Raw genomic sequence first — 72089 nt, forward strand, 5'->3', positions numbered from 1 at the left:
GAAATCTAATCATCAATGCATGGGTGAAAGGTTATTGGAAGACATCCCATCTACTTCCAGGTCTCTCTTGCCATCATTTCAAGAAGAAATACTTGAGCTCAATACAAGTTTGCTTCAAAAAGATCGTTTGAATGAGGGAGCTGATTCTAAGCATGAAGTTGACTTTCCATGTGCATCTACGGATGAAGATTTTTTTGAAGATAAGTCCGCCAGAGAAGTTGTATCCAGCAAAGAAGAGGATAGATTCCAACATAATGAATCAGCTATTGCTTCAAGTAATAGTTGCATGAGCCTCTTTGTAGGTAATTTGGAGGTTATGCTTGACAATTCTGGGAAGCAAGAGTGCAAGGAAGACATCACGGAAGAAGACTTTGATGAGAATCAAAATCTTCAAGATCCATTAGCTACCTTATCGTATGAAGAAGTTGTTCATAAGCAAAATCCTAGTGAGCCTGATGACTTGGAGGATGCACATAAGTTTTGGGACATCCATGAAGACACAATGGATGGGTATGGGACTAATTATGAGCTTTACATGCAACATAGCAGCAATTCATCACCTTTGTTTGATCATGACTAGACAAGACATTTCTTGGTATTTGTTAAAAATGAAGTGCATGTTTTATCAAGATTGGATAGCATTCATAAGCAAGTTGAAAATTTGATTCATAGAGCATCAAGAAAACAAAATGAACATAATATCTCCCTTGCTGATTTGCAAACAATGAAGAAAGCTATGGGAGAAATCAAAGCAGCTTACCTACACGACTCATGACATGGTTGTAGCTACTAAGGTTGTAGATGAAGCTCCTAAATTGTATAAGGAGACTAAGGATAAGGAGGATGAGCTTACCTTGGAGCTTAGAACAGCCAGAGTAACTTTGGAGGATGCTCATGCTTCATTACTAGAAGCTGAAAATCAGAATAACATCATCAAACAAAACAGAGAACAAGAGAGCAAGAAAAGGGCTAAGGAGATAAACAGGTAATGGATGAGCTTGACTACATTCAGGAAGAGTATGACCTTGCACATTCTCCCCTAAAATCTGAAATTAGGAGCTTGGATCATCAATTTGATTGGATGCAGCATAGGGATATTGTTGAGCCTCAACTGATTGATAACCCACTCTTTGAGATGGGTGCTGATTAGACATTTGATAATCCACTCTTCGAGTTAGATGATAGAGTTCCTTTTGATACCAGTGATAAGCAACCAACATTTGAAGATGAATTGATTGAACACTATGAAGATTCCATGAGAGGATCTGAAACAAATGCTGATTTGGTGTCAGTGAACATCAGTCCTTATGCTCTTGTTTGTCATAAGAAATCAGGTATGAACTTTCAAGTCAACATAGGTTTGGGAAATCAGCTTGTTAATGATCAAGATGTCAAGTCTAAGCATGAAAATCTCTTCATTGTTTCAACTTCCTCACAAGTTATGAATTTCCCTTGTTATTTGAGGATTAGCATAAAGGAGTATGAGGAGTACAAAGTTGCTGTCTGTATGGATATACCTAGAAGTTTAAATTAACATAGGAGTTATGGTGTTAAGGAGTTGATTGTGAAATCTAAGAAGAAGATAATGCAATTTGAAATTGCATGGGTTGCTAAAGGTAACACTTCTAGTTGGTTAGCAAATGAACTCCTTCCCTCACTAACCAATAGAAAAATATTACATGTTCCAAAATTGTTGCATGAGTCACTTTTCAGCAGTAAACAGCTAAGTGGGAATGAGTTTTCAGTCTTGTTTCTTTGGCCTCCATCTTACACCTTAGTGTTTGAAAGTTGTTCTATGATGCAGATCATGAAATTTCTGATTTATGCAATGATGACAGCAGCTGATTGTGTTAAATTGTGTTCACTGAATAGACACTATAGCCATTGGGAATCAGATTTTGATCAGAACTTACCACTTCAAGATAGCAGGGGCATTCTTGAGGTAATTATAAATCAGACTTTCAGACCTTATATAGCTAACATCTTATGTTCCAACAGCCTTGAGGAGTTGCATGATTACATCAGCACTAGAGGCTCCTACATGTTTGAGTTTGGTGGGGCTAGCATTGCTTTGGGAGTTGAGCGAATGCAATCACATGATCAATATAAACAAATGGTGTTGAAATTTTTGGTGGATGATGCATCACAGATGATAGTGGTGAAGGAATTAGAGGTTGTGGTTATGGGTGGACATAACGAGGTTGCATGGGCAGCCCATCTTTATGTGCTTCTTCAATTTCCTTCTTGTTGTGAAGTTTTCACACATCACCCCATTGCAAATGGGGACCACTTTTTCCTGCTTTCTAGGATAGTGGTAGAATATCTTGCTATTAGCCTTTCGTTTGAAGAAGTCCACTTTCTCAGGTAGCTAGATAGTGGTAGTCATTTATCCCTCCTTAGGTTGGAAAGATGTTGAGTCGAGCGTAGAAGGTAAGGAAGGTTAGTTGGACAAAATTTGACTATGGGAAAATTTCCTTTGCTCTTCCATGGAATGGGATGTCAAGTCAAGTGTCGATTTGAGCATGACAAGCAAGGAGATTTGATGGATGCATACCTTGGATCAAGTCTCATCAATTATGCCAAGTTTCCTTCATCATCCAAGTGATATGATCATACTTCATTGAGAGCCGGATTGAAGGGGCGAAATATGGCTAAGTACATGAAAACTTCCTTTGCTCCCCTCTTGGAGCGAAATCTACTTCCTTTGCTCCCCTTTAGGAGTGAAAATTACTTCCTTTGTTCCCCTTTTGGAGCGAAATCTACTTCCATCGCTCCTCATTTGGAGCGAATTTCCCTTCCTTTGCTCTTTCATGAGAGTGAAGTTGCTTCTAATGCCTTCCTTGAAGGAAATTTGACATATCTACACGCATGGATAGCAAAAACCTAAGACATGAGTTGATGAAAACAAGCTAGAAGGGCTAATTTGAGGTCACTTCCATTGCCTAAGACTTGGAGCGAAAAACACTTCCATTGCTCCTCATCTGGAGTGAATTACTCTTCCTTTGCTCTTTCATGAGAGCGAATTTGCTTCTAAGACCTCACATGAAGGTAATTTGACACATATGAGTTGATGAATGGAGAGTAAGTGGATGAAAACTGAGCAAAGTGCCTAAATTGCAATGACTTCCTTTGCTCCCCTCCAGGAGCGAAATTGACTTCCATTGCTCCCCTTTAGGAGCGAAATATGCTTCCATTGCTCCTTTTCAGGAGCAAAATCATCTTCCTTTGCTCTTTCATGATAGCGAAATTCCTTCCTAAGCATTTTTAATGATGATTTGATGAGTTTTGCAAAAGGAGGATAAAAACTTAAGGTATGAATGGGTGATAGGAGATAAGATGATTAGAAAGTGAGCTAAATTTAATATGATTTCCATTGCTCATGATTTGAAGCGATTTTCACTTCCTTTGCCTATGTCTAGGAACGAATTTCCTTTTCTCTTGTTTAAGAGCGAATTTCTCTTCCATTGCTCCCCTATTGGAGCGAAATTCACTTCCTATGCCCAAACCTTGGAGCGAATTTCCTTTTGCCCGTTGAAAATGTAATACAAACACATTTGGCGCCTAAAATTGAGTTCTAAAAGAAAATGTTTTAAGTGACAAGTCGGCCACCTTGAGGAGACAATTTAAATTTTATTTGCTTAAAGACAAGTTGGCCTTCACCCCTAAGAGACAGATCTTTTCCTTAAGCGCCTATATAATGGGATTCAAAATGTTCATTAGATCATCATTTCAAAAAGAATTTCTTCTCTACAAGAGCAGAGCAGCAATTCTAATCAGCATTAGCAGCGAATTTGAACAAAAGGGCAGCGAATTTGATCATTGGTGAAGCAAACTAGAGCAGACATAAGGCGAGTTTAGTCATCCACCTTCTGCACCAGCAAATTCCTAAGCACTATTAGACATATCTTTGGATCAGGTGCATCAAATCAAGGTTAAAATCGTCCAAATCAGACAAAACCAGAACACATAAGGAACAAAAGATGGATAAAATTAGGTATATGTTATGTGTGTTTGATACCTATTTGTTTGTTTTACAAGTGGTAAAGGAGGAAATCAAAGGGACCAGATCGTAGGAAGATCAGAACAGGTATCCCAAGGAGGAAATTTCAACATCAAGTTCAAGATACAAGGAAGATGTCTTCAAGAGCAAAACTTCATCGACAAACAAAAGGGTATCAAGGAAGGTGACTACACAAGAAGGATTCGCTTATGCAAGAACATGATCCACACATCCAAGGATGTGGAAGAAAGAATTGACAGCATGAAGGGGATCATAGAGAAAGAATTCCAAAGGAATGAAGAAGCAATTGTGACATCAAGGGATCATTCCAAGGCAATATCAAGATTCAAGACTAAGAGGAAGTCAACATCTACACCTTGCACCTTCATGGCTTTCAGAATTGAGATATTCAAGAGGATAGTTTCAAAAGAGTTAATCAAAGTTAGAAGATCAACTTGAACAACATGATATAATTTGGAAACATGCCTTCATCATCATCACTGTTGAAGCTAGATAATGTTGAATATCAAGAGATATTATTCAATACTCATTCATCCAATCCACAAGTGCAAGTTGAGGTGGCATCCTATTCACCATTCCATCAATCAGAAGGTCCCACATCAGCATGTCTAGATGCAATGCACCTAACTCATCTTATGGGGACACAAACTCCAATGTACCTACCCCCACTATCTATTGGTCAAATATTCCAAAGAAGACATGTGTTAGGATATTGTAATTATTTCATTGGCTAAGAAGAGTTTGTTACAACAAACCCTAATTAGGGTTTTCATCTTGTAATCTCGGCCATTGATCTCAAATTGATCTGAGCCTTTGAATTGTAATGAGCTCTCTATATAAGGCTCAAACTTCTCATTTGTAAAGGTTAATAGAGGTTAATAGTTAATAGAAAATAGGAGGTTAATAGTAGTTAGAAGTTAGATTAGAATAGGAGAAGGAGAAATTGTTGCTAAGGCTTGTAAATGGATATGCTCTTTTCATTGAAGTCATGGATAGGATGGTTTCTATTTCTCATTTGCTCTCATGTTGATTAGATTGAATAGAGGAATTTGTTGAATGCATTTGTGTGCAATCCATTTAGTCCATACCACTAGCCTCTTGTTGATTGTAAGTGTGCCTTTCGTGGTCAGCTGGAATTATATGAGCTTAACTTCAATTGTTATATGTCCATTGTTTATGCATTAACTTGAATGGTAATCAATGTGTGATGGTAATGATTTGAACATCTTTGAATTATACCTTAGATGATTGCACTGAGCCTGTGTCAGATTGTTCAATTTGATGGTGAGACCTCGCCTAGTAGGATTCCATCGAATCATTCACCCATTTCTTGCATTCTAGGCCTTATAATAGAATTCCTAAAGCCTTTCCCTTTTGTCCTTTTTTTCAAATTCAAGTTAGTTTAGGAAAGAAATCTTCACAAGATCGCAAGTAGATAGAATCTAAGTTCCATCAATTCAAGCATTCAGTTATTCAACGTAAGACCCTTTGAAGAAACAGCAATCACAACGACCAACTATGCTTATCCACAAGTCGTGACCCGACATTAGGAACCTTGGAGTTGTCTCATTTGATTGCAAAGCATAGCATTTGAGAGACTTTGTTCAAGAGAGGATAAGATACTTTTGAGTATTTTATTTTGTGTTCGTGTGTGCCTTAAAAACACATCAACACTTCCTTAGGGGATATGTTAACTCAAGGAGTTGGCGTTGGTAAGTTACCCTCACCAAGTATGTCTTTGGGTAATGAAGTTGCTATTGATGGTTTCATAAGGGCTATCTATGTGACAACTTGGATTTGATGAGATGTTTGGATTGGCAAAGGTGTATGAAGGGACTATTTTATGAGAGCCAATTTTCAAAATGGAAATATGAGTTTCTAGCATTTGCATTGTTAAATACAGCTAAGTGTGCGGTTTAGCGTCAAGAGGAATACACTTTCAATTTTGACCAATGGAGCATTGATGAGACACCAACATTTGGAGTTTGGATGAGAGAAGCTCCTTTCATCTTGCAGGTTTATAACAGCCTTATGGTTTGGAATCCATGGAGAAGTCAGTTGCTTCACAGGATGATGCAGTATACTAGTTATATTAGAGTGGCACAACAAAATGGCAGAGCAATATCCGTCAAATTGGTTCGGGATCCAGGTGCTTAACGAAGTCATGTTTTTGCCAGAGATTGCTTGAGGACAAGCAATATTGGGAAGGGCGGACTGTAATGTCTCCTTTCTAGCACATGTTGTATGATGTTGTCATTAGCCTGTTTCTTCATGGTCTCGTAAGCTAACCAAGACATTTAAGGGATCTTGAGGATATTTGGCCTAGACAGCTTCAATTTCAGGCGATTCCGAGGTGTTCTAGTGTGGTTTTGGGATACTTAGTAACTTACTATTTATAGTGAGTGATGCAGGAGCATCCCCGGTCTATGAGCAATCTTGCATCAACCAAAAATATTTCCTTTCAGTTTAGTTCTTGTTCAGTTCAGTGTGCAGTTTTCTGTGTTCCTGTCGGTAGGTGCCGGTACTTGCTTTCTTTTCATTGCAAATCCTACTTTCAGTTTCCAGGCTACTTAATTCCAGATTTTCAGTCCATTTGGATTCTTTTCCGGCTAGTTATCGCTCCCGATTTGACTGTTTCTAGGTTCCGAGACAATTCTTGTGCTTACCGATTGGTTTTCCTTCATTTCTGGGGCGGTTTCTTGGTGTGTGGATCTATTTGGGGTCTTGTCCGATGTTCTTTGGCGTGTGGTCGATCTTCCTGCTGATCCGCACTTCTTAGTTGTTATTTTCCGGAGGAATTTCTTTCATTCTTAGGGTCGACCTAGTTACACGTTTCATTTTCCTGCATTGGTAAATGTAATCTTTTGTGGCCGACCCGGATATGTTCCGAAGGGTATATATAGGGTATTATGTAATCATTTGTAGGATAGAGGAATTAGAAATCAGAAGAAAGATTTAGATTCATGATTAGTGATCCCGTTTACTCTGAGAGTTCCAGATGGATTGTATCTAGCTTGTAGCCTGCATGTAACCGATTGACTATCGGATGTTCTATGATGATTGTATGATGATAACCGGTTGGTTGTCAAAGGTTCTAAGACAATAATATGATATGTTTCTATAATCTTGCTATGTTTGCTTGTTGCTTTCGTTGTGTTACTCTTGCTACATAAGTCGGTCAGTTCTCTTTTAAGGGTTTACCGGTTATGGCTGCATCAATCGGTATCAGAGCTGGTTATGAACCAGTTGGTGGAAGAGTTGTTAGCGAACCTTGAGGCATTCCTTTGGGTGGACAGATCGCCGATTGGAGGCAGGTTGCACGTGTGTTCAATAGATCGCCGAGTGAGAGGCAATTGAAACTAGTAGTCAGATCGTCGAGTTGAGGCAGTTCACCGGATCGGAAGAGGAGATGCCGCCCAGAAGGACGAACCCCCGGAGGGTAGAGCAGATGATGGAGGATTTCAAGAATGAGGTGAGGAACGAAATCTGGAACGGATTGGCTGGTTTGCAGAGGAACCCGGAGTCTGAGGATGAGTATGAAGAAGTCGGTGAAGAGCTTGAAGCGGAAGAGGCTGAAGGACCGGAAGACAGAAGAGAGGAAAGATTCCTGAGAGCAATGGTGCAAGCGAGTAAAGTTCATAAAGTGGAGGTTTCAAACTTTTTCGGAACGTTGAACCCGGAGGATCTAATTGATTGGATCAGAGAGTTGGAGGATTACTTTGAGTATGAGGATGTCAAGGACTTGCAGAGAGTCCGGTTGGCACAGACTAAGTTGAAAGGGCATGCTGCCTTATGGTGGAAAGAATTGCAGAAAGACAGAGTGGAGATTGGAGAAATGAAGATCACCCGATGGAGACAAATGGTTGCAAGATTGAAGGCCAAGTTCATACTGGGAGACTATGAGTTAGAATTGTTCAAGAAGTTGCAGAACCTGAAACAGAGAAACATGAGTGTGAAAGAGTATACTAAGGAATTCTACAAGGTGAAAATTAGATCTAGACATAGAGAGATGGATAGAGAGAAGGTGGCGAGGTACATAAATGGACTTGCATTTAACATTCAAGATGAGATGAGTATGTTGAGGGTTTCCACAGTTGAAGAAGCTTACCAGTATGCTTTGAAGGCTGAGGAAAAGGTGAGAAGAAGACAGCCGAATAACCCTAGAGGGAAGGAGAGATTCAAGGGGTAGATGATTTCAGAGAAGCAGAATGTGGAAGAAGAATCAAAACCTAAGTGGAGTAAAGAACCGGAACAAAAAACAAAGAGGAAAGGCAGTGGCAGTACCAGCAGAATATTTCCCGGCAAATGTTTCAAGTGTGGAAAAACCGAACATAGATTTTATGAATGTAAGCAGGGAATGGCAAGAAGTTGTGTGGCAAATGAGGAACCGGAAGGTGAAGCTACCGGAACTAAGTATGCACCAGAGCAAGGAGAATCCCTTATGTTCAGAAGAGTCATGATGGAGCAAAGCAGTGAAGATACTGGATCTACTCAGAGAAAGAGTCTTTTCCGGACTGTGTGCAAATCGGGTGGTAAGTGTTGCAAGGTTATTGTGGATAGTGGAAGTACTGATAATTTGGTATCGGAGGAGATGGTAGTGAAGCTTGGATTGAAGAGGCTTGACCATCCTTGTCCTTACAAGGTAAGTTGGTTACAAATTGATCAAAAGTTAGAAGTAAAGGAGTAGTGTTTGGTGAATTTTAATATTGGTCCTTTTAGGGATGAGGTATTGTGTGATGTTGTATATATGAGTGCTTGTCATGTCTTGTTGGGAAGACCTTGGCAGTTTGATAGAAGAGTTATTTATGACTGTAGAAGAAACCTAATCACTATTGAGAAAGATGGGTAGAAGTTCACATTGATTTCTTTGAAGGAGAAAGAGAAGGAGGTGAAGAATCTGAGTCTTGAGAAAAGTTGCAGTACTGAGAAACTAGTTGCAGAGGTTATTGTTAAGGCCCAAAAGTGCACCCGATACTAAGCTATTAAAACCTAGCACTTTGGGTAAACATGGGGACAATCACAAGTCTGTGGGTAAACTACTACTGTGATTGAACCTCCGAATAGGCCGGTTCCTGAAAAAAGATGGATCACTACTCTAACAAGACCTTAAGAAAAACCTTTGAGGAAAAAGGAGAGAGAATAAGAAATAAGGATGAAAGAACTGCTAACAACATAAACAAGGTGATACACCAAATGATCTAAAAGATAACAGAAAAACTCTTCTAAATCCACCGGTTTTACACATATGACATCTCTGAAATCATATCACAAAAGTGTTTCATGCAAAGGATCATTGCTCAAAAAATTGAAAGCAAATGACTTTCACAAACAATTAAATTGATAGACCAGAAAAATTCAAGAAAGGTTATTTCACAAATAACACAAAAATGAAAGTTACTCTCAATCACACAATGAGAAAATAACTCAGAAATGAGAAAAGGCATAAATTGATATCTGTATTGAAATTTTTTGTCAGAACTGCAAAATGGGTTACAAGATACAAAACTCAGCTAGGCTTGAGAAAAAATCCAGAACCCTCTAAAACTGAAAACCTTCCTTCCTTTATGCAAAAAGCCTTCCAAAGGCAAGGAAGAGATGACTAGTGCTCAACTGAAAATCTCCATGAGTGATCTCCAAGTCAAAAATATCTTGAAATCCGAGTAGGGAAAGGACCCCCCACAAAAAGGCTTCAAACTCTGCATAATTGTGTGAAATCAGGTGTAAACACTTGGTCAACTGAAGGTTGACCCATGAAATACTCAAAATCAGGCTCTAACTGCTGGAGAACTACCCCAAAATCATGAATAACTGCATCCCAAGCCCAAATTCGACCCCAAGTTCTTGTGATAACTTCACCTATCTAAGGTTCAATATTTTTCTTCCATGTGCATATTGGGAATGATTTTAAAGACAATTATAATAAATATTAATTGGATTTATAATCCATCCAATTAAATATTCATTTTACATTATCATGTGTATATGGAAGAAAAGTATTGAATCCTTAGTTAAAAGATGCAAAAAATTATAATTTCCTTTAAAGAGTATTGTTAGGAAATTTTTTCATGTGCAAAACAATTAAGTTGAATATTTATTAATTATGTTAATGTTGCTAGGAAATATTATATTTTTTTTTCAACATTAATATAATGAATAAATAGTCAAGTTAATTTACATCTTTTAAATTTCATAAGTCTAAAAAGACTTAAGGGTTTTAAAGCCTCCCCACGGCTAGGCAAAGTTTATAATAAGTGGGAGTTTGTGGAAACCTCGACCACCATGCATATATTACTTTCGCATTTCATAAATGAAATACAATCCCATAAAAATGGGCAAAAGCAAAACAAGAGAGGAATATAGCGATGAAAACCCTAAAATGTTCCTCATTTTGCATTTGTAAACTTGGATGAAGAAGAAACTGCCGAGCTGCTAGGGTTTGACTGAAGATGAAAATCTGGGAACTGTGTATTTCACTCCTCTCTTCGGTAGTTGTCTATGACTCGAACAGGTCTACTGCATGCGTTGAAATTACAGGGTTTTCATAAAGCCACGGCATAACTCCATTATTGTAGAAAATGAGGTATTTTCAAAGCTTCAAACTGCGAAGTTGGCATTCTATTTGGCACGAGCTCTGTTAATGATATTTCATTTGCATTTTCTGGAAAAAGAAATCTCTGCAATTTTTTGTTTCTATTTTGCAAAACGGGATAACTACACCAATGGGGTTTTGTTTTCTTTTCCTTCACTTTTCTTCAAGAAACTCTGTTGATTCTTTATGTAGGCAAACTATGTTATGGTTTTTCCGTTTTCTATGGAATTTTTGCAATTCGAACAGAATTTATAGACTTTGCTTGAATTTTAAAAGAAGAAACTTTTGCATTTTTGCTTTGCTGAAGAAGTAAATAGGAGTAATTCTTGATTTCACTGCATGAAATTCTGCAAATTTCTTCACGAAACCCTCTTTACAATTTTCTTTTTTGAAATCTCTTGTATCTCTGTGACGGGTTTATCATATTATCATGAATATCTCTGTCATAGACTATTTTCTCTATGATTGTTCATGCATTAGTGAATCTCTATCGACTGTCACAAACTTACTTTAGATCTCAACATCTTCAACTATTAAACCCATCACAGTATTTCTCAACTTTGAAAAGTTTCAGACTTAGTCATGAATGTTTGATACCTTGTAATACCCATGCTTTCTCCTTTAAGAGCCCTGTCATGCATGCATAGCAGTGATCAGTAGAGGATGAACTGTTTCTATGAGGTTTTTTACTGTGATTTTGTCATTCTTTGTTGTTTACTTTCTTCTCATAACTATGTTCTATCATCTTAAACTTGCCCTTTTAAAGTTTTTTATAGGTCCATGTATACTGTATACTTGTCAAAGTTCCTCTCCATGCATCTTTGTACTGACCATTCTGCTATTTTGCCTTTGTTATTTTTCATGTTTGACACTTGACACACAACACTTCTCTGTTTGAATTCCTTTTGATTGTTACAAAGGCCTTTGATTTTTGAAGTTTTACTAACATGGAACTTATATTCATAACTCTGCCCTCTTATGCTTGATTCCTGCTATCACATATTATTCCTTAGCACTGTAATGTGTGGAGTATACTTGTCTTTTCATTACTGTCTTCTCTGCCATGTTTGTTTTTGAAAGCACTGTAACTTCCAGAATAACTGTGGTTTTCTATCAATTTACAATATTGATATTTGCATGACATATCCCTTCAGACTCCAAAAACTTGGGCTTTTTTTTTTGTCTTTTTCCACTGCAGCAATCTGCATCTTCATGGCTGCCTTTACACCATCTTATGCTTCCTGTGTATACCTGCAAGTGCCCTCTAAACAATCACATGGTTTTTATGAGCTGGGCTCAACCCTTGTGGGAGCCTCATTTAACCCCACTCATAATAAACCCTCTGAAATTTGCAATTCTTTACCTGTCTCTGCACATTAAACAAACAGTTAGAAAACAATAATTCTCCAAGCAATGAAGATGACCTTTTATTATTTGTCTTCCAAGATGCTTATTTTTTTTGTCAAGGGGAGCTTGATTATATGATGCAAATGTATAGGTAAGATCAGTAAGCATTCAGTCATTGCTTAGATCCTTTGATATAACCCACTTCACCTTTTGATTTTTTACAGAACAAGGAGGAGACTGGAAGAGAATGGATTCCAGAGTTGCATGTTAATGCATTAGTAGCCTCTGCAAAGATAAGATTTTCCTAACCCGTTAATCTCCTCCATTCTGTTAGATTATCTGATTTTTGCTTTCAAAACTGAATATGTTTATTAGACTGTAACTTTGATCTTGATTATGATATTGATATTGGATAATGATGGATTAGATTGACGACCTACTTAACTATGTTAAGCGTCAATCTAAATGCTATCGGGCTAGTAACCCGATAGCATATTAATGTCGATTCATATATGAATCGGTATTAATATAGTATCGGGGTATTAATCTGATAGCATATAATGCTAACAGTTATTGTTATTGTTTACTTTAAACCGATTCATTATCGGTGTGTTTATATTGTTCCATTATCATTTACTTTGACACTGATTCATTATCGGGTGTGTTCATATCGATCCATTACCATTTGCTTTGACACCGATTCATTATCAAGTGTGTTTATGTCGATCTATTAACATGGCACCGATTAGTCATCATAAACACTGAAGCAAATATGTGGACAGTCACAACCAAGTGACATCTTGGTCAGACATGTCTAAAAGACATGCCCGATCAAGGTGCCACTTGATCGTGGCTACCTTGCTACATATACATCATTCAAAATAAAAGGAATGACATTGAAATCGATAAATGCTCATCCTTCAGACCTGCAGAAAAGAAATACAATAATATTATTTCATAGTAATAACACCAAAATTGAAAATACACAATCTAGCATATAACTTGTTCATTGAAGTGGAAATTGCAATAACATTTACATGGTATCAGAGCCAAGTTGATCGAACTTGAGGCTATTCAATTTCATGAACAATTTAAGACACAAGGTTATATACTACATCACATTTCTCCAATGGCCAGTGCTATCAGATTCGAAGACAGACTCGGAGGTGGCGATGATTTTTCAGCCTGGAAGTTCAGAATCCACATGATCTTAAAGGAGAACAAAGTGGATTCATTTGTTCAAACTAAAAATGACCAACCTGAAAATGAACCTGACAAAACGGCATGGATTGAAGGAAATGAAAAAGCCATCAAAATAATAGTTGATGGGGTGAGAAACAACATAATGCCCATCATAAGAAAACATCAAACAACCTATAAAATGTTCAAAGCACTTGAAAGCACATTTGAAATTTCGAATGCAAGTCGAACTCTGGCATTAAAACAAGAAATAAATCATATCACCATGAACAAGGGGGAGACAATCAATGCCTACTTTATGCGGATATCAACTCTAAGAGATGAACTAGCTACTCTGGATTACGAGATCAATAGCAAAGAGTTAACACTCATTGCTCTAGATGGGTTGCCTGATGGATGGAGTACATTCGTCCAAGGCATCAATGCAAGGTCCAGATATCCTAAATTTGAAAGATTAAGGGACGATTGTCTCCAAGAAGAATCAAGATTGAACAAAATAGGAATGAAACATAAGAATATAGATGAAGACCTACAAGTCCTAAACACTAACTCCACCAAGCAAAACAAGAAAAGGCAATTTAGAAAGAGAAAAGGTTGTCAAGGCAAGAATACTTCAAAAAAGGACTCATCTCACATCCAATGTTACAGATGCGATCAGTTCAGACACTATGTTGCAAAGTGCCCAGAAAGAACCAAGAAACATGCTACATTTGCCAAAGCAGGAAAGACTAAAGGGGAAGATGACTCCGGACAATATGTATTCTACTCAGCACTCACAAGCCAAGCTTCTAACAAGATCAACTCATGGGTGATTGACAATGGCTCATCCAGGCACATCACAGAGTTTAGAGAAGTACTTGACTCGATGACAGAGGAGAGTAATGAGGAAGTAACCATCGGAGATGACTCCACACATCCAGTCAAAGGAATGGGAACCTGCACCATCAAATTGAAGACAGGCATATCCTTGCGGCTCGAAGGAGTACTATATGTCCCCGGCATCAAAAGGAATCTAGTCTCTATATCGGCACTGGAAGATAACAAATACAAAGTGACATTCATGGACAACAAAGTATTGGCTTGGCCAAAGAACTCTTCCATCAAGAAGGCAAAGACCATTGGACAGAGACAGGGTTATTTGTATGAGTTGTGCACAGAACCCAACCAAGCTCTATTCCATGAAGCCACTAATGCAAATTAAGTTTGGCATAGAAGATTAGGCCATCTGAATTTTAGGGCTTTATCTTCAATGGGAAACCTTGTCACAGGTCTACCCAAGTTAAAGCAAGATCATTCAGGGGCATGCGAAGGATGTGCCCTAGGTAAAAATACCAAGGGTACATTCCAAAATAGTACTAGGAAAACTAGTAAAATTCTAGAGTTAGTTCATTCTGATGTTTGCGGACCTATATCCATATCCTCTCTAGGGGGATTCTTTTATTATGTAATATTTGTTGATGACTACTCTAGGAAGACTTGGATCTACTTTCTGAAAAGTAAAGAATCAGAAGAGATCCTCTCTAGGTTTAAAGAATTTAAATCACTAACTGAAAACCACTCAGTAAACAAAGTTAAAACCCTAAGAACTGACAATGGGGGAGAATACACATCAGATTCGTTTAAAGAATTTTGTAGAGATAATGGGATTAAGAGGGAGCTTACTATACCTTATAACCCCCAACAAAATGAGGTAGCCGAAAGGAAAAATAGGACTATAGTCGAAGCTGCCAAGGGCATGATTCTAGATCAAAACCTTAACTCAAATCTCTGGGCAGAAGCATCCAACACCGCTGTATATATACAGAACAGATGCCCTCACTCCCATCTTGAAGACAAAACTCCTGAGGAAGTACTCACTAAAATTAAGCCAGATATCAGCCACCTTAGGATATTTGGGTGTCCTCTCTATATCCATGTACCTAAAGAAAAAAGACTAAAACTAGAGCCTTCTAGAAAAAGAGGATTGCCTGTAGGATATAGTGAAACCTCCAAAGCCTACAGAATCTATGTACCTGGTCAAAGAAATATTGAACTAAGTAGGGATGTAATCTTTGAGGAGGACTTAGCCTGCTTCATAGAACCTGAAATCTATGTCCCTACTTCTAACTTAGATGAAGATCCTACTCCTGAGTTTCAGAGGGAGAATCTAGATGAAACTGAAAATGAAAATGAACACTCACCTAGAAATCTCAAGAAAAGACCACTATGGGCCACCAAAACAATAGAAGAAGCTCAGAGGTTTGCTGCTCCTTCAGGAACCTTCAGAGAAAGCAAAAGGCCTAATAAATTCACTAGCTATGTTGCTCTTATGAATGATCTATCTAAAAACGAACCTAACAATGTAACAGATGCCCTTAAACATCAAGTATGGAAGGATGCTATGTCTGAAGAGTATCAATCCATAATGAAAAATGATGTATGGGAGATTGTTCCTAGGCCAACTAAGAAATCTGTTGTTTCTTCTAAATGGCTTTTTAAGATCAAACATGCTGCAGATGGCAGTATTGAAAAACATAAGGCAAGATTTGTAGCCAGAGGGTTCTCTCAAAAGGAACGAATAGACTATGAAGAAACATTTGCTCCAGTAGCCAGATATACCTCAATAAGGATTGTGCTAGCCATTGCAGCAGCAAAGGGATGGAAGGTACATCAAATGGATGTAAAGACAGCATTTCTTAATGGAGAGTGTTGTCCTCATTTTTGTTTTCAAAAATGAAGGACCATTACATGAAATTTTTGTGAAAAAATGAAAAAATTTACTCTGTGGCACGCTTCCCGAGGCAGAATTTCGACTAATCCTTGGACTGGCTTAATCCTCAGTCCATCCTCGAACTACGTTTCGAATTTCGTCAAATTCTGGGTTCGTTTGCTATGTCTTTCCTTCAGTCGGGTTTTAAAACCCCAACTGCAGGTGGAGAATTTTCTTCAAACTGCAAGTTTTAATGATATTCATTGTTTTGGTCTTTGTAGGGGAATTTTTGACCAATTACATGTGCACTTTTATTTCAAATATGTTACTTGTAATTTATTTTAAATTTCCCCTTTGTTGTTTTTATCTTTTTATTGTTTTTTGGTCATTTTTAGTTAAAATAGGGATTTTTTGGCTCAACTGCAAGTAAACTTGCAGTTTGGTCAAAAAACCCCTACTTTAATGGTTTTCACATGTAATAGGGATTTTAAATCCCCATTACATATGTGCAAGTAAACTTGCAGTTTGGTGAAAAAACCCCTACTTTAATGGTTTTTGCATGTAATAGGGATTTTAAATCCCCATTACATATGTGCAAGCAAGTATAACTTGTTGTAGGGATTTTATTTCCCATTTACAAGTATTTAAAACTTGCAGTTTGGTCCAAAAAACCCGATTTTGCCTTGTAAGTGAAAAAGTGACAATTTAAAACTTGCACTTTGGTCCAAAAAACCCGATTTTGCTTATAAAGTGCATTTTTGAAATTTTAAACTTGCTATTTGGCCAAAAAATCCCGATTTTGCCTAACATGTTGAAAAAGTGAAATTTTAAACTTGTCATATCCTCCAAAAAACCCGATTTTCATTGTTTCATACATTTTAAACTTGCTATTTGTTCCAAAAAACCCGAATTGCAAGGAAAAACATGTTTTTTGAAGATTTTTAGCAAATTTTTGTGGAGATTTTTTGGGAGATAGAAGGCGTTTTGGATTCCTTCCTATTTCCATGCATTTTTAGACATCTTTCACGCCACATGGAGGTTAAGTTTGCTGGTTTTTAGGTTTATAATAGCAAACACGTTTTTGCTAAAAAACCACGTTTTTCTTCATTAAAAATGCCACGAATCAGCAATGTTATGAATCGTTTTGGCTTGGTATGCTAAGGTATTGAGGTTAGAAAGAGTCTTGGCCATTTTCCATGCCATTTCTCATGCATTTGCTGCCACGTTTTTCAGTTTTTGCCATTTTTTCAAAAACGTGGCTAGGGTTTTGGAATACGGTTAATTTCTTTTTAAGAGATATTCTTCTTTATTTCAAAGATTGATTATCTTTTGGAGAAGCATTTTCACATTGGAGCAAGTAAGATTTATTTTCTTCTTGTTTCTTTTTTCTTGTTTTCTTGTTTTTTTCTTTCTAGTTGTAAATTTGTAAATGGTTGGTTCTTCCCCAAAAATCAGATTTTGTGAGAGAGATTTTCCCTTTTGTAAAGCAATTTTAGAATTGCATTGTTCTTCCCCATTTTCCCTCTTTACTTGTATTCGGGATTTTAAATTCCGATTACAAGTTGGATGAAAATCATTGTTCTTCCCTTACGGATAAAAGATTTAACCATCTTTTTTTTGAAATCCGGGTTGCAAGTTGAAAGTTCTTCCCATTTTTGCATTGGCAAAGTTCCAAGTGATCTTCTTGAAATTCATTTTTACCTATCCGCTTCCAATTCCCTCATCCGTACATACCAATTCATCCACTCATTTCACACCTTCATTCATTTTCCCCATTTAAAGTCTACTTGCAGTCAGCCATCCAGAACCCGAAATTGGTCCAAAATGCACTCAAAAAACACTTGAAAATGAGTTTTAAAGGACCAATTACAAGTGCAAACTTGTAGTTACCCATTACACATATGAAGTTGCATGTTTGTTCCCACATTTGCAAGTTAATGCTCTTGTTTTTCCCACACATGTAATGCAGCTTCCAAAACCCGAAATTCACTTGTGAGCCCATTTTCGCATCAATTTATCCCTTCCCTTGTCAGTCCGATTTGCACACACGATCTACCAAATCAATGGATTAAGGCATGGGCCTTATTTTGCAAGAAGATTTCAAGAATGAAGGATGATACAAAGAAGAGATACAACAACAATTCATGGTTGAGAGCATAGAATGCTTTCAAGACAAAGATGGTCATGACATGAAAAGAGGAAGGCAGCCCGTTCCCTCTTGAAAAGCTAGTATTACCCCAAGCAAGAAGACAAGGATGCAAGTTCCCGTTCCGGTTCAAGATGTCTTTACCAATCTAGAATACTTCAAGTTCTAGCATCCTGAAGCGACATGAAGATCATCACAGACAAAGGATGATGCAGTTAGAGTCGTGTCTTTAGACACATGGAATAGTTTTAGTTATGCATTTGCAATTTTGTTTTGACAAGTTACATGTAAAAATATTTTTTGTAAAATGCAAGTTACACATTACTTGCACTTTTGTAATTACATGTAAGACAACTACAAGTTGTGTCCGATTAGGACTGTAGTTGGAATAAGTCTTAGTTAGTTGGAGTAACTCTTAGTTAGTTAATGAAGTCTCAGTTAGTTATTGAATGAGTCTTGGTGGTTGAGAGAATCTCTCAAGTTAGTTAGGATCCTCCCACCTTTTTCTCAAGGCTCCTCTTCTATAAATACTGGAGGAGTCTATTGTAATATTTATCTTTTGGAAAGCAAGCAAAAACTCTGCCAAATTTACAGCAAGAAGTCTTTGAGCTTATGTATGTGGATTGAAAGTTTTTGAAGAATAATAAAGAAGGATTACTCAAGTTTTGAGTCTTTGAGCTACATGTTTGGGTTTGAATCTTTTATTTCTTCTATGCAAAGTGTTTCTAAAGGAGCTTAGTCCAATCTGATTTGAAGTCTTTGAGCTGCAAGTAGAGAAGATTAATTAAAATAGGAAAATCTCTAGAAGGAGCAGCAAGTCTTTGAGCTTGCGTCTATTCTTGAGGAAAAGTTACTGTTTGATAAGAAATAGCAGCAAGTCTTTGAGCTTGCATTAGTTCTTGTCTTTGTGTTAAAAGAATAAATTATTCCAGTCTTTGAGCTGTTGTCGTTTATTCATTGTAAAATTTAGTATAGAAAAGGGTAGATAGGACTTCCAATAGTCAAGTCTTTGAGCTTGATATTGCTGTCCCGTCCCGAAGGAAGTGACGGAAGTCTTTGCGCTTTCAGGAAACTTCATTTTCTTTCTCTTATTTCACTTTAAAGTGGTTACTGCTGTTATTCAATCGCTATCCTTTTCTGTGAAGAGAAAAGGATATTGTCTTTCTTGAAAAAAGAAGAAAGATTGCTATCCCATCCCATTTTACTTTCCAAGTTGTAGTTAGATAGGGGGAGCCTTCCCTTAATTAGGAGAGTTTTTACTCATGTGCTGTGGTTGAAACCACAATTTTGTATATTTCCCCAAGTGTACAAAATTTTCAACCAACAGAGAGATATCTGAAGAAGTATACCTAGAGCAACCTGAAGGGTTTGAGATTCATCATGTAGAGTCTCATGTGTGTAGACTCAAGAAAGCTCTATATGGGCTTAAACAGGCCCCCAGGGCCTGGTATGAAAGAATTGACACATATCTATCAGAACTGGGTTTCTCTAAAAATGATGCAGATCCTAATCTCTACTACAAACAGAAGAAAGGTGATATGCTTATATTGATTTTATATGTTGATGACTTATTAATCACAGGAGAAGATCACCTTATAGATCAATGCAAGAAAGAGCTATCCAAAGAATTTGATATGGACTTGGGATTCCTTCATTATTTCCTAGGGTTGGAAGTATGGCAGAATTCTGATAACATTGTTCTAAACCAAGGCAAGTATACCTTGGACATCCTGAAGAGATTTGGAATGCTAAACTACAGACCCATGACCGCTCCCATCGAAACCAATCTTCATAAACTTAAAGAAGCAGCAGCAGAATCACCTTCTACTGACCCCACTCTATACAGGTAGATGATTGGGTCTCTTATGTACCTAGTAAATACAAGGCCAGATATCTGCTATGCAGTAAATGCTTTGAGTCAGTTTATGTGTGAGCCAAAGGAGATACACCTGGTTGCAGTAAAACACATTATGAGATATTTACAAGGCACCTTAAGTCTTGGTCTCAAGTATGAAAAAGTTGATCTTGATCTACACGAATTCACAGATTCAGATTGGGCTAGAAGTGTGACTGACCGGAAAAGTACCTCTGGGTGCTGCTTCAATTTGGGATCAGCCATGATATCCTGGATCAGCAGAAAGCAATCTTCTGTAGCGCAAAGTTCCACCTAGGCCGAATACATTGCAGCCTCCATGGCTGCCCGAGAAGCAGTGTGGCTTAGGAAGTTGCTTGTGGGACTATTTGGTGAACCTATGAAACCCACTATCATCCATTGTGACAACCAGAGCTGCATAAAGCTTTCTATGAATCCAGTATTTCATGACAGATCCAAGCATATTGAGATTCCATACCATTATGTGCGAGACATGGTAGACAAAAATGTGATCAAATTGGAATATGTTAGCACAGGAGATCAGACTGCAAATATTCTGACCAAACCACTTTCCAGAGTGAAGGTTGATCACTTCAGAAAAGGTTTAGGTATGATAGAAAGGTAATCTGCTTTAATAAGATGTTTAATGTGTAAACTTCTTTTGTCATGTTGGGACATTTTGGGTTTGACCCCCTGTGTTTATATCTAAGAGGTGACGATCTCTCAAATTATGAACACTTGTATGCAGACATCATAAGGTGACGATCTTATGATTCTCTAAACCAGTATCATGTTGGATCTCTGGTATGTCATGGATGTACCATGATGGTGTTGTGATAAAATATTTGTATAGAATGTTTGTGCACATATCACAACCTGGATAAGATGGGGATCTAACCATCCTCATATGTTTATCCTTAGTATTGCGTGTTTAGGCAATACTGATATCACGTGTTGAGGTGATATCTTGTCATAATGAAATGATGAATCTTTTATATCACATGGTTAGGTGATATTCTATATCACATGCTTAGAGTGATATATTATCTTTGTATATTATGTCCTGATGATACTTCATATCATATGTATAGATGATATGTATTCTTGGAGACTGACATTATGGAAAAAGAAATGTGATGCAGGTTACTTTATCTATCTTTCAAAGCTAAGAGGGAGTGTTAATGTATTTGTAGCCTCTGCAAAGATAAGATTTTCCTAACTCGTTAATCTCCTCCATTCTGTTAGATTATCTGATTTTTGCTTTCAGAACTGAATATGTTTATCAAACTGTAACTTTGATCTTGATTATGATATTGATATTGGATAATGATGGATTAGATTGACGACCTACTTAACTATGTTAAGCGTCAATCTAAATGCTATCGGGCTAGTAACCCAATAGCATATTAATGCCGATTCATATATGAATTGGCATTAATATACTATCGGGGTATTAATCCGATAGCATATAATGCTAACAGTTATTGTTATTGTTTACTTTAAACCGATTCATTATCGGTGTGTTTATATTGATCCATTATCATTTGCTTTGACACCGATTCATTATCGGGTGTGTTCATATCGATCCATTACCATTTGCTTTGACACCGATTCATTATCGGGTGTGTTTATGTCGATCTGTTAACATGGCACCGATTAGTCATCATAAACACCGAAGCAAATATGTGGACAGTCACGACCAAGTGACATCTTGGTCGGACATGTCTAAAAGACATGCCCGATCAAGGTGCCACTTGATCGTGGCTATCTTGCTACATATACATCATTCAAAAGAAAAGGAATGACATTGAAATCGATAAATGCTCATCCTTCAGACCCGCAGAAAAGAAATACAATAATATTATTGTCATAGTAATAACACCAAAATTGAAAATACACAATCTAGCATATAACTTGTTCATTGAAGTGGAAATTGCAATAACATTTACATTGCAGACTTACGACTTCGAGAGCAAACTTATGCCAGCCATATACCCCCAGGCAATGGCCGGTTCCTTTCTTATCTTATCTATGCATTTGCTTTATTTAATTCAGTTTTTCTCCTTTGCATAGGAAAGTAAGGATTACTCTCACGATCTTGTGTGAGAGAAAATTTATTTGTAGATTACTTCTCGTAATCCTTTCTTTTTCTCTATAGATTACTTCTCGTAATCATTTCAACTGTATAAAATATAATCAATAAAATAACAATTGAAAGATTTCACTTATGTGACAGTAATCTTTGCCTAGGTACTAAAATTTTCCATTGAATTGTAAATATAATGAAAATTTCAGTAACAGTTATATCGGAAGATGGCATGAGTCTACAGAAGGGTCTGATAGATAAGCCTGATGGACAGATAGAACCGGATGACAGAAAGCTTATGGTGACAAACTAGATGAAATCTTGTGGCAGAAACAAATCAGAGTTGCAAAAGAAAGAGAGCAGTAAGCAGAGATAATGTGCAGATTTGAAGCAAAAGAAGAGAAACAAAGAGAGTCAGGGGTTAGAGAATCCGGTTGAGATCCTGGAGGAGCTAAAGAAGAGGTTTGTAGATAAGGAAGATGTTTGGATCAGAAATGAGCATGGAGTCTTTATCCCGAATCCTTTTCGATGTTCATGAGTTGCCTCTCATGGAACATCTCTTTCTACCTAGGGTGTCTGATGCAGGAGCATCCTCGATCTATGAGCAATCTTGCATCAACCAAAAATATTTCCTTTCAGTTTAGTTCTTGTTCAATTCAGTGTGCAGTTTTCTATGTTCCTGTCGGTAGGTGCCAGTAGTTGCTTGCTTTTCATTGTAGATCCTATTTTCAGTTTCCAAGCTGGTTCATGTGCTTAATTCCAAATTTTCAGTCCATTTGGATTCTTTTTCAACTAGTTATCGCTCCCGATTTGACTATTTCTAGGTTCCGGGACAATTCTTGTGCTTACCGGTTGGTTTTCCTTCATTTCCGGGGCAGTTCCTTGGCGTGTGGATCTATTTGGGGTCTTGTTCGATGTTCTTTGGCATGTGGTCGACCTTCCTGCTGATCCGCACTTCTTGGTTGTTATTTTTCGAAAGAATTTCTTTCATTGTTAGGGATGACCTAGTTACACATTTCATTTTCTTGCATTGGTAAATGTAATCTTTTGTGGCTGACTCGAATATGTTCTGGAGGGTATATATAGGGTATTATGTAATCATTTGTAGGACAGAGGAAGTAGAAATCAAAAGAAAGATTTAGATTCATGATTAGTGATCTGATTGACTCTAAGAGTTCCAGATGGATTGTATCTAGCTTGTAGCCTGCATGTAACCGGTTGACTACCGAATGTTCTATGATGATTGTATGATGATAGCCGATTGGTTGTTGGAGGTTCTAGGACAATATTATGATCTGTTTCTGTAATCTTGCTATGTTTTCTTGTTGCTTTCGTTGTGTTACTCTTGCAGTTAAGGTAGGGAGATCCAATGAAGGGCATCCCTGCCTTGCAACTCATAACACAAAACACCATGCAAGATACCGGCATAACAGAAAACACTATGCAAGATATCGGCAACCGGTAACAGATCACAAGATATAACCGGTAGTAGCAACACACAATATAACCGGTAACAAATAAATCCATCATCACAATCATTTAAAGAATTACATAAGCCTTCAACGGCTACACATGATGGACCGCAGCCCAGGATTATAGAACAATCCGTGCAACACAAATCTAAGATCCGTAGATCTTCTTCTCGACAAGTAGGTCGTCGGTAACAGTCTGCACTGTTCTGCACTGATTCGGACTTCAATCCCCCCCCGAGACCAGAATCTCCCCGGAAACTTCATCTTCACTCGGTCTCTACTTTCTTTGACCTCTATGCTACAAAATGAATCTCCAAACTTTCCCTTTATACCATCCGCAAGCAATAACAACTCGATCAAGTCGGCCAAAGACCAACCGGTTCATAATGAAACGTGCAAACGATAACATGTCGGCCCAAATCACCAAGAACATCTTCAAATGCATAAAACTTCACGCGGTCCTCCGAGAACAACGGACAAGGCCCAAAACAACATCGCTCAATGATCCGCAAGTTACGGAAACCACCCACAACCCGATTCCTCTTCGCTCCATACAATGCAAAACCAACCGGTAAGAGCACACCAATACCGAGCCAATATCGGGATCGATGTCTCACCGGGATCAAATCCAAGGTGCCAGTTTGAACTACTCCAGTGCTCCTACATCAGTAGGTCAGTTGGGCCAAGTTAGGATCATCAATTATTCATGGATAATATCTTGTCGATGGTAATTGTTGATATCGACTAGAGATTTTAATAATCGTTTGCGATTATTAATGTATTTATAAATAAATTTATAAAGTTAAAATTAAAATATTTAACTTTATTGAAATGGGGACTTAAGTTAAAGGGAAAGTTATTTAAATATTAAAAGTTCCCCTTCATTAAAGGTACTTGGAGACCTAAATATTAAAAGGGAAGTATTTTTTTTTATCCCACATTGGCTAGAAAAGTGTGTGGGTTCTACTAGGAATGTTATTAAAGACTCTTAGGAGTTCATTTTCAGTATGCTTGGTTGTTGATGAATTGGATATTGTTTATGCTTCTGATTTTGAAGTAGTTGTTGCTTCTTTTTCTTGGTTTGTGAGGACGTTGAAACCCTTGCAAGCAACATTCTTCATGTTGTTGAAAGACACAATCTGGAGGATAACTTGGTGATTTCACACAGAGATCACAATGGAGCTTCAATGGTTTTGATATTTTCAGTTCTTTGGACAGCAGAGTGTTAGAGACCATTTGTGACAGCTAATTAAGGAGTTTGTAAAGTTGATTGCATATTTGCGTGTCTGATCATTGTTGGTAGTTCCCTCTAAGGCTGGTTGTACATCTTCAAGGAGTTTGTAAAGGTTTATAATTCGTTTGTGGTGCCATTACTCAATCGTACTTTCAGCTATCCATTTTGGAGTTCTTGGTGTAGGCGGCTAGGGTTTGGAAACCCTCATTTGCTGGTATTGTTGTTGCATGTATGTTATTTTCATTTACCAGCAAATAGGTATGTTAGATATATGATTGTAATCGATTTTCATCATCTTGATGTTTCTAGTTGGGTTGCTGCATTTTAATTTCATGCTTATTGCATATCATAAACATTCATCATAGCAACGTTGGTGACAAACCCCCACTCATTTAGATAGTTGCATGCTCATTTTCTAATTTATGTTATTGTACGGAATTGAGTTGCCATGGACATTCCCCACTCAATTATTTTGTTTATCTTTAAAGGCAATTGCATATTTTGGTTTAAGTTGCATGCATGTCTGAAGCTAACATTCAGCATTAGTATATCTAGTTCCAATTATATCAAAAGAAAAAAAATCAAGGGTGATCATTACATGGGAGCCCACGCTTGGTTAGGTAAATGTTCTTCAAGGTAATTGTTATATGTAACATTGAAAAATGTATTTCATTTGGGGTCACATGAACTTGGAATATGAAGAGTCACCTTCGGTGCATGGCTTGAAATAGGGCAAGGAAAACATGTGGAAGCCTTGGAATTTGAAAAGACTCCTATGGGACATGAAAGAGTCACATGGAGCATTTGGATCAACCAATAACTCACAGGTCCATGGTTATTGGTTTCTTTTTTCCTCCTTGTCTATATATAGAGTGCTTGGGTTAGTAGTTAAAACAAACAAGTTACATATTGCTGAAACAAGATTCTAAGAAGGCATGGTAATGGATGTACGGTTACATGATATTGAAATAAGTTTCTAAATTCTTTTGGAGTGATTGCATGTAATGTCCCCTTCTCAGCAGTAATTAGTTCAGTTGGTCGTTAGCCTATTCCGGAGACCTGTAGGCTAGTTGGGAGCAGAAATTAGGGTTTTCTACTTTCTAGGAGGATGTCTCGACAATTTTGGTGGCTTGCATGTTGGAGATTTATAGTTTTGATTCTGGATTTTTTGGGGGTTTTCAAAAAGCTTCGCAATCATGGTACATGCGTAGCAAGCAGTGGAGTTTGGTAAACTTACTATCTTTAGTAAGTGGGGGTGAGGACAGCTCATTTCTCTAGGTTTTTCTGGGTTTTCAGAAAGCTTCGCAATGATGTGACATGCAACTGGATCCGAAGACTTTTCTGGACTTACTATTTTTAGTAAGTTGCGATGGCTGCTCAGAATGTGGTTAAAACCACTTTGGAAACACTTCCTATTTTTAATAGTATGCTATTTATAGTGAGTACTATTTTTGGTAGGTTTCAGTGGTCCAATTCAAAGGCTGTTTCTGGCAGTGCGGTTTTTCAGTACTTTTGGCCCTCAGCTCATTTTGGTTGTTGCTTAGTTCATGGGAAAAAGTGTTATAATATTTTTTTAAATGTTTCCCTTTGGCCTAGGCATGTGACTTGTGTAATTCAGGTTATGACTTGAGGGGTCAACTTGGTGATAAAGTATTATTTTATGATAAAAGGTTGGGTGCCCACTTAGGAAATATTCCATTAAAGATTATAATTTTTGCAATGTCTAAACAATTGTTAAGTTGGCGTCCCTTTTGAAGGAATTATATGGCTTTAGCTAAAGTCAAATATTATTTTGCCTAGGCGTCCAAGATGGCATTGGATTTCATTTCATTTGGAGAGAGTTGAATTTGAATTTGAGGGGATATTTCTCTATAAATACAGGGCTCTACTCCTCATTTGGACATCCATAAATATTTGCAACAAAGTGTTGCCGAATTTTAGATTGAGTGTTGTTGTTCACCAAAAGTGATAAACCCAAATACACCTGCAATCCTTCTATGAAATGGCCAATTTCAGTCTATGAAACACATCAGGATCCGGACAACATAGCATAGGACCCTAATTGATCCTCCTACACTTCAGGTTCTGCTAGACCTAGGGGGGGGACACCCTTTTGATGCATTAAATACAACAATCACAAACATATGACTGCATCAACAATAAGCAGATAGACCATTCCACAAGCTCACCAAATTAGGTAACACATTCAGATGGGCTGGATCTTATACAAATAATAAGTGAAATAGAACTTTGGAAGGATAGAACATTAACCCCTAAACATAAAGGGAAATAGATCTATCTTTTAATATGTTTGATCTAAAAACATCCTCAAACTTGCAAGACCAGTGCCTTATCCAAGGGCAACAGAGTCATATATCAAACTGTAAATGAAAGCATGTACTGCAAATCCACCATCATCATTAAATATCCCTGCATTAATGCCTTACAAAAATGCATTACTCAGCTCACTCACAAAATCATCAGATCTGAAAATATATATCCCATTATCTATGATCTATTACAAAATTTAAATTCTTCCTTGAAGAATGCCTGCAAACAACCACAACAATCTCCTTGAAATTGACAAACTTTAGCCTCCTTGAGGCTTCAATTTATAACAAAGAGATAAACATTCAGAGACAAATTCTATGTGAATTTGTGCATGGCTTACATACACAAGAACCTGCAGCAAAACATCTACAGCAAGAAAGTACTCTATTACTCAAAAAAAAAACCCTGCCCTATACAATATTGAAGAGAACTCGGAAATGGAAACCATGAAAAAATGGAGCCACTCCCCAAATTTTTGGAACCCTTACAATGAGAAGAAAATTGGAATAAGAAGGAAGAGGGAAAAGATTAGGTCTGCAACCGATTGCCAAGTGTCTCCTTTCTAACTGAATTTCATTCCCATGGAAACTAGTCCCAAAATATCCCATATCTGTTAAAATTAACTGCATAACCGCATTCCTCATCTCGAGAGCTTTCCGGCGATATATAATACTTCATATTTTGGCCAAAAATGGACCTCTAGCCGAATTAATTCTTCATGTGGCTCTATCATTTAAATTTTTGAATTTTTAATATAGTTGAAACTATATATTAAACTTGATTTTAACTTTGATTTTTCACCCCTTCTTTAGCCTGACGCCTTGCCACATGGCGGTCTCTAATTGGCTGATAGGATCCACTGGATGCCATCTGGGATGACACCTCATCACTCCGCCACGTGTCCGCCATATCACTGCCACTTGTCTGCTTGCTTGTCAACCACATCATCGCCACGTCAACGAGACCCGCGAGCTGGATCTCCACCTGGACCCGCCATTTCCCGAAGGGTAACGAGCGAGCAACTTCGGCTTGCAAATCAACGTCGATCGTCGGATCATCTCCAAGATGCGCGATCTTTAACTCCTTTCGCTGAGCTTGGGTTTTTCGCCATTTCGTAGCCCTTAACTGGTGAGCATCTCCACCGATCAAAATCGCGCGCACCGTCGATCTTCTCCGGTCTTGCTCACCGATTAAGCCGCCCTTTGTCTGCAAAAATCGCCTGCCTCGGGATCCGTGCCTGCGTGGGGTTCATTTGGTCGCGGCTCAGTCAGCCTCCTCGATCGCCTTGAGATCCGCGCCCACACGCGTGGGGTCTACCTTGGGCGCCTTAGCACCTTGCGTCAAAAGCCTTGAGGCTTTGACATATTACTAGTGTGGGGACTTATATTTAAACATCAAAAAGTTCCCCTCCACAGTGAATGTGGGATAATGTCATTTTGCCTGGGACTGTGTTCTTGAAGCTTTCTCTGCAACTTTTCATGGTGTCTTGCTGAAGTTTCTGTTAAATGCCTTGGCCCATTTCTATTCCATGGCGCGCCACAGGAGAATACTGGAAACTTACCTTCCAATATCATTTGTTTGAAGCTTTGAATATCTGTTGGTTGAAAATTTTGTATACTTGAGGAAATATACAAAATTGTGGTTTCAACCACAGCACACGAGTAAAAACTCTCCTAATTAAGGGAAGGCTCCCCCTATCTAACTACAACTTGGAAAGTAAAATGGGATGGGACAGCAATCTTTCTTCTTTTTTCAAGAAAGACAATATCCTTTTCTCTTCACAGAAAAGGATAGCGATTGAATAACAGCAGTAACCACTTTAAAGTGAAATAAGAGAAAGGTAATGAAGTTTCCTAAAAGCGCAAAAACTTCCATCACTTCCTTCGGGACGGGACAGCAATATCAAGCTCAAAGACTTGACTATTGGAAGTCCTATCTACCCTTTGCTATACTAAATTTTACAATGAATAAAAGACAACAGCTCAAAGACTGGAATAATTTATTCTTTTAACACAAAGACAAGAACTAATGCAAGCTCAAAGACTTGCTGCTATTTCTTATCAAACAATAATTTTTCTCAGGAATAGACGCAAGCTCAAAGACTTGCTGCTCCTTCAAGTGAGTTTCCTATTTTAATTAATCTTCTCTACTTGCAGCTCAAAGACTTCAAATCAGATTGGACTAAGCTCCTTTAGAAACACTTGGCATAGAAGAAATAAAAGATTCAAACTCAAACATGTAGCTCAAAGACTCAAAACTTGAGTAATCCTTCTTTATTATTCTTCAAAAACTTTCAATCCACATACATAAGCTCAAAGACTTCTTGCTGTAAATTTGGTAGAGTTTTTGCTTGCTTTCCAAAAGATATCTTTACAATGGACCTCTCAAGTATTTATAGAAGAGGAGTTTTGAGAAAAAGGTGGGAGGATCCTAACTAACTTGAGAGATTCTCTCAACCACCAAGACTCATTCAATAAATAATTGAGACTTCATTAATTAACTAAGAGTTACTCTAACTAACTAAGACTTATTCCAACTATAGTCCTAATCGGACACAACTTGTAGTTGCCTTACATGTAATTACAAAAGTACAAGTAATGTGTAACTTGTATTTTACAAAAATTACTTTTACATGTAACTTGTCAAAACGAAATTACAACTAAAAATTACAAAAGAGGGAAAATTCAACTAAGTGTTGAAAAACACTTAAGTTGCCTTTTGTGAAGACACGAATCCTTGAAATTTTCTGATGCTCACTTGTAGTTCCTCGGGATTCGGTTCATGGGTGTTCTTAGCAACAACCATAGTCTTCACAATAGTGTCGTGACAGCGGAGGAGCGCAGAATTGTCTTTATCCAGGATGGACTGGATCTCATGCAAAAAGGCTTAGTGTTTCATCAATGCTTGAATTGAAGCTGCTGAGAATTGTTCGCTCCTCCATTCATTATGAATCCTCATTTGTAAATCAGCAAGAACTTCTTCTTCTGGAATCAGCTCTCCATCCTGACTTACTATATTGCAAGAGGCCCTTTCACAATGTGAGACAATACCTCGATAGACTTCATCCCGGAATCTCCTTGCATCACTGATCTCCTCAATGAGGGATTTAAGAACAAGGGTTTTGTTTTCCATGAGTTCCTCAAATTCCAAGTACATGACCCTGGAAGAGATGATGGCGTGCTCCTGCAAAATACTCAGCTGTTGTTGGGGCATGGTACGTCAGATTGCCAGACTTTTCTCAACACTTTCCAGATTCTTTTTGAAAGTGTTAGAAGTCTGATCCAGTTTTTTCTCAATGGTTTCCAACTTAGACATTACTTGAAAAATGTCTTTTACCACTTGAATACATTAATCATGAAGCTGATCAACCCAGGAATCCAATGCTTGTACTTTCTGAGCAGCCCTTTCCACTCCACGAATTGATTCTTGGGAACCAGAAGAACCTATGGAGTTACTCCCTTCAGCAGCAGGTTTTGTGATTTTATGAATGGCTGCCATGAGCTGTCGGTTTTCTTCTTCTAGCTTGTCTTTCTTTGCAAGAAGATCGTCACACCTTTGCACTAGTGAAGCAACAGAAAACTGAGCATCATGTTTAATGACCTCATGTGTTTGCTTGCCCAATTCTACTCTTGTAACCTTATAATCAGCAGCTGACATTTCATCAAGTGGTTTATCTGCAATAGGTTCCACAATTTCAGCTACTTTCATCTTGTTGCTATCAACAGTTACCCTAGAGATAGTCTTTGCCTTCTTAGCAACTTTTGATCTGGACTGTTTGAGTTGCTGGTAATCAAAGGCATCAGGTGAGATCTCCTGCTTCTTTCTTTTCGGGGTGAAAGAACTAAGCCATGGAGGCAAAGTCATCAACTCACTTCCTGTAGCAGCCGTAGGTGAAGGAGAAGCAGTTTCTGTTTGAATTACTGTGGTCACCCTGGGAGGAATATCTGTTTGAATAGCGACCACGGTTTGTTCAGTTACCAATGGACATGAAGATTGTCTCATGAATTCTTCAAAACCAGAAGTGGAAGTATCAATTTCTGATAACTGAATACAAGTGGGATTATCTTCAGGAACTTCCAACACACTTTCTCGTTGTTGATCAGGAGAAGGCTCGTATGCTGAAATAGGAACTGCATTCTAAGGAGACTCATCTATGAGCAAATCAGGAGGAGAAAGAGGCGTCTCAATGGAAACTGGAGGAATGACCTCGTGAGGTGAGTCTGAAACTGGAGACCTAGGCGCATCATCAGATTGCTGCCCCTCTTCTGGATTATCCAGATCGATCACCTGAACATGGAACCATGATTTCTCCTTCCCACGAGTAGTCATCTCCTCAGGAGGAAGCACTACTGCACGACTGACTCGTAACTTGATCCTTGTGCCTGAAGATGAAGCACCCTCCTTGTTATCAATCTGAATCTCAGACTTCCGTCCAAGAGGCCCTGTAAAATCATCTTCTTTACCAATCTTGATTTTGATAAGTCTAACAGCATTACTTTTCAGCCATGCGTTAGTGTTGGCCAAGATAGGCTGAAATCTGTCAAGGATGGAGACGCACTCCTTGTGTGACCATTGGATCAAAGGAAGTGGAGCTTCCTCAACCCTTCGTGAAATGTATTCAGGATCAAGTATATGCCCGTCATCGATCATCCCTTGTGGGATATCTGCCAAGTTCAAGTCAACAATTTGCTCAACAGTGAGCCTGCAGTAATCCATCTTCAGAACTTCGACTTCCGTGCGGAGATCTACCCAGATGTCTTCAATGCGATGAACATGCACAAAGGATTTCTTGATCTTCTCCTTCATACCTCTATAATCAAAATCAGCTCTAGGTTTGAATCTCTTAAGCTTGATTTCCTGCAATTCAACCTCCATGGCCTTAGCCTTCACAGATGTGACAAGGGAGTATCGACCAATTTTCAATGGGTTTGTGCTAGAGATCCCCATTCCAACTTTGTGTCTAGCAGACTGAAAAGTATGAACAGCCATGATCTGTCTTCCCAACTCCATAAGAATTATCTTATCGGTTGGGTATCTTGGAAGCATGTATGGCTGTCCATCATAGCATCCAATCCTCATGTAGGTGAAGGTGGGAAATTGCAAGAATAAACACCCATACTCTGACACCTTGACCCATGCCTCATCTGATACTCTTTTGTTTCTGAGATCCATGTCAAACTGACACATGAAATATCCAAAGAATGCATCTTGGATTCTTCTGAAATGCAGTCTGCTAGGTTTCAATGGCAACTGGTCATAATATTCCCAAACTGGTATAAGCGAGCGATCACCCTTGGTAGAAAGACCTGGAAAGTGTCTAAGTGACGCTGCTAAATATACCAAATAAGAATTCATGAAGAAGGTCATAGTGGTAGGAACTGCTGCAAGTTGTTCGCATAAAGCATCACTGATGATTTCACCCCATGAAATATGATGCGACTGCCGTATGAACATAATGAATTGATACATCCACGGCTCAAAGATATTAGAGTGCTCAAGACCCATCATCCTGCTGAGAAGAGTGATGGTGTCTCCCATCTCCCACTTGAAATCACAACGGTACAACTTTGCCCATCTTGAGAAGGAAGGACGAGGCTCTTGGATCCATCTATTGATGTGTCGCTTGCAATCTTTTTCCCTTTTCACATAATACTCTGCTGCACTTTCTTTGGTGATTTCCATATAAACAGGTGCAGGAGGTATCTTGAAGACCTTCTCGATTGTATCCGCATCAAGACGAATTATAGCTTCACCATCATCATTTTTTATGACTCTTGACTCTTTGTCAAAATGATGGGCGCATGCAAGAACAAACTCAGGTTCTAGGGCAACCACTGGGAAAGAAGATGCATGATGGATATGGCTGTCCAACAACCGCTGCAAGTTGTTATCCTGTGGATCTTCTATCCTGTGAATGAATTCTGCCATATCAACGTGCCCTATTTCTGTGTCCCTGATGCGATCCAATGGAGAAGATACCTGAGAAGGTGTAACCTCATTCTGGTATTTGTCATATTTGTATTTCATTTTCTTTGGAGTTGGCGATGCCGGCAAATCTGACATTGATTGTGAACCTGGAATGCTGTGATGAAGACTTAAAAGAGTTAAGGCAACATCATAATCAGCTGCAAATATCATTCTTTCTTCTTCAAATGGGTAAAACTTTGATCTCTGAATTTCACAGTTTTGTGAGAGGAAGAGGGGAGATATGTAGAAAAGGGAAAATCTTGACTTTGACCAATTTCAAATCTTGGGAGAATTTTCGCAAGTATACAAGTTGGAAAGTACATACATGCAATCGGGGTTTTAAAACCCGAATACAAGTACACTTGTAAATTCGAAAATGGAGAAATGGATGAAAAATGGGATTTTGACTTGTTGGAAATGATGGAAATGGAAAGTACGGATATGGGGAACGCGAATGAATAGAAATGGGAATATCCGGGAAAGTCATTTTCATGAAAATGAGAAGAACTTTTCAACATGTAATCCGGTTTTTAAAACCCGAATTTGCAAGGGAAGGGTATTTCACACTTTTCAAGCTTGGAATTTTAACCAAAAATACTTAAATTCCTTAACCGTAGGGGAAGAACAAGAATTTCCAGCGAACTTGTAATCAAGATTAAAAATCCCGAATACAAGTTTAAGAGAGATTTTTAGGAAGAACAATGCAATTCAACAATTGCATTTCAAAGGGGAAGATTTCTTTCACGAAAACCAATTTTTAGGGGAAGAACATCACATGCCAAAAATGCAACTAAAAACGAAAAATAAAGAAAACAAGAAAATAATAAAAAGAAGAGAAGAAAGGAAGAACATACCTTTATTAAAAATGCAAAATGCTTCTCCAACAATGCAATACTTCTTGAGATGAAGAAGCGAAACCGGACTATCAAACCCTTATCACGTTTTTTTTTTTGTAAAAATGCCCCAAATATGGCAGCAATCTTAAACTTGGAGGAGCAAAATGCCAATGAAAGTGTGCATTTCAAGTTTATTGAAGCAAAACGCCTAAGGTATTTGTTGGAGCAATGACGCCAAAGGTATTTGAAGAGGCAATGACGCCAAAGGTAAAAAACGCAGCCAAAGGAAATCACGTTTTTGCAAAAAACGTGGTATTCAATGCACCATCAATGGATCATTAAATGTCTTGAAACTTATCCCATACTCCACGCCTAGGTAGGAGAGGGCAAAACGCCTTAGGAGATTGCAGGTTCATGGAGTAAAAAACGCCCAAAATGTGGATTGGATAAACCACGTTTTTGCTGATTCAGCTCCAAAAACCAGTAATAATAAACTCTAAATGGCGAAAAATGTGTTTGAAAATGCATGAGAATAGGATAGAATCCTAAACGCCTTGCATCTCTAGCAAATCTCCCCAAAAAATCACTTTGACATCTTCAACAAATCCATTTTCCTTGCAAATCGGGTTTTGGGGAACAAACAACAAGTTTGATTTACCCAAAAACATGCAAATCGGGTTTTGGGGAGAAAATAACAAGTTTTATTTTCACTTTTTCCATTTATAAGCCAAAATCGGGTTTTAAAAGACAAATAGCAAGTTCGAAATTGTCAAAAATGCACTTTTATGTCAAAATCGAGTTTTAAAAGACAAACTGCAAGTTTGAAATTGTCAAAAATGCACTTTTATGTCAAAATCGGGTTTTAAAAGACAAACTGCAAGTTTAAAAATACTTGTAAAAGGGAAATAAAATCCCTACAACAAGTTAAAAACACTTGCACATATGTAATGGGGATTTAAAATCCCTATTACATGTGAAAATCATTAAAGTAGGGGTTTTTTGAACAAACTGCAAGTTTACTTGCAGTTGAGCCAAAAAACCCCTATTTTAACTAAAAATGACCCAAAAACGATAAAAAGATAAAAACATTAAAGGGGAAACTTAAAATAAATTACAAGTGACATATTTAAAACAAAAGTGCACATGTAATTGATCAAAAATTCCCCTACAAAGACCATAACAATGAATATCATTAAAACTTGCAGTTTGAAGAAAATTCTCCACCTACAGTCCGGGTTTTAAAACCCGAAATTGAAGGAAAGGCATAGCAAACGAACCCAAAATTGGACGAAATTCGAAACGTAGTTCGAGAATGGACTGAGGATCAAGCCAGTCCAAGGATTAGTCGAAATTCTGCCTCGGGAAGCATGCCATAGAGTAAAAATTTCAATTTTTTCATAAAATTTTACCGTAGTGGTCCTTCATTTTTTGCAAACAAAAAATGAGGACAACAATATCCACGCTGAAGGAGAGGGTTTTACACTTGCCAAATGCATTTGCATAAAGTTTCAGCCTCTGCCAAAACCACGTGAGCATTTGCCTTCACGTCTATGGTGAGAACACTTGCATCTTACCTCTCACGTCTCCTTTAATCTCCATGTCACGCAGAGGGGGGCTGATTGCATTTTAATGGAAATATTCATAGCCTTAAACTATGCCATGCACAGCAAGGAGAGGATGGGAGGAGAGGGTGTTGATTGCATTTATTGGGGGTTTCTGCAACTGCTACAATGCTTCATGGAGGAAGGAACATTAGCTTGGAGACTTCATGGCCCACGTGGAGGGAGAGACAGCTGCCAAAGGAGCTCCATGCTACGCTTCAGCTCACCCATGCTATACACCCAGCAACTAATGCATTTGCTACAGTGCGAAAACCCCACGCAGGCTGCCATTCTTATTAAATTTGCCAAGTTCAACTTGCTGAAAGAACTTCTTACCTTTAGCAGCCATCACGCAAGGAGACTGCAAGGGTTATGGATTTGGCATTATGCCTGCCAATTGAATTGCATGAAGGTACTGATGTTCATTGTTGTGACAATCATGTGTTGATCTATTGAATGTTTCCTTTTGTTAACTAGACTACTAGATGTTCACTAGAAAATGACCGTGACTGCACAATATGACTGTCACTGTGGCCTGTGCAATGATTGCATCACTGTCCTTTAACAGATGAATAGCTCCACTTGTGTTTTGAAGGTCTGCGATCAATACTGTTCATTGACTGTATATTGATTGTATTCATCTTTGACTGTGCCTTAGACTCTCGTAGAAGCTCTCTCTCTGATCGTTGTTGCTCTGTTGTTGTCATGCATTGGACTATATCCATCATTGATTTTGTGACTGTTCCTGGCTTTCTTTTATGATTGCAATCTTTGACATATTACTATCACAAAAGTGTGACTATCATTGCATGATTATTTGAATATTCTGAAATTCCCCCAGTAAACAAAAATCGCCAATAAAAACAATGTACGGGCATAGGCCAGGTCGGGCCCCAAAGTGGGTCTGACTAAAAAAAAATTTGTTTTCATGCAACTGACCTCTGGAATACTTCAGGAACCTTAAACACACCTCTGGAAACGATCGGCATCGTTTTCGGATCATCGGACTGAGTTTTGCAATTTTCAGGCACTTACGCCACATTTTCGCATTTAATCACGAAGACGTAATTTTCAAAGTGGTCAAAACACCTTTCTGGACCTCGCCATTTGACAGGCGTGTACTCTGATATACAAGCATGAACTCTACCAAACGGTTTTTCAAGACGAGTCCCGAGTGAAGAGATATTAATTTCCGAAAATGCCCAACTGGCTTTGTCGACACTGCAGACCTAATGAAGTCAATGTTCTGGCAACACATGATGCCTTTCTCAAAAATACCAAACGACCTCCGTAGACCCTCAAATTTGAAACACAGGTACCTTGAAGTACATATTAAATCTTTGAATTCTCAGTTCGACCAAAAGTATGACTGGGTACAAATGGCGCGCTCATGAAAATAGCAACTTTAACTGATACGGCAATGAAAGTACGGATCCCTGAAATAGATGGCTCAATGAACCCTTTTGAAAACCGACTAAACAGATTGGTAGGGGCTTGAAATTTGAAACATGACTCATCATTTATACCAAAAATAGACCGGAACAAACATTCTGGCATAACACTCACTAAGGCAACTTTTACACTTATGCGAAACAGGGCTCCGACTAGGTTCTGAAATAGGGACTTGCCAAAACATTCAAACTGCGAACAGATTGAGCTTTGAAAACTGAGCAAATGGATTCATGAGGACTTGAAATTTTGTAATCTAACTCACATTTATGCATAGAATTGAATCCATTTTGAAATTTTTCATGACGATCAACAGGGCAAAAGATATAAACACCCAAAGTAGGCTATTCAATAAAATCTGCATTTGTGCCTAAAATGCACTTTCAACTCACCCCTCGAAATGGGTACCTGATAAACTTATCCAAATTGAATTCTGAAAGTTGCACATCATTGAATAGGCCAAATGAAAGGTGTAGGACACATTTCCCGAGCCTTACCTCCTGAAAATCAACCGGCTCCATTTTGCCCTCTCTCTAACTAGGCCATTCAAACTGACTCATTTGGAAATGCAAAGCAAAAATTTTGAATTGGGCCTCAAAACTTGACTCAAATTTAATGAGTCCCAACAAGTGCTGCGAGGAATCAATACCTCCTAACCAGTTCTTGGCTTCTTGCTTGAGAGATAGCAACTAGTTGAGATTGTGAGATTGTTCTTTACACTGAAGAACAAATGGAGTTCATTGTTGTAGTGACATTTGATGTTTTCTGATGTGTTTTGGGTGTGTTTGTGAGTTTCCAGGTTGCCAATTGATTATAGAGCTGAAGTGGTTTTTCCATCATAAGTCTAAGAGGGAATTTTTGTTGCTTCTGGGTATTCTATTTATTTTCCAAGGGCCTAGGCGATCCTTTTTGCTAGTTTGCAGAGGTTAATTCGTAGTTTTGAATTTTATATTGCAAATCACCCTTCTTCCCAGGTTGTGCCATGTATGTGGTTGTCTTGGAAGGCGTGCATTAATGGTTTGATCAGATTGCAGTTGGTTGTTGGTCTTGGTTTGGACGCCTCCTCTCTAGAGTTCATTTGCACTTAGTTTCAAGACTTTCCATTGAGTTTTGAAGGAATTATGAGCATTTCAGTGTGTTCTTATGTTGCTGGTCTGTGTTTTCAGTCTACTGGCGAAGTATATCAGATTTAGAGTTTGGAGTTTTGAAAGATGTCGAATGTTGATTGGCACAATTTGACAAGTTTGTTTAAATAAAATTATTTGACCAGCGGGTTGATGTTTTGAGTTTTGAAGAGTTTTGAGGTTTGCTTGTGTGTTATAGACTTTTGAACATTACACAATAAAAGAGATATGCATAATACAACTAAACTAATACTAAAATTGAAGATCAGATCTCTGATTTTTATTACAGCAATACAATTTGACAAGAATGACAATTAATTTTGCCCAAGGTGCAAACTTGCATACCAAGAATCCCGAGCTTGCCTGGTTGAGCATCCTTATTTTACTGAAATTCAATATATGCTGATGTAATAGCTTGTTGAGTGTGGAATCAGCTCCAAATGACTTTATTGACTCTAGAACAAATTACCAAAAACAATTGGAGAAGAACTAAGCAGACCCAGATGGAAAACTGATTTCTTGCAAGGTAAAACCCTCCAGGAATGTAGTATTTCCCCACTAATTTGCTGACACAACTCCAGAATGATGCAATTCCTCCAAAATAATCATTAACTTCTTCTTATTAGCTGTCAACAATGAAATTTGTACAATAAAACCGCATACCCCTATTTTATTTCATTGAAAACTCCAGGCAAGATATGGTGGTACGGCTAGCCTAGGAAAGGTACGGCCTACTGATTGGGGAGTATATGCTTGCTGGAAATTGTGACTTTTCTGCTCGGATCAGAATTTTAGACTCTAATGTTGCTGTAATCCACCAAAATGCTCTTGAATTTGGTCCCAAAGTCCTGAAAAGAGCTTCCAATAACGATCAATATGTTGATAGATGTAAGGGTTTCCATCCTACACCTCAAATTTGGAGGTTTCCGTCCCCAAATTTGCTCCAAAACTCTGCCAATATGCTGCAGACCTACTGAAGGTAAAAAATTCTTCAAAAATCTTTAAAACATAATGCACAAATGAACTCCCAAACGCTCTTTTAACATTCCTCAAACCCTAATTCGAATTTGGGGTTAGGGTTGGACTTTTGGCATTATAAAACATGTTAAAATGTTTATTTTTATTAAAAAAATACTTCCCCTAAGTGGTTTGACCCATTGAGGGTCTAATTCTTCATTAAAAGTGACCATATTATTAAGTTATAACCTTTAAGTTATAACTTCTAGGAAAACGTGCCAAGGGGCCACTTTATTAATATAAAGTCATAAAATGAAACCCGTGACTCAGATCTGAATTCCGTCTGAAGCACTGTGATCACTGATGTTGCCTGAGTCCTACAGTCCAAATGACAGTTCCTCCTAAAAAGTAGGGACTTGCCCTAAAAAATAGGAACCTCTCTCCAAACACTTGTAACTGCTCAAAAGGATCCTACTCTTCTCCCTGGTCCCCCAGGTGGCCATCCAGTCAACTACCAGTTCTCCCTAAAAAATAGACCTCCCTAAAAAATAGGAACTGTTGTCTGAAGGTCCCAAATGGCTCACAAAGCCCCTGCAAAGCTCCATGATCCTCAGAATGAGTCCCCTAACCATACCGTTGACCTACGAAAACTCGAATGATAGGTCAACCCCTGCTCATCTCATGTCGCCTAGAAAAGGGGACATTACAAGTTTGGGGGATGATTTTGGGTAGAGTCTCTTGAAACTTGAGAAATACATTGAACATCATTTGCAACTGTTGGACAGCGATATTTCTTGATTTGCAATTAATGTTATGTATTGTAATGCTAACTAGTAGTACTAACAACAAACTTCATTCTGAATTTTTCCACAATACCCACTGAATAAGTGGAAGAGGCTGGCTTCACCGCCTATCTCTATTTTTTTTTGTACTCCTATCCTCCCACTGAATAAGTGGTTGAGTAGATAGTTTGTTAATTCCAGTACTCCTGCTGAATAAGTGGTTGAGTAATTGTCTTGTTTACTTCAGTCCTCTTGGATTTGTAATTTGCTGGTTATACTGCCAAATAGTTGTTAAATTCCAGTATTTCTTTATCCCGCTGAAAAGTGGAGGTGGCTGGTCTAACCGCCAATATGTATTGCTCTCAATATTTTATCATGCTAATGCTAATGGGTGAAATTATTGTGTGTAAAAATTCAAAAAAATTGTGGGGGACATTTCATTGCATGAAAGAGAGCAACAAATAGGGCGCATTAGGAAAAGGAAGAACAAGTTCTCTAAAGGTGCATGTTGTTAGATTTGACAAGGTAAAAAATAAGAGTGAGCTTCTCTATATATTGTAACCTCATTCCTTAGATTATATAATAGTGGTGTTGTTTTTCTTGCTGAGTTTTTGCTCAAAAGGGTTTCCCATGGTAAATCTAGTGTTGCTATGTGTGTATCCTTTGATTTATCATATATTGCTAGTTTTAGATGTTGGAAACACTGTTGTCATTGATGTCAAAGGAGAGAAGAACAAAGAACACAATCTCTGCCATCATATTGCTGCTGTCAAAAAAGAAAATTGTGTGCCTTATAAGTCCTACAATGATGGAGATTTAAACAAAGAAGAAAATATTTTTTGAGTCTCATTTGGGTTGGCCGGCCCATGCATTATTGACGCCCATATTGTTGATTGCCCCTCCTTGATTTTGGCAACCATGTCTTGTAAATTAAAAAATTTAATTTGATATTTTTGGGGCCTCCTCGGCATGGGCCAACCTCCTTAGTGTGGTCACCCATCTTGGAAAAAGTTAATAATTTTATTTATTTTTGCAAGTGGCTGACCTCCTTGAGGAAGAATCGCCTCCCTTCATGAAGAGGCATAAGGAAGGTATGAATAGAAATTATGTGGAGGTAAATGAAAGCAAGCCATTAAAGAAATATCTTTAAGATTGATAGCAGACTTTCAAGGAGATTTATGGCAGATTAATAAATCCTTAGTGAGATCAAGAGAAAAAAATGCTACACAGGAAGGTCAAAATTATTTCAAAGAGATTGTCGACCTTTGTGGGCCTACAAGAACACAAAGTTTGCAAGGTGAGAGTTATTTTATGTTTCTTGCTAATGATTACTCTAGGATGACATGGGTCACTTTCCTAAAATAAAAAACGGAAGCATTTGAGAAGCTCAAAGCTTTTAAAGCCTTGGTTGGAAATGAAACTAGCTTGAAGATCAAGTGTTTGAGATTAAATTATGGTGGTGAGTTTACATCAAATGAATTTGAATACTTTTGTGAGCATCATGGAATAAAAAGACATTTTTCAAGTAGCACCAAAAGAAACTCATGTGCAAGCAGTCAAAAGAATATTTAAATATCTAAAGGGCACTTTCGTTTTTGACTTGTGGTATTCAAGAGTGAAGATTTCACCCTAACGACATTTACAAATGTGGATTGGGTAGGCAATGTTGATGATAGAAAAAGTACAAATGGAGGAGCATTCTTTCTTGATAGTAGTCTAGTGTCTTGGTTAAGCAAGAAATTTCAGTTTCTTTATCCACAGCAAAGGCAGAATACATAGTAGCAGTATCATGTTGCACACAAGTTCTATGGATGAAGTAGACATTGAAAGACATGAAGCTAGAATATGATCATTCTATTCCCATGCTTTGTGACGACGTGAGTGCAATCAATATTTCAAAGAATCCAGTAATGGACTCTAGGACAAAGTACATTCCTATCAAGTATCATTTCGTAAGAGAACAAGTTATAGAAGAGAATGTCAGGTCAGAGTATGTTGCCACAAAAAAACACACTGCAAATATCTTCACAAAGCCCCTACCTAAAGAAAAATTTGAGTATTTAAGGCAAAAATTGGGAGCAATATCAATCGCATCCAATCACTAAATTCCTAAGGAGAAGCATGAATTCACGGAGAGTTAAACATTGTATTATCTTTTGTAATGTCCCCTTCTCAGTTCTAGATTGATGGATGGAATCTTAGCCTATTTTGGAAACCCATAGACTAACCAAAGACTAAATTAGGGTTTTTGTCTTCAGAAAGGTTTTCGGAGAGGTGTTTGCAAGAGTTCTACAGTTTGCTCTCTAGTTTCTTTCTGGGTTTTTCGTGAGCTTCAGGATGGTATGACATGCATTCCAATCAGAGAAGATTTCTGAATTTACTATTTTTAGTAAATTGTGACAGGATGACAGTTGTTTGCTTTATAGGGTTTTTCTGGGTTTTTTTAGAGCTCCAACGTGGTTTGACATGCAAATTCTTCGAAGATGATTTCCAGACTTACTAATTTTAGTAAGTCATGACTACTGCTCAGAATGTGATGAAAATGACTTTTGACACACTATTTTTAGCAATATGCTATTTATAGTAAGTACTATTTTTAGCAATATGCTATTTTTGGCAGGGGTTCTGCAGCTCAACTCAGTGGCTATTTCCGGCAGTGTTATTTTTGGCAGGATCCTATGATCGAACTCACATGACTATTTTTTGCAATGCAATTCAGTGCCTTGGCCTTAGCTCATTTTGGCAGGATTGAGTTTTTGGAAGCAAAAGTATTTTTTAATACTTTATTATTCCCCCTGGCCTAGGCGTAATTTGTGTTGTGACTTCAAGGGGTCGCCATGGTGTTTTTAATTAGATTATAACTCAAGGCAAGTTGGACGATTTTCTAAGTAAGATTGTCTAGGTTATATTATTATTTATAAGTCATTGTTGAGCGCTCACTTATTTTAATAAGGTGACTCTGATATGATCTTGGACGACTTAGAGAAGGGAAATATTCTTTTTATCCTAAGTCTATTTGGCGAAATATTCCACCTTCATATTGAGACACCAAAGTACAATTTCATCAATATTATTTTATGAGTTATATTTATCATAAATGGCGATTTATGGTGAATGTGAGTTAGGCGAACTTGTGTAAAAGAAATAAATGAAATGCAATGCCTAATGAAGGTGAAATGTAATGGCATTTGGTTTGGACGCATTTGGAGAGCATTTGAATTTGAATTTGGCCTGGCAAAAGCTATAAATAAGGACCTTGGGCTCTCTTTTTGGTATCCATGAAGAAATTATAACAAAGTGCTACCGAAATTTGGAATGAAGCTTCGGGGAATACATACCTCCCAGCTACCGCTTGATTCCTTGCTTGCAATACAACAACTAGTTGAGCTTGTGACCTCTCTTCATTCGGAGGAGTGGATTGAAGGACAATGTTGCAGATTTATGTATCAATTTCAAATGTTTGGAGTGTTTTTTGAGTGTTCGGGTTGCTGGTCACGAAGTGTGCTGAAGTAGATTGTTGGTCGTTGGTCTCTGTGTGTTATTCTCCTCAAACTGGGTATTTCCTCTATCTCTCTGTCTGGTTTAGGATTTTATTTTAGCAAATCGCCCCTTAGCTGGTCGTACCATGTGACTGAGTGCTTTGGGATGCATGCATAGTGTATTTGGGTCAGCTTGTTGTAGTTTGTTCTTCTAGGCTTGATCGCCTACCTCCTTGGAGTCAATTGCTTTCAGTCTCATGTCATTCGGTTAAGAATTGAGAGAGTTGTGAGTGTTTTAGTGGGATTTGGTGTTGCTGGTCTGTGTTTTCAGCATGCTGGGAGTTTATCAAATTTTGAAATTTCTGATTTTGGAGTGTTTTTCTTGTGTGGAGAGTCCCTTGTACCTTGTAGAGCTGATTGAGCAATATGTGCGGCTGTATCTAGTGATTTACCTTTGTTGCAAACATGATAATTATTGTAATGTTGAATAGTAGTACTATTAGCAAGTAATATTTGGAATTGCTCTTCATTTCCCACTGAACAAGTAGAAGAGGTTGGCTTGCCGCCTATATCTTATTTTGTATTACTGTCCTCCCGCTGCATAAGTGGTAGAGTTGATTGTTAATTTTATTCCCAATCCTCCCGCTGGATAAGCAGTTGAGTGATTGTTATTTCAGTTTCTTGGCTTGTCCTTGGCTGATTTACCGCCAAGTGATTTCTTTAGTTTTCTGTCACCTGCTGTATAAGCGGAAGGAGCTGGCTTGCCACCCAAGCATTGTAATATTTCCAGTTATTTGAAGCTAATGATCCCCTCAACACCGTATGCTCTCACCTTCCTATATTGGGCACTTGGTGATCAGAAAGTGGAAAGGTTACAATTTCAGCATTATTCTATCTTGATTTCCTAACCTTAATGGGTTCTTGTTGTGATTGTAACTGGAAATAAGTTGGAAACAATTGTGGGGATATTACATCTTTCAGCTCCTTGAAGAATTTTCCATTGATGTCAAAGGGGGAGAGTTGCAAAAAGGGGATGTATTACAATCAGGGGAAGAAGTAGGTACTTGCTATATTCCTAGATTATTTCTTTGCAAGTTGTCATCAACGACAAAGAGGGAGATTGTTGGAAACATTGTTATTATTGATGTCAAAGGGGGGGGAGTTTCAAAAAGTTGAAGTATTACAATCAAGGGAAGAAGTATGTACTTTCTATATTCCTAGATTATTTCTTTGCTAATTGCCATCAATGACAAAGGGGGAGATTGTTGGAAACATTGTTGTTATTGATGTCAAAGGGAGAAGAACGAACACAATTGCTTCCATCATATTGCTACTGCCAAAGAAGAAAATTGTATGCATTATCATGCAAGATAGAGGTTTAAACAAAGAAGAAGAAAAAAATGTTGAATTTCAGGGCTGGCTGACCCATGCATTATTTGCACACATATTGCTAATCATCCCTCCTTGATTTTGATGCCCACATCTTGTAAAATAAAAAATCTAATTTAATATTTTTCGGGCCTCCTTGGCATGGGCCAGCCCCCTTAGGGTAGTTGCCCATATTGGAAATAGTTAATATAAAAATAAAATTTTATTTATTTTTGTAAGCGGCCAACCTCCTTGAGGAAGAATCGCCTCCCTTCATGAAGAGGCATAAGGTATAAATAGAAATTGTGTGGGGGTAAATGAAAGCAAACAATTAAAGAAATATTTTTCTAATTTATAACAGACTTTCAAGGAGATTTATAACAAATTTATAAGCAGATTTACAAGACTTATAAACAGATTTTATGAAGGAGATTCATTATCATGCTTTGAAGAAGCAATAATCAAGAAGACAAAAGTTTTGTTGGTTTCGCCTCCCTTCATGAAGAGGCATAAGGTATAAATAGAAATTGTGTGGGGGTAAACGAAAGCAAACAATTAAAGAAATATTTTTCTAATTTATAACAGACTTTCAAGGAGATTTATAACAAATTTATAAGCAGATTTACAAGACTTATAAACAGATTTTATGAAGGAGATTCATTATCATGCTTTGAAGAAGCAATAATCAAGAAGACAAAAGTTTTGTTGGTTTGGAGGTTTGTGCCTCCTAATAGAAGAGATCGGTGTCTCTTGCTAAGTTGGAGCTTAGTGGTGGGGATTGGTGTCTCCTATGAGTTGGTTCCTATGAGGATTTGTAAAGAGAATTTCATTGTTGGCTAGATTTGTATAGAAGATCCAAGGAGTCTTTTCTCCGTGGTTTCCTCCCAAAAGGGTTTCAATGTAAATCTTATGTATCTTAGTTGGTAGATCTTGTGTGATTGATATTTTCATGGTTGTTGGATTTTAAATTAGTAAAAGTTCATCTTATATTAATTCACCCCCTCTCTCACTATAACTATGTGTGCTCACCATTGGATTTTAAACCTATTCAACACACTTCTTCCCTTCAAATTATTCAAAAAATAATTATATTGCTGATAGACTACAAATATAGCTCAAACAAGAAAACTAATACTTATAAACTGATCGATCTGCACCTAGGAGGGATCAATGTAGCTTGTGGTGCCAAGCTCAATCAGAACTATTGCTTAAGGGCACTAACTTTTAGATAGAAATTTAGAAATTCCTACTAGAAGCCAAATAATGGAAGACCAAGACTCACCACTTAGAAGTCCACCTTGGACGTCACTTTAGAGATTTGCACTTGGGTCTACACAATGAGAGAAACCAATATTTTAACAACTTGATCTCAACCTCTTAGACTTATTATCAATAATATCCTAAAAGATCCCTAGAAATAAGAAGCCATTGCTGCATTATGCTCCTTATGGTGATTGGGTACCACTTTGGCACAATGACAATTTATCCTCATGTAGATTCAAAATCTTTTGCAAGTAAATATTTAGCTGGAAGATGGTAAGGAAGAAGAAGAAACTACAACATGGGATGCAATTTTTATAGAGGAGAAAAACTAGTTAAGGAGGAAAGAATGATATCATGACCTTTCACCCCAGAGTGCTTTCCACTACTAACTAATGCATTGCTCTTTGTTGCTTCACCTTCGGGAATGATATTCATGATAATTCGAACTTATTGCATTTTCATTGGTTCAAAGCCTTCATTATAATTAAGCTTTTACAATTTTGTTAGACTTAAGAGTACTCAATATTATATGCTTATGCTCTTTGTTTTGGGATATAGATCCCTTGCTCATATATTCATGGGTTTTGCTTCGACATTTGCCATATTTTTGCTTATGGATCATGCTTCTACATTGGCCACAATTTTATTGTTGTTATATACAATTATATATTTATCACTAAATAAACTAAAGAAATTTATCTCATTATCTGTATAGGTTTAATTTTGTCTCGATTTTCTCATAAACAGTACCCCCAACAATTGCTAAATTGGTATTCTACCAAATGAAATTATTATTCTATGACTTAGCAGCATTTTAATAAAGTATTATCCTATGACTTAGCAGCATTATAAATAAATTAACTTCTTAAAAATTACTAATTGAAAATCTTAAAAGAAACTTTTAGTTGGTCACTCTGTTTCCAGGCATATGACTCCTAATTTTAAAAATTTAATTCAATGTAAGCATTTACATCAACCCATAAATATCTTGTATGATATCAATGATCAACCAAAGTTAAATGCTAGTACGGTCTAAAGCTAAGAAATACAAGCATCTTCTTACACGAAACTATTTCTGTAATTTCAACTAAAATTGTTCTTAAAAAAAGATTATTTTCAGACAGAGAATTTATGAAAAAATGACCCACAGCCATGATGAGAATAATGGATCCATCATTTGCACTGTGAAATGTATGACATGACAAAAGCGTAAAGAAAAATCCATTGAGTTTTGAATTTCTATCCAGCAATAACTATAAGAAATTAAATAACTAGTAAGGGTTCAAATTATTTCCAATTTTCCATGTAAGAAATCAAATAAACTACACTCACACAACTCTAAGAAAAAAAAATACAGAAGATCGCTACCAACTGAATATCTTACCGGAATCTGCAAGATGGCTATCTGCATCACAGAAATTTTCACAAATCAAAAAGCCTTTACTGAAATGTTCAACTTGTACAATAACTATTCACTATCATAGCAAATAAGGCCCTTTCCATAAGCCATTAATGTGAATCTTGAAATTCTTTTAATTTTCTTTTTTTCAAAACTTCATATTTCTTGTTCTAAAAAAGGAACATGTGGCATATTTAATATTGACGTACCTTCTGACATAAATCCTTTATGTATACAATAAATTCTTCAAGATTTCCTTGAACTGAAAAGGATGCTTCTGTGCCACTAAAACATACGAGCATTTAGAAGACAATTAGCTGCATGGGGACAGCCAAATCTTATCGCCTACCATTTCATTTCAATTGTACCAGGAACCCTTGTCTTTAAAAAATTAAATGAAACAACGATTGAAAGGATGGCAAATATAGAATGAAAATGGTCTAAATGAAGCCAAATAGTTGAGATTTACCTGAAAGTATTTCTGCCCTTTGAAGATGTACCCACCTGCACTACCCTGCTCTCTCCCCAATTCAGCCAGAAGTGCTGAACTTCAGTCTTTTCCATATCTTCATGCAGCATACCATATTTTGTTTGGAATTTCATCAATAATAATAATAACAGCTTTAGATAATTTATAGTTGCAACTGCATTTTCTCAAACCTCCTTGTAAATCATCTTTAAGTTAAATGTATTTCAAGGAAAAAGAGCGAGAGGACAGGCAAAAAGAAAGCTATTCGGGAGCATGGTAGTGCACAGAATTAGCAGCTGGAAAGCAAAAGAGGGAAAAGAAGCAGAAAGGATAGGCAAGCTTCAGGCTGAAGCATTCCACTGCTGACCATTACATCACTCTTGAGTGCTTGATTGAAGAAGTATGGGATACCCAAGGAAAAGAGGCTTTTTATTGCTTTGTTGATTTTTAAAATGCATTTGACATGTTGTCTAGAGGCAACCTTTAGAGCTGGAGGAAGGGATTTGAGTTCCAAATGCATTAGAGCGATAGTTCATAGGCTTTATGAACAGATCAAGACCACAATGGAGAAATGTCTGAATGCTTTGAAAGTAACATTGATGTCAAACAAATTTGTCAACTATCCTCCAATCTATTTGGGCTATACATTGATAAGATAGAGGAGTGGATAACCAAAGTTGGTGTGGGGAGGGAGATGGAGCGTTCAGCTTGCCTAATATGTAGTAAGATACTCATCTATGTGAATGATCCATAGTTAGAAAGAACACCTAAGAGCTTTAGAGCTCTTTCACCAAGAGGTTGCGATGCAAGTGAATACCAACAAAACCAAAGCCATGATCTTTTCTTTACGGAGAAAAAGAAACAAATTAATTTCCCTTTTAGGGAAGTCCACTGGAAGTAAAAGAAAACAAGCACCTCAAGCTTTAATATCACGACAAGCTCAGTTGGGAAACATGAAAGACAAAAATAATACAAGGGGGGTAGAAGGCTTTATACTCACTACAAAATAGGCACACGGATGTAGAATTATGTACTTGAAAGATCAAGAGAACCTTCTTCAGCTTGCTTATCACACTAGTGGTTCTATATGGGTGTGAAATTTGGGGCAGCAATGTGTCAGATCTGAAATAGAGATAGATAGAGACATTCCAAAAACATTTAATCACAAGCAGCCTCAAAATCAAAGAATCCATCCTGTATAAGATTCTATTAGCTGAGACAAATACTTCCCTGTTAGAGGCATCACCAATGACTCAGATGTTATCTAAAAAGGAAACAAAGTATGGAGACCCATCAATGGCCCAGAAATGGTGATAGAGGAAGAGCTAAGCAAAAGGAAGAACACATGGATAAATCAAAATAAAATGTGGATGAGTAAATGGGACATTATCATGCAAAAGTATCCAAACACTAATGAGAAAATTAAATAATATTTTTGAGAAATTCAAGAAAGTCATGTGGACAAAGCAAATTGAGCAAAAGAAAGCATATTGTATCAAAGAGTTTAACTCCACCTAGGATCATGACAAAAAGACCAACATAGAAGCAGAAATCAAGAGGAAAGTGTAGAAGTTGATGATTCAATTAAAGACTAACTCCCATTATCTTAGGTATGAGACTGATAGGTAGACAACACCTAAGGAGGACTGTGGACTGAGAACAATTATTTTGCAAAAGGGGGTGATGGAGACAGAATGGAACTAGATCATGGAGTGTGCAACCCGCAGTGGTATCTATATCAAATACAAAGACAACCTGAAAGTAGACAACCTAACTGTCTTTTTTGAGGAGGTGAGGCTAAACAAAGCAGAAAGCTTTTTGATCAAGATTGACAGTAGAAGATCTGACATCAAAAAGAGATTGAAAATTTTGTAAGGTTAATAGGGCCACCCCTTGTGTCAAGTGGATGTGCTAGTGGATGTGTTAGCGTATAACACCATTACTATAGCTCTTGGTCCCATGGACTGCTTGGTAATATGGATGTCATTAAAATCTTTCATTTCATTTTAATATTGTCCATAATGGATTATCTCTCCAATTAAAACATGTTTAACTTTTTATAACTAAATTCTATTCAAATGACCATACCAAAACAACACCTGCAAAGAGGTAATAATGAGGTCCAAAAGTAGTGGGTGATGCAATTAAGTTTACTTTTAAGATCCATAATTTGTCATCTATGGAGTATGTATATAAATAAAACTCTATGGAGTGTATATGACCCCGAACCCTACATCGTATGAAACATAAATACCTGCTCCTCTTAAGATTCGAAACTATAAAATCTGAGAAAAAAGTTTTTTATTACCTGTGGTTTTGATGCTTAGCTCTCCATCTGCAATAGCAGAAACATATATCAGTAATAGAGTTAAAATGATTTGGAAAAGCTATGTATTATACATTTAAATTTCATCAAACATTTGGGATCACACCCTGGCAATCTATTTTATCTAACTATCCTGAAGGTGAATCACAAGTGTGATCTGAAAACGTACACAATTCATGGACTGAAAATTCCATGCTTATTATAATTTATATATCAGCTATACTAAAATATGTTGAAGCAAACAACACACAAGAAGAGAGAGATAATTAGAAATTCACATTATAATTAAGAATTTATAGGGAAACTAAGTTGGCAATCAACTTCACCCCAGCATTGCGGTGAGCTGAAAAAGATGTCATTTGCACGGTGTAAATTGATATTGCTATAAGAAAGTAAAAATTCCGGTAAGTTGATTCCCCGCCCTGTATCTGAGACTGTTTCATATCAAGACACAAATTCCGTCAGCATTTGCGCTAAAATAATTAATCATGCTGGTGCTAAAATAAGATGGTGCTTACTTGATATCTGAAAAGTGGTGGAACTGGAACTTTTGCTAGCGCCGGGATATTTGATTGCGATTGTGATCCGGCAAAGTCTGTCAGTCGCTTGACATCTGTGGATTGCACTTGACACCAACTGCAATAACAAATTGGAAAATTAATTAGCGTTTGAAGAAGGGCGACATTATTTTTTTTAAGGAGAGAGCTTACTTACAGCTCGACAGACATTGTCCATTTCTGTTTGAATAGATGAAGATTTCGAGGACGTGTATCTATATGTCTGTCATATGAATTTCATGAAATGCTACTGCATAAGAAATTTATTTCAGTCTTATGCAAATTGTTAATCTATGTAAAATTTCTTTTGGCCTTAACAGGTTATTACTGGGAAATTTTCTAAGTAAATGCACTCTCGTAAATGGCGGGCGATGTTCGCGCTCAACCAGGCTCCAAATATTTCGACAGAGATGGTGCAATAAACATACAAACCAAGCAAAATATGTTACGTATTTATTTTTATTATTGTGGAATTTTTTTTTCTTAATAAAAATTTACTTAATTATTTTGGGAGATACTTCAATGGATGTAGATCTAGTCATTTTAATTTAGTATATGATTGAATTTTTTATATTTATTGTGATGATGAATTTTGACGTTTTATTATTTTACTTTTTTAATAGTTTACAAAGAATCTATTATTAAAATATATATAATTGTCTTGAATGTTAATATAAGCTTTACGCTTTAATATAAAGTGTTTTATTAACTTAATCGTTTTAGTTGTTGAAAAGATGTATACCCTCCTCTCATCCTTATATAGGTTTCTTTTTTCTTTTTTCTTTTGTCTTTTATCCATTTGTTTCACATTTAAGAAGATGTGAGTTAGTCTTCATTTATATTATGAGCATGTTTGCTCTCCAAATAACATTTACCCTGTATAGATAAACTCATCAAGGTAGTATTTCATCATTCTTTCTAATGTCTTTTGGTGATGATGGAGAAGTAACTTTACATGAAAATAAACGCTTATCGTATAGATTGTAGACATCTAAAAAAATTCTCACCTTAATTAAATAAATGTTTATTATTTATTTAATTAAATACAATGTATTTTTCTCTTAATTAAATAAATATTTTTATTTAATTAATTCATTAGCCTTTCCTTTTCAATAGTTAAACAAGGACGCAAAGCCTCAAGTTCCTGCCATTAAAAGAATGAGAGTAATGGATAGAGAGAAAGAGGAAGAGATAGCTACATATACATGGAGAAATAAAGCTATTCAAATAAAATTTTATTTATAAATCAAAAGTGAATAAACTTTCATTTATAAAATTTATTCAATTATAAAATTTATTCACTTTTGAACTAAAATAAACTTCATAATAAGTATAATAATAAACTTTATAAATAAGTATAGCATTATTATTATAATAAGTACAACATTATTATATTAAGCATTAAACAAATTCTCATTATAAGTATAAAATAAGTAATAATAAAGTTATATTTTTAATTATATATATAATAAAATTAATTTATAATTATTACTAAAAAATTATAAAGTTTATTGGATTAGAAATGGTGTTAGTTAGTTAGAGATAAAGTTTCAGTTATAATTCAAAAATTCAAAAGTAAATAAACTTTCACTTATAAAGTTTATTCAATTATAAAATTTATTCACTTCTGAATAAATTTGATAAGTGAAACTTTATTCACTTTGAATTAAAATAATCTTTAATAAGTATAACATTTTATACTTATAATAAGTATAACATTATTTTGCAATTCTTTTGTATATTTTCAATTAAAAAAAATATAACATTATTATTATAAAATAAGTAATAATAATATTAGTTTTAAAATTAGGATTAGGGTTAGGTATATAATTAAAGATAAGGTTTAATAAGTATAACATTTTATACTTATAATAAGTATAACATTATTTTGCAATTCTTTTGTATATTTTCAATTAAAAAAAATATAACATTATTATTATAAAATAAGTAATAATAATATTAGTTTTAAAATTAGGATTAGGGTTAGGTATATAATTAAAGATAAGGTTGGGGTAATAATTATTGTGAGGGGAGGAGTTAGGGTTAGAATTTGAGTTAGGGATAGGGATAAAATTATTATTGATGTTAGAATTTTATATAAAATTATTAAAGATATATATACCTAATTCAGAATTAGGTTTAGTGTTAAATTTTCATAATGTATTAAAGTTATATATGCTAATGTTACAAATTTAATGTTATATTTTTATATAGATTGTTACAATTTCTTTTTGCTATGTTAGAAGGCTAATGATTACCTTAATGCTTACATTAGCATTTCCAATTAGATATTTAAAAAGTTTAAAAATTATATAATTAATATATATTTAAAAAATAAAAGAAATAATTTAAATAAAATAAATTAAAAAATAAAAATATAATAGAATTAAATATATTAAAAATTTACTAAAAATATAATTAAAATTTATTAAGTAAAATATAATAAAAATATATAAAATTTAAAAAAATAAAAAAAATTATATAAATAAAATGTATTAACAAATAAAATAAATATTAAATAAAGTAGATTTTAAAAACATATTACAAAATAATATAAAATAGTATATATTAAAAATCTATTTAAAATATAATTAAAATTTATTATATAAAATATAAATAAATTATTTAAAATATTAAATAAATTCATCAAAAAGTATAATATCAACATGCGAAGAAATTAAATTTGAAAATGAAGTAGAAAAAACACCACTATTTTTAGTGGGGGTCACGTCCAACCGCTAACTCACTTGTCGTGGGCCCGGTCAAAAAGAATGAACATTTTATAATTTAAATTAATATTTCTTTATCCACTTAATCATCTTGCATTAGTATCACCGCTATAAAAAAATCGCATGGAGCAAGGCAATGTCACATCAGCACATGAATTGGTCATTAAATTTCTGACCATTTTTAATTATGACAGTTATTAATTGTACATAAAAATTATGTATATTTTTGTTCACAAAAATTAAATTTTATGCCTACGGAAATTCATATAGACCAATCACAGCATAAAGAAATCATTTTTTAAATATTTTTTGTTAAAAAATAAGCAAGTTAACTTTTGAAAATAGAAAAATTTATTTTAGTTTGAAAAATTTTCAACTCTGATTGGTTACCAAGGACAATGACTAATAGCTATTTAATACCATGGTGGATGCATAAGTATTCCTCCATGAGCAGGAACTAATAAATATTTATTACTTAATTAATTATTCTAATCCCACATTAATTAATGCCAATGGAGATTATTATTTTTCTCCGTAAACCACAAAAATTCGCCCGTAAAATTAAAATTTTCCTCTGGAATTATACAACTTTCGCCAGGTTTTTACACCTTGTCCAAGGGCGGGGTTTCTTAAAGTTTTTCATGTTCCCTTTTGTTGTCATAGGTGTTATAAGACTAGACATATGGTTGCCCATTGTTCCAAACGAAAGGAAGATAATTAGGTTACTTGGTGGAGGGATGTCTCTCCCCACCACAATTTTTTGGAGAAGGAAGATTCAAGTTTGGAGAGGAATATTGTGGCCAATGAGGTTGAAAAAGATCCATCAAATTGCAAGGTTGATCCTCTTGATCCCTCAAAAAACATGGTTGATCCTCCAACCCCATTGAAGGTTTCCACCTCAGGGGCCAAAATTGGATCATTGTCAATGAGAAAGGATATCCTTATGGTAGTTGATGCATCTTCCCTAATAAAGGAGATAGGGGGCATTCTGAGTATTCTTCTGCTATGCCCTCTATGGTGGGATCCTATAGTTGAATTAATGGGTGGAGATGGTGATAAGGAAAATTGGATAATGGTGCAATGAAAAAGAAAGAAAAATGAGACCCCATTCAATATGTTTCTTCTCTATCATGCTGAAAGAAAAGCAAAATTCTAGATGTGCTACTTGTAATGCAGTTCCAAACCTTGTGTTATGGGGTCCCTTATGCAATTGTTTGGTGCATTCACCTATAGCTAGTAAGAGTTGAGTGAGGAGTTTTTTGCCTTTTGGGATAAAGGGTAATATTTTGTAAATTGAGTTCATTTGAAGCTCTTTTATAGGCTCTAATGGCTTTCAACCATGGTGTAAACTCCTATGACAAATATAAAGAGAGATAACCCATATGCAACCTTTAGCTTGCCAAAAAAATAAATTATATATTCTAATCCCACATTTTTCAACTATTAATTAAATAAAGGTATTCATTTATTTAATTAATTAATTATCCTCTTCTCTTTAATCCTAGCTCTCCAACTTGTTCACATTAATCATGATCTAAATCCGTAGTCATGTGACAAGTGTCTCATCTTATCCCTTCTTCACATGTCTAGATTCATTGAACTCAAAAAGTTAACCCACCTCTTAATCTCATCCTTTCATTCAAATCAACTTCTTAATCTTATTCAGTCTCCTTTCACCTCTTATTCATGGTCATTCATATTTTAACTCTTAATCTAGGCCCTATTAAATATAGAAAAATACTGAGAGGAGGGGAGTTGATTCAATATTCAATTAAATTTAAACGCTTTGGCACCTTAATTAATCCAAATTCTACTCTAAACAAATCAACAACAATTGAAACATAGAAAGAGAAAAGTACACAACATGAAATGCCAAATTTACATGGAAAACTCAACAAGAGAAAAACCACAGTGAGAAAGCTAGTTGGATCTACTATCCAAATTCAACCTCACATTAATATATATAGGATTACAACTTTGTTTTAGGACTACAACCCAAGGAAGCAACAACTCACAAAAATATTTGTTTTATGGCTATAACCTAAGGGACTTCACTACTCCCTGAAAATTATAGCACTTATAGAAGGAGGCTACAACCTCGAAGTAATCTTTAGCAATTGATAGACTTTTACAGCAACAACCTTATTAGCTTCTTTCATCTCACTACCTCCAACGAACTTTTCAGCTTATTCAAATGAGATTAGCTTCAACACACTACCTTCGTTATACATTTATCTCTTCTTCACCACACCACACATACCCCTTTGACAACCCACACTTTGCAACTAATTTGATCTTTCATTTATATCCTCTGCAAGTACCTACAACCTTCTCTAGGTCAGCCAAGATGAAACGTGTAGACAAGAAATGTGCATGAGTCAAAAAAGTTGACCCAAATACTTTCATGGTGGAGGAGAAGTACATGTAGCCAACTAGGAGATAAACAAGGACCAAAGCACTTTATCACACCTCTCCATGCCGGCACAAACTACAAAGCATTGGCATAAATATTCCAATTCAATCAAATAACTATTTAACCTTTCATACAGTCACTCCAGTCTGCAAACAGTATTAAAAATGCTAAGAGACAATATGTGGAGCACATACGAGCATCATATGAACTTAAACATCATTTCTATACCACCCTTTCACACTATCACATTCAACTAAGTTGGCACAAACAAATAAATATTGAAACCCTAACGTCACTTACAAGCCAGATAATACAATGTTGAGATATAACAATTGAATTCATATTTTGGGTACACTTGAAACTTGAGAGGAAGTAATATGCATACAATATGAGCACATCCTCCAAACTGCAAGAGACAATTTTGATATGCAAAGAAGTGTGGAGCATTCTTCAAACCCATCCTATCAAATAGCAATACCAGTTCCACTTTGCAAACCACTGAAATAACTATCATAGCTTGTGTGACATGAAAAGAGAAACATATATACTTCCCAACTACCTCTATCATATTTCCAAACCATGAATCTTTATCTTCGAGTGAAGAGAAATGCAAAACAATCTCTTGAGCTAGAAAAACCAAAACTAGCATAGCATACTTGAGTTGTTTCATTGGAACAATATATCAATCAAAGCATCTTTGACATCCAACCATGAACTTTAGAACTTCACACATTCGACATTCAACCATGAATATCAAATCAACGTATTGATATCCAACCATGAACATCAAAAGAAAGGATAAAACACATCGTTACAACCCTTCAACTCACCTTTTCACATTGTCACTACAGCTACAAGCTCTTCATTACAAACAACATATTGTCACCACAACTGCAATAGTCTCCTCTTTTGGCATACAAGTATATCATGGGTTGACATCACTAACAACACATTGTAACCATATCTATAGTAATCCCCCCCTTAGTCATATCATGAATATCATTGGTCAATATATCATGTGTTTACATCAATGACAACATATTACTCCATATCTACAATAATCTCCCCCTTTGTCATTGATGGCAACACTACTAATAATGTGGTTCTATCCCCCTTTGACATCAAGGAAAAAAGGTAAGGTGACTTCATTAGAATTTGCGATAATAAAAATACTCCTCCTATCTTTATGGATGTTTCCCTATTATCATCAACTCGTGCTACTTACTCCCCCTAAGAGCTAGCCCTCATCAGTCCAAGAAAAGGTATGTCTTGAATTGCTCCCCTTGGACCAATGCATCATCTATTCATCTAGTTGGAAGAAGAAGGAGGGGCAACAAGCCCTAACTTCAGTCTAAGGTACTCAAATGTATCCTCTGAAAGAACTTTTGTAAAGATGTTTGCAACCTGATACTTTGTGGGTACATGTTCCAATTTCACTCTTGATTTGCAAGTTTCTCCCTTAGAAAGTGATACCAAATAGATATGTGCTTGCTTCTAGAATTCATAACTAGATTCTTTGAAATATTGATGGCACTTGTATTATCACATACAATAGGAATGGGCTCATCATATGTTACCTTGATGTCCTTCAAGGTTTGCTTCATCCATAGCACTTGGGTGCAACAAGATGTTGTTACTATATACTCTACTTCTATTGTTGACAACGACACCAAAACCCACTTCTTACTGAACCATGAGACTAATCTACTTCCCCAAAAGAAGGCGTCATGACTGATACTTCTTCTATGATCAACACTACCATCCCAATCAACATCAGTGTAAGCACTTAAGTCAAAGTCATTACCTTTTTTATACCGTAGTCCATAGTTTGGAGTGTTTTTCAAGTATCTAAAGATTCTTTTTACTGCCTTCACATGAGTTTCTTTTGGCTTAGCTTAAAATATTGCAACCAAACATGTTGCATACATAATGTCAAATTGAGATGCAATAAGGTACAATAGGCCCCCAATCATAGATTTGTATCGGGTCTGATTAGCCTAAGGTGACCCATCATCTTTGCTCAAATGACAATCCATTACCATAGGGGTACTCATCAGTTTACAATATTCCATGCCAATTTTTTCAGCATCTTTAGCTTGAGAGATAAATATATCATCATCTAATTAAGAAATTTGAAGTCCAAGAAAGAATGATAACTCAACTAGCATAGACATTTCAAATTCCTTCTGCATTTCTTCAGAAAAAATTTTATGCATTGCATCATCTTCGCCAAGTATTATATCATCAACATGTACAACAATAATTAAAATTTCCTCATTCTCAATTTTCATATAAATATTACTATCAAGAGTACTTTTCTTTAATCCTTGTTGATGTATTTATACTTGTCTAATCTTGCATACCAAGCCCTAGGAGCTTGTTTCAAACCATACAGTGTCTTCTTAAGTCCACATATACGATGTTTGGGTCTCTGAATAGCTAATATCTATCAAGCTACTCAATGTAGACTTCTTCTAAATTACTAGTCAAGAATAAAGATTCAACATCCATCTAATACACCTCAAAGTTATTGTGTATAACAAAATCAATAAACATTTTTATTGTTTTCACTCTAGCCACCGAAGTTGTAGGCAAGACATTGGGGCAACACCATGATCATCCTAAGGTAACCACTAAACCCTCAAATCACATCCACCCCTAGTCTACCCTATGAAGAATGTGAAATAGGAGTAGCAAAAATGAGAACTTCAAAACCTCAAGCATATTATGATCACAACAACAAGGATATCACCATGAAAACACTAATGCCATGACAATAGTATTATGGACATAATCGACAAGAGGAAATAATAAGAATCATAGAAACATGAACACAAAAAAATCATATGCATAAACATAAATCAAAAACTCCTTAAAGATATTCATATTCCTCAAGTCTCATTCAAAAGTTGAATATGGTTGCCCTAAAAAATATGCAAGCATAAGTACAAGATAAAAGAAGAGCTCAGGCATAGTGGTTAAAGGAAAGCGAGAGGCAAAGATTCTAATATATAGTTTTGGAGGGAGTTCTATCAATGGTTGAATTCAAATTTGTCACAAAAGATAACAAACGACTCAAATTGTATAGGAGAAAATTTGCCAAAGATAGGGAGAGAGCAGTAATTTGGTGAAAGTGGCAGCGTTGTCAAAGAGTGGAGGAGTGAGTGGGAAAATGGAGAAAAATAAATATTAAAATTATTTAATCTCATGAGCAAGGATAAAAGTAAATAGATGTTTGTTTCTTTTTACCAAATAGGGGAAGGGAAAGGTGTTTAGAGAGATAGATGGATGTATTTATTCGACCATAGATGAATAGTTAAATAATTAAATAATAAAAATATTCAATTATAAAAGAATTAGAGGAAAATGACAAGAATAGTTAATTAATTAAAAATCAATTAATTATGGGAAAAAAATAGATATTAAATTAAATAATAAAATTACTTAAACTAATATTAGAGAGAGGGGAAAAATTAGTAAGATAATTAAATAATTAAAAATTATTTTTAATATTATGGTTGATTCATGCACAAAGGAAAAGGTTAAAATTTTGGTGTCTACGGGAGAAAAAGTTTATGTTGGCCATTTGGTGGAATTGATTATGTGTTGCATTGATGTTTTGTCATTGATGCCAACACCAGCTGTTTGGATGCTTTACCGGCACCCTTCTAGTCCCGGTAGATTAAGTGGTTTTTGGCTTGGTTTGGAGCCAGCATGATCTGGTAGGCTTTGGTATAGTTTGGTTATGGAATTGGCTTATTTATGATACTCATGTTCATATTCAGTCAATTGGTTTCGGTCTATTGATCGGATGCTATCCTGTTTACTTAGAAGCTTGGCTTCTAGTTCTGACGAGGGTTTCATCGGTAGAGCTTTTGATGAAGATCTTTGATGAATTGCATGTGGTGTTGGTGCAGCTTCTGGTGGAGTTTCAGGATTTTGTTGGTGATCATGTTTGAGACTTGGTGGATGGAGATCATTGTTGTAGCGTGTGGACCTATAGTGGGTCCCGGTTGATCTAGGTTATGGACCGGCTTAATATAGCATGTGGATTGGACCTCACGATGTGTTTTTGGGATGTCTTATGTGTTGGATATTATTTGTTTGGTCTAAGGCCGACATGTTTTGTAATTATGTAATTGGTTTATTGTCTGGTGGCCAACCTGATTATTTATGGTCGAGGGTTTGTATATTTAGATGTGAGATCTCATTGTAGATCATATTATACAGTAGAGATCAAGGGAATGGAAATGGATATGTAATGTGCGAATAATGTAATATCATTCAGGCTGAGGATTTGGTCAATCATTGGAGATCGAAATGGGTTTATGTAAGAGGACTTAGTCCTCCGGTATTGAGCTTAACCAAAACTGTACTCAAGCATTAGAGATGCTATCTTTTGCAGTTTAACACTTCTCCATATTGTAGTCTGGATTTCTATGTAGTGAGTGAGGCTCCTTTTGTGATGAGCAGTGCGCTCTAGGTTGTTGGCCTTCCTACAAGTGTAGGCCCCTCAATTAAAATTCACATACTTATTGCAGAAGTACTATCTGATTGTGGGTAGGCTTCCCACCATGTTTTTTCCCTTTACCGGGTTTCCACGTATAAATATTGGTGTCATGTGGATGGTATTTATTCTATGATTATTGTTTATGCTTAATTGGTTTAACTTCTATTCTGGTATTAATGTTTTGGGTTCTGGAATTAAATTTTTAATTGCTAATGGTTCTGGTAATCTGTGACAACAGATTCACCCCCCCCCCCCCCCCCCCTCTCTCAGTTGTCTTTTGGTTATTTGAACTTTCTAACAATTTCTTCAAAAACAATTCCTTCCCCTTGAGAATAGCCTTTTCACACTAGCCTTGTTTTGTTTCTCACAACTTCTTTGTGTTCATTCATTTGTTTTTAAATACCCATTTTGTTTCGATCCAATTCTTATTATCAGGTGTTGGAATTGAGAACAAAAGTTTGATTTTTCTGAATCTGATTTAGTTCTTTTTTCATTGCTCTTATTCCAACCTTCATCTATATTGGCATCATTAATAGTTCTTGGTTCTATCTTCAATAGTAAACAAAATTTCACTTGTTCATTTGTCTTTGTAACACTTCCCTGGAAGCAATCCTTTTTTTTGTCTCAAATTATTTAGTCTTCTTAATGATTCTTTTGAACATGTTTGGTAGGAGTTTTAGGGTTCTTCTTAGGTTTTTCTTCCTTCTCTTCCAATGACTCATTTCTTTTGTACTTGGAGGTTTATCTGATTCATAGCCTTCTGGTTCACATGTGTTTTGATGTAAATCTTCATCGACTTTGACATTTTCACTTTCAACTATCTTCCTCAAACTTTTACTTTATAATTTGTATACCCTGCTAGTTGAGTATCCAAGAAAGATTCCTTCATCATATCTAGAATCAAACTTCTCCAAATATTCTTCATCCTTTTTGATGTAGCATTTAATTGTAAAGACTTTGAAGTACTTGATAGTTGTTGGTCTTCCATGCCATGGTTCATAAGAATTTTTGTCATTGTTCACTTTTTTTACCCCTTTTCCCATGTAGAAACCTTTGTAGGTCCAACCTATAGGGGTTGGGAAATGTTAAAGACCAAACTTATGAGCCTTTGACTTGTTTACACCCCTCAAAAAGCCCATGACAAAAATTTCTTACCTTGCAACACAAGCAAGGGATTTGGCCCATCTCCACCCATGTCCAGGTACATTTATAAAGTTCACATCACCTTGAAAAGACAAGAAAAGAGTGGATGAAGATCCATGTGTTATCCTCCAATTGAAAGAAGGGAGATGACATGACACCCTTATATCATGTCATCTAGTTCTGACGAGCATTTCACCGACAAAGCTTTTGATGAAGATCTTTGATGAATTGCATAAGTGGTGTTGGTGCAGCTTTTGGTGGAGTTTTAGGATTTTGATGGTGATCATGTTTGAGACTTGGCAGATGGAGATCATTGTTGTAGCGTGTGGACCTATAGTGGGTCCCGATTGATCTAGGTTATGGACCGACTTAATGTAACGTGTAGATTGGACCTCTCGATGTGTTTCTGGGATGTCTTATGTGTTGGATATTATTTGTTTGGTCTAAGGCCGACATGTTTTGTAATTATTTAATTGGTTTATTGTCTAGTGGCCGACCTGATTGTTTATGGTTGAGGGTTTGTATATATAGATGTGAGATCTCATTATAGATCATATTATACAATAGAGATCAAGGGAATGGAAATGGATATGTAATGTGCGAATAATGTAATATCATTCAGGCAAAGGATTTGGTCCATCATTGGAGATCAAATTGGGTTTATGTAAGAGGACTTAGTCCTCCGATATTGAGCTTAACCGAAACTGTACGCAAGCATAGGAGATGCTAACTTTTGCAGTTCAACACTTCTCCAGATTGTAGTCTGGATTTCTATGTAGTGAGTGAGGCTCCTTTTGTGATGAGAAGTGCGCTCTAGGTTGTTGGCCTTCCTGCAAGTGTAGGCCCCTCAATTATAATTCACATACTTATTGTAGAATTATTATCTGATGGCTTCCCATCGTGGTTTTTCCCTTTACTGGGTTTCCATGTATAAATCTTGGTGTCATGTGGATGGTATTTATTCTGTGATTATTGTTTATGCTTAATTGGTTTAACTTCTATTCTGGTATTAATGTTTTGGGTTCTGGTATTAAAGTTTTAATTGCTAATGCTTCTGGTAATCTGTGACAATAGATTCACCCCCCCCCCCTCTCAGTTGTCTTCCGGTTATTTGAACTTTCTAACAGTTTCTTCAAAAACAATTCCTTCCACCTTTTCACACTAGCCTTGTTTTGTTTCTCACAACTTCTTTGTGTTCATTCATTTGTTTCTAAATACCCATTTTGTTCTGATCACATTCTTATTATCAAGTGTTGGAATTGATTCCCAAGTTTGATTTTTCTTAGTCTGATTTAGTTCTTTTTCCATTTCTCATATTCCAACCTTCATCTATATTGGCATCATTAATAGTTCTTGGTTCTATCTTCAATAGTAAATACAATTTTACTTGTTCATTTGTCTTTGTAACACTTCCATAGAAGCAATCCTTCATTTTTGTCTCCATTTATTTAGTCTTCTTAATTATACTTTTGAACAATTTTAGTAGGAGTTTTAGGGTTCTTCTTAGGGTTCTCTTCCTTCTCTTCCAATGACTCATTTATTTTGTACTTGGAGGTTTATCTAAATCATAGCCTTCTAGTTCACATGTGTTTTGATGTAAATCTTCATCGACTTTGACATTTTCACTTTCAACTATCTTCCTCAATCTTTAATTTTATAATTTGTATGCCCTGCTAGTTGAGTATCCAAGAAAGATTCCTTCATCAGATCTAGAATCAAAATTCCCCAAATCTTCTTCATCCTTTTTGATGTAGCATTTGCTTTTAAAGACTCTGAATTACTTGATAGTTGTTGGTCTTACATGCCATGGTTCATAAGAATTTTTGTCATTGTTCACTTTTTTACCCCTTTCCCATGTAGAAACCTTTGTAGGTTCAACCTATAGGGGTTGGGAAATGTTAAAGACCAAACTTATGAGTCTTTGACTTGTTTACACCCCTCAAAAATCCCATGACAAAAATTTCATACCTTGCAACACAAGTAAGGGATTTGGCCCATCTCCACCCATGTCCAGGTATATTTATAAAGTTCACATCACCTTGAAAAGAGAAGCAAAGGGTGGATGAAGATCCATGTGTCATCCTCCAATTGAAAGAAGGGAGATGACATGACACCCTTATATATATCTTATCTCAAGCTTGAGAGGGGAGCTTTTTGTTCATTCTCATTTTGAATCTTGGAGTCATGCTTTGGAGAGAGTCTTCAAGTTGTGAGAAGAAGAAGAGAGGAGATATTTCAATGGAGTTGGAGACTATGGTTGAGATAGCTTGGAAGAGGGTGGAAGAGCTTAAGTCATAAAAATATATGCAAAAAGATAAGTTATCCCTACTCACTTCACCTCTTTGTTTCAATGTTGTAAAATTATGTTGTGTCGAGTAGTGATTGAAATAGGTGAGGTTATCTAATTAGTAAATTCATACCCATCAAGCATTCCTATAAACTTCTATTTATTTTAGTTGTTGAAATCAATGAATGTAGGACTATCTATTTCATCAAGAAACATAATCTCTCAAACATGAGTGATATATTATAGATACATTTAAATGTGATGTAATCTTGGAAAGAACTAGTATAGATGTCACATTATGTGTTAGAATAACCGGTGGACAACTAAGGGAGGGGGGGGGGGGGGGTGAATCAGTTGTCAATAGATTATATTAATCAAACCACTTTATAACCTTTAGCCGGAGCACATAAACATTAAATACCGGAATAGCAGAAACAGATACCGATAAGCAATAAAACTTAAGTATGAAATAGAGAATCAACACAATGCAACCATACCACATAACACCATGATCTGCACATGGAAAACTCGGTAAAGGGAGAAACCATGGTGGGAAACCTACCCACAGTTAGATAATACTTCTGCAAAAAGTATGTGATACAATAAGGGGCCTGCATATGCAGGAAGGCACACTGCCTAGAGCATACTGCTCATTACAAAGGAGTCTCACTGACTACATAGAGGTTATAACCACTTCAATATAATTGGACAACAATCCATAAGAATGAACTGCCAATGATAGCATCTACCATGCCTGATTATAGTCTCGATTAAGCTAAATACCGAAGGCCTTTGACCTCTTACATAAACCCATTACGATCACCTATGATCGACCAAATCTCCTTTGCATATGATCTTTTCATTATTCACACATTTCATTTCGTGACATGATCTACAAAGAGATCTTACATCAATTTATACAAACTCTAAGGCCTAAACCAATTAGGTCGACCACCTAAAACATATTACAATAAGATCATTACACACATCTACATTACAATGATATACCATGTTGGATTTAGACTAAAACAACATTAACCAATCCATAAATCATCCCAATAACGTGTAGAGAACACTTAATAGCACATTACATGATACCGGTCCATAACCTGGACCCAAATAGATTCACCACGCCAAAGTGATGTCACCAATCAATCGAGGCACGAACAAAGATCACCTTCTGCATCCTGAATTCCATCTAGAAGCTGCACCAACACCACTTATGCATCCTGTCAAAGATTCTCAGTAAAAGCTCTACCGGTAAAACCCTAAACCTTTACCGGTATAGGCTTACTAGAGTGTATGATAGCATTCGATCATCAAGTCAATACCAACTAACCAAAAAATACTCCAAAAACATGCAACACATTAAACCAAACATATTCCATTGATCCAAACATGTCGGTAGTATCCAACTGATAGTCCCTTCTGCTGGTAACACTAGTTCTTCTAACGGTAACCAAAATCAATATGTCGGTAACCAATCATAACAGCTAGTATTGACATCAATGACAAAACATCAATGCAACACATAATCAATTCCTTCATATTGCCAACACTCTCCCCCTTTGGCATTGATGGCAACACTAGATGTGAAAAAGAAAATATATAAGTGCCAAGAAATGCCAAAAAAATCTCATAGAAGAGATAACAATGAAAAGCTGAAAAATCCCAGCAACTCCCCCTGAGGAGTGCAGTCCAATCTGAAACTGATCTGTATCTCTCTCCCATATAACATATTATGACATTATTTTTCACATGATGTATCTCTCCCCCTTTGACATCAATGCCAAAGATATGACATAGATATCAAAATCCTATGAATCTCAAAGCTGACTACTCCCCTTGAGTAGTAGCACTACTACATCAATCTATTTCTCAAATACTCAAATGATTCCTTAGACAACGGTTTAGTGAATATATCTACAATTTGCTCTTTAGTGTTCACATAAACCAATTTGACTTCCTTTTCTTCCACCTTTTCCTTCAAAAAGTTATATTTTATTGATATGTGCTTAGTCTTAGAGTGAAATACCAGATTCTTAGATATGTCAATTTAGCTACAGAGTTATCACAATAGATAACTACCAGTTCACTGCAATTTACCTTGATATCCTTCAACATTTGCTTCATCCACAAGACTTGAGTGCAATTAGCTATTGTTGTTGCAACATATTCAGCTTCTGCAGTAGATAAAGAAATGCATGACTATTTTTTATTGATCCATGAAACTAATTTCTTTCCAAGAAAGAAAGCTCCACCAGAAGTGCTCTTCCGGTCATTAGTATCTCCTGCCCAATCTGCATCTGTATATGCACATAAAGTGAAGTTATCATCTCTAGAGTACCATAAGCCATATTTCGTTGTTCCTTGCAAATACTAGAATATCCTTTTTACTGCACATTCATGATTTTCTTTAGGATTACTTTGATATCTTGAAACAATACTTATTGCATTCATAATATCTAGTCTAGTCTGAGTTAGATATAATAAGTCACCAATCATAGACTTATACCTTGTCGAATTTACTGGTGCAGATGTGTCTTTAATAGATAATTTCTCACTTGTCACCATAGGAGTACTTACCAGTTTGGAATTATCCATACCAAACTTCTTCAACAATTCCCTTAGATACTTAGTTTGACAGATAAAAATGCCTTTGTCAGTTTGAGTAATCTACAAACCTAAGAAAAATATCATCTCACCAATCATAGACATTTCAAATTCATTCCTCATATTATTAGAGAATTCCATGCACAATTTATCTTCACCTCCAAAAATGATATCATCAACAAATACTTCAATAATCAGAATATCATCATCAATGATCTTGTAGTATAAGTTACTGTCAACACTACCCTTAGTAAAACCAATCTTCAAAAGATATTTATCCAACCTTGCATACCAAGCTCTAGGAGCTTGTTTCAATCCATATAATGCTTTCCTTGACCCGCAAATCATATCTTTGTCATTTGTCAGTGAAAATCCGTCAGGCTGCTCAATGTATACTTCTTCCTCAAGTTCATCATTCAAAAATGTACATTTAACATCCATTTGATAGACCTTATAGTTCTTGTATATTGCATAGGCAAGAAATAGTCTAACAACTTCAATTCTTGCTACTGGTGCAAATGTCTCACCATAATAAATTCCTTCCATTTGAGAATATCCTTTACAAACCAATCTAGCCTTATTTCTTACAACTTGACCATCCTCATTTAGTTTATTTCTAAAAACCCATTTAGTTCCAATAACATTCTTATTTTTAGGTCGAGGAACTAAAGTCCAAGTCTTATTCTTCTCTATCTGATCTAATTCATCTTCCATAGCTTTTAACCAATGTTTGTCTTTACAAGCTTCAATAATAGATTCTGGTTCAATTTGAGAGGCTAGTCTTCTTCTTGTCATAACTCCCTTGTTCCCGTCTCCAGTGATTTTATCTTCAGAATGATTTAATCTTACATACCTTGGTGTCTTCTGAACTTCAGTTTCTCTGTTTTGATCATCAGTCAAAGTTGAATTTTCTGATTGTACTGATGTAACTGTCTCAGTGTCTTGTATTGGTTGAGGCATTATCGGATCAGTTATGATCACTTCCATTGTCGGTTCTCTACAATATGATATAGATTGATCTTTGTATTTTTCAACCATTTTCACATTTGTGCTCTCCACAATTTTATGCAATCTTTTGTTATAATATCAATATGCTTTGCTCTAAATTGAATATCCAAAAAATATCCCTTCATCACATCTAGGATCAAACTTCCAAATTGAATAATCCCTTTTGATATAAAATTTACTTCCAAAAATTCTGAAATATTAAAGAGTAGGTGTATGTCCAAACCATAATTCATGAGTCTTACCGGTTTCACCTTTGATATGAACTCCGTTGAATGTGTAGACTATAGTACTCACTGCTTCTCTCCAGTAGATGTGAGGCATTTTGTCTTCCATCATCATGGTTCTTGCTGCATCCAAAATGGTTCTATTCTTCCTTTACACTACTCCATTTTGCTGAGGAGTCTGGGGTGCAGATAACTATCTCCTAATTCCATTTATCTCACAATAACTGTTAAATTCTTGAGATGTGAACTCACCGCCTTGATCTGATCTCAAACATTTGATTTTCAATCTAGTTTCTATTTCCACCATTTCTTTAAAGATCTTGAATTTCTCAAAAGCTTCAAACTTCTCCCTTAGAAAAGTCACCCACATCATTCTAGAATAATTATCAATTATTAGCATGAAGTACCTATCACCTTTAACGCTTCTGGTCCTTGCTGGACCACATAAGTTAGTATGAATCAAATCAAGCACATCATTAGATTTATCATGTATGCTATTAAAAGAAGTTCTAACCTGCTTTCCCAATTGACATTCCTTACATACCGGATTATGAGGATTTATAATCTTAGGTATATCTCTAACTGCCTTTGTTGAACTAATCTTAACAATACAATCAAAATTAACATGACACAACCTCTTATGTCATAACCAACTCTCATCAATATGAGCAATCAAACATGTCTTATCACCGGTGTTCAAGTGAAAGATATTACCTCTAGTCTGAGTACCGGTTGCAATCTCCAAACCAGTTCTGTTAATGATTTTGCATTTTCTATCTTTTAACTGAAGTTGTAATCCCTTATCTACCAATTGACCAACACTTAAAAGATTATCCTTTAAACCTTCTAAATAGTAGACATTATCAGTATTATGCTTACCATCCAGAGAAATAATACCTCTATCTTTGATCATACATGCTTTGTCATCCCCAAAGCTGACTTGACCGCCATTGTATTCTTGCAGGGACAAAAATTTTCTTTTATCTCCAGTCATATGATGTGATCATCCACTATCAATTGCCCATTCATCCTTGTCTTCAACTTTTGCTGCCAGGGCCTTTTCTTCATTCTTGATAACCGATTTCAGTTCATCTTCCTTTATAGAATAGAACACCCATTCCTTTCCATCATCGGATCCACTAGCAGAGTCTCTTGTCGATTCATCATTTGAGTCATCACTTACTCCTTCCTCATTCACTATGTAGCATACTTTGTTTTTCTTGAATCTATATTTATTCTGATTAGGCTTCAATGATTTCTCAACTCTTTCTTCAAATCTTGCATTCCTTTTAGGACATCTAGATGCAAAATGACCAATCTTATTACATGCAAAACATTTAAAAGGTGCTTTTCCTTCATACTTACTTCATGTCGGTCCTTTAGGTACTCTTCTAGCAAATAAGGCTTCAAGTTGCTCAAATTCTTCATCCTCTTTCCTCATATCTTCCAATTCTTTTGCGTATAGGACTTTTCAATCACTTTGGCCGGTAGATGATGATGCATGAAAAGAAGGTTCAGATTTTGTAGCTCTAGAGGGTCCAAATTCTTCAAGCTCAAAAGAAGATAATTTCCCAATCAGAATGTCTCTGTTAACTGAAATGTTTTCCATTGTTCTCAATTCATTAATTGCAGTATCCTTCATCTTGTAATCCGGTGGTAGGGCTCTCAAAATTTTAGAAACTATTTCATCTTCACTCATAGATCCTCCACAACATTGAATTCCCATGACAATCTCATTTGCTCTTTCCATAAATATAGCAATTCTTTCATTATCTTTCATCTTCAAGTTCTCATATCTTACCGGGTAACCATCAAGTTTACCAATTTTGACAGTAGGGTCACCTTCATTCAGAGTTTGCAATTTATCCCACATAACCTTTGCAGATGATTTATTAGTCAATCTCATGATTTTTTGATCAGTAAGTGCACACAAGATGGCTTCTCTTGCTCTGCAATCATTTTCAATATTTTTGTCCAAGTTTGTTGGAGCAGGATTGCCAGATGCCGGATCATAAGGTGTATATCCTTTCTCAGCGATCTCCCAAATATCCTTGCCAAGACATCTAAGATGAGTCTCCATTCGAATTTTCCATATCCCATAGTTTGTTCCATCAATCTTAAGGATTTCTCTTCTGAAAATAGTTGTCGGTGGATTTGAATTATTAGTTGCCATAGGATCTACCTCAAGCGTTTAAGCTTCTGCAAAAGAGGACCAAAGCTCTAATACCAATTGTTAGAATAACCAGTGGACAACTAAGAGGGGGGGGGGGTGAATCAGTTGTCAACATATTATATTAATCAAACTACTTTATAACATTTAACCGGAGCACATAAATATTAAATACTAGATTAGCAGAAATAGATACCGATAAGCAATAAAACTGAAGTATGAAACAAAGAATCAACAGAATGCAACCATACCACATAGCACCATGATTTTTACATGGAAAACCTGGTAAAGGGAAAACCACGGTGGGAAGCCTACCCACAGTCAAATAATACTTCTATAGAAAGTATGTGATACAATAAGGGGCCTGCACATGCAGGAAGGCACACTGCCTAGAGCGTATTGCTCATTACAAAGGAGTCTTATTGACTACAGAGTGGTTATAACCACCTCAATATGATTGGACAACAATTGAGAATAATCAACTGCCAATGATAGCATCTACCATGCCTGATTACAGTCTCGGTTAAGCTCAATACCAGAGGCCTTTGACCTCTTACATAAACCCAATCCGATCACCTATGATTGACCAAATCTCATTCACATATGATCTTTTTATTATTCACACATTTCATTCCATGACATGATCTACAAAGAGATCTTATATCAATTTATACAAACCCTAAGGCCTAAACCAATTAGGTCATCCACCTAAAAGATATTACAATAAGATCATTACATACATCCACATTAAAATGATATACCATGTCGGCTTTAGACCAAAAAAGTATTAACCAATCCATAAATCATCCTAGTAACGTGTAGAAAACACTTAATAGCACGTTACATGATACCGATCCATAACCTAGACCCAAATAGATTCACCACACCAAAGCGATGTCACCAATCAGTCGAGGCAAGAACAAAGATCACCTTCTGCATCCTGAATTCCATCTAGAAGCCACACCAACACCACTTATGCATCTTGTCAAATATTCTCAGTAAAATCTCTACCGATAAAACCCTAAACCTTTACCGGTATAGGCTTACTAGAGTGTATGATAGCATCCGATCATCAAGTCAATACCAACTGACCAAAACATACTCCAGAAACATGCAACACATTAAACCAAACATATTCCATTGATCCAAACATGTCGGTAGTATCCAACTAATAGTCCCTTCTGCCGGTAACACTAGTTCTTCTAACGGTAACACTAGTTCTTCTAACGGTAACCAAAATCAATCTGTCGGTAACCAATCATAACAACTAGTGTTGATATCAATGACAAAACATCAATGCAACACATAATCAATTCCTTCATATTGCCAACAATATCCCCCTTTGGAATTGATGGCAATACTATATGTGAAAAAGAATTCATGTAAGTGCCAAGAAATGCCAAAAATTTCTCATAGAAGATATAACAATGAAAAATCATGATAGTCCTAGAGTGTATGATAGCATCTGATCATCAAGTAAATACCAACTGACCAAAACATAATCCAAAAACATGCAACACATTAAACCAAATATATTCCATTGATCCAAACATGTCGGTAGTATCCAACTGATACTCCCTTATGCTGATAACACTAGTTCTTCTACCGGTAACCAAAATCAGTCTGTCGGTAACCAATCACAACAACTAGTGTTGACATCAATGACAAAACATCAATGCAACACATAATCAATTCCTTCATATTGCCAACATTATTTACTTTATTTTTCTTCTCATGTGTAACCAAAACATATGGTGTGTCATGGTCAACAAAATAAAATGGTTATCTAACATTAAAGGTATTTTTATCATGAAATTCCATGTGATTATTTTCAAAGTCTACCATTTATTTACCTCTAGATCTAAAATTTAATGTTTTAATGAAATTACTCTATCTATTTAAAATGTCCATGTATTTGATGATATGTAATGTCCCTTTTTTACATGGCCTAAAAAATATAATTAAATGATTAAAATTAAGATTGAATTATTTAATAAGGTCATTAATTACTTTAGGTTAAGCGACCACTTTATGTCAATGAGAAATTATAATTAGGCCACTTTATTATTTCCCAAGCTAAAGTGAAAAATAAAAAAAGAAAGAGAAATATGAAGATAGAGGGAAGCTAAAAGGGTGAATTTATGTAATTTTTTTTTATTTTATTACTTTTATTTATTTTATTTTATTTGGTTAATGTTATCAAGAAAGCTTGCACCCTAACCAAAGCTATGAACATCAACAACCTATTGAAACATGGGAACACTTCAAGGTTGTGGCTACCTAAAACGAAGTGGACCTCCAGAGTAAGCTAGTTCTTTCCAAGTACTTCACCTAAACTAACATTTCTTGCAGGGGAAAGAGTAATTAGAAGAACATGTATAATGAAAAATATAATCCTAAGGTGATGCACTAGATGATATATTTAAA

General features: G+C 36.2%; 1 protein-coding gene across 1 annotated transcript; it reads right to left on the bottom strand.

Moving 5' to 3' along the window:
- Positions 1 to 11723: 11723 nt before the first annotated feature.
- LOC131066104 (type 2 DNA topoisomerase 6 subunit B-like) lies at positions 11724 to 50972 on the bottom strand. The gene is made up of 9 exons (XM_059210316.1): positions 50723 to 50972; positions 50527 to 50644; positions 50335 to 50442; positions 49991 to 50017; positions 47683 to 47779; positions 47423 to 47498; positions 47199 to 47219; positions 11974 to 11979; positions 11724 to 11861 (listed from the first exon to the last, which is right to left on the bottom strand). Exons 1-9 carry the CDS (start codon positions 50741 to 50743, stop codon positions 11724 to 11726), a joined length of 612 nt encoding a protein of 203 aa, XP_059066299.1. The 5' UTR covers positions 50744 to 50972.
- Positions 50973 to 72089: the final 21117 nt, after the last annotated feature.

Source organism: Cryptomeria japonica, chromosome 1, assembly GCF_030272615.1.
Source record: "Cryptomeria japonica chromosome 1, Sugi_1.0, whole genome shotgun sequence".
Classification (NCBI taxonomy): Eukaryota; Viridiplantae; Streptophyta; class Pinopsida; order Cupressales; family Cupressaceae; genus Cryptomeria; species Cryptomeria japonica.

What these genes read in the sequence shown, in the direction of transcription:
- LOC131066104 (XM_059210316.1), bottom strand. Translation starts at nt 50,743, where the DNA reads ATGGACAATGTCTGTCGAGCT. An exon ending in GCTAAGCATCAAAACCACAG is followed by an intron (nt 47,780 to 49,990) that starts GTAATAAAAAAC and finishes TGCTGCATGAAG; the next exon opens with ATATGGAAAAGACTGAAGTT. An exon ending in TAAAGGATTTATGTCAGAAG is followed by an intron (nt 47,220 to 47,422) that starts GTACGTCAATAT and finishes TCTGTGATGCAG; the next exon opens with ATAGCCATCTTGCAGATTCC.